The 68,275-nt window shown below is 39.2% G+C and overlaps 1 long non-coding RNA gene across 3 annotated transcripts; it reads left to right on the top strand.

Annotated features, from left to right (window-relative positions):
- The first annotated feature begins 7,932 nt into the window (after positions 1-7,932).
- Positions 7,933-58,653, top strand: LOC112951421. Of its 3 annotated transcripts, XR_003250198.1 has the most exons (5): positions 7,933-8,017; positions 20,841-21,102; positions 57,756-57,924; positions 58,129-58,199; positions 58,590-58,653. It is a non-coding gene; the product is annotated as an uncharacterized LOC112951421 (long non-coding RNA). The 3 variants fall into 3 exon arrangements; XR_003250199.1 differs by lacking the exon at positions 58,129-58,199; XR_003250200.1 differs by lacking the exons at positions 57,756-57,924; positions 58,129-58,199; positions 58,590-58,653 and adding an exon at positions 24,616-24,714.
- The last annotated feature ends 9,622 nt before the right edge of the window (positions 58,654-68,275 follow it).

Genomic DNA, 68,275 nt, shown 5'->3' with positions numbered 1-68,275 from the left:
TTCCTTCTAGGACCCTGACCCAGGGGACTGCTCCAAGGAGCTCCCTGAAGAGGTCGAAGTTGGCTCTCTTGAAGTCCAGGGTAGCTATTCTACTTCTCGCCCCATCTCCTCCACGYCGGATCGTGAATTCCAACATCTCRTGGTCGCTGCAGCCCAGACTGCCYCCAACCCTCACATTTTCCACTAGACCATCTCTGTTTGTTAGTATCAGGTCTAGCAGTGCCCCTCCCCTTGTTGGTTCCTCAACCACCTGCGTCAAGAAGTTATCTGCAATGTTCTGCAGGAACCTCCTGGACTGTCTGTTCCTGGCTVHRTGRTTTTCSCAGCAGATATCAGGGTGGTTGAAGTCCCCCAGGAGGACCAGGGCCTGTGATCAGGAGGCTTCCCGCAGCTGCCCGTAGAAGGCTTCGTCCACTACCTCGTCCTGGTCAGGAGGCCTGTAGTAAACTCCCACCACCGTGTCGCCCCTGCTGGCTTGCCCCTTTATCCTCACCCATAGGCTCTCTACTCATGTTCCATCCTCCCCTATGCTGAGCTCTATGCATTCCAGTTGTTCCCTCACATAAAGAGCAACTCCGCCACCTCGTCTTCCTGCCCTGTCCCTCCTGAAAAGCCTRTAGCCCTCCWTGRCCACATTCCAGTCATGGGAGCTGTCCCACCATGTCTCAGTAATYGCAATGAGATCATGGCCCTGTAGCCRCACGTGCATCTCCAATTCCTCTTGTTTATTCCCCATGCTGCGTGCGTTTATGTAGAGGCATTTGAGCGGGGCTCCCAATGTGCCTCTCCTCCTTGTCGGGACAGCYGCAGCCTGACTGKGYGGGCTCACAGAAGTTCTCCTATTTTGCCCTATGGCCTCTAGAGTCCTAGAGGACCCTTCACAGGCCACAGCTCTAGATTGCTGTGGATGATGTGACGGGCCATCAGGCACCATCTCATTTGCCACCCCACGGATACCCCCTTCCCCCCTCGAATCTAGTTTAAAGCCCTCTTGATGAGCCCAGCCAGCTCCTGACCCAGGGCCCTCTTCCCCCTTTGAGAAAGAGGGACCCCATTGGGTGCCATCATGCCTGGTGCCATGTAAGACTTCCTGTTACCAAAGAAGCCAAAGTTATGGCGATGACACCAGTCACGGAGCCACACGTTAATGGACTGTACCTTATAATTTCTTTCTGTATTGCCAGCYGCACTGGGAAGTATCGAACAGAAGATGACCTGTGCGCCTGTGTCCCTGATTGTCCACCCCAACTCCCTAAAGTCCCTTTTAATTGCTCTCAGGCTACGYGTTGCCGCCTCCTCTGCACCCACATGTAGGACCATTAAGGGATAATAGTCCGTGGGTCGGACCAGCCTGGGAAGTCGTCTGGTGACATCYCTAATCCGGGCCCCAGGAAGACAACAGACCTCTCTTGAGAGAGGGTCGGGYCTAGCAATCGGTCCCTCTGTTCCCYGAACCTGGGAATCACCCACAACAATAACCCTCCTATTCTGCCTCTTGGCCGCGGTGACAACCTGCGCAGCTGGCCTTACCGACTGCAGCACCTCCTCTGGAGGGGAGGGAGCCACCCCCTCACCCTCCACCAACTGCCCTACCTCCTTCAGGGCCTCATACCTGTTTACCAGGGGGACCCTATAGGGTAGGGTGGGAGGAGGTTTCACCTTGCCACCTCGACCCTGGACTTTTGTCCATGCATTCCTCTGCTCTTTACCATCTTTGTGCCTTGTCTTGGGGTTGAAGCCTGTAAGGCCATTTTGCAGTACTGATTTCTGGGAAATTTTAAATACTTTCAGATATATACTTTTTAACCAAAGAATAGATCACACTGTAATCCTATGTTGTCTTCTAGTCTCAAAAGAAGTGGGAAAGTTCAAAGTTGATACTGAAGATTGTCTTTCAGGCCCTTTTCTATCTTGAATAATTATACCAGCTGCTGCTCTTTAGACTTCAGCCATTAATAAAGGCCATATGATACATTCTAAAATAGGAATATTACATATGTATATCTTGGCACTTGTAGATCTTTTTGTATTATGTTTAAATATTTTGAAATAAACAGAAAATACTCTTTTCCACTCCCTAGTCTTACATATATGTATATATGCAATTATTGGCTTTCATGTGTGTCTCTTATAGTTAGAGGCTAGTTTTAAACCCTTTTAATAACTTTTTTTCCAACCTTGTTTCAATCATTTAACTTTAGCCATTCCTAGTATGCAAGTAAATGTTCAAACTACTCCTGGATTTTAGAAGCTCTATACTTTGGTCATCTCTTTAACAATGAATTCCAATCTCAGGTCATCTTTCTCTTATTGTTTCTGATTTTGAAATTGCCTTCCTTTAATTTCTTCAAAATCCACCTACTGCTGCACTGTGAGGAAGAACAGAATAGCTCGCAACTATTTCTAAGTCAAACATTATTTTATATATATTTCTTATGTCAGTCCTTATCTGTGGAAAAGGAAAATGGTCCCTACCTTTTTTACCTGGAATTTTTCTAGTTTCTGATTGAGGTGGCTCTTTCTTCTTGTCACACTAAATCAAGGCACATCATTGTCTTTACGGAGGCATTTCAGAGCTGCCCTGTATCATTCTCTATTCCTTTACTTACACATCTTAAAAACTTCCTTGCCTTTTTGACTGGGATCTCACTGGATATACATTATTATTAGACTATTTTCACCAATGTTCATTTGTCTCACATTGGTGGACGTTTTGTTGGCAAAGTTTGGAAACTTAAGTTTTATCTTGACAAGGGAAGTTAGAAAGGAATGCTTTGGGCTTTCTTATTTCAACCTTAGTTATAGAGTACCAAAGGGACTTCCTAGTCATGGCTGCCCAACTTAGGTACCTGAATGATTCTTGTGTTCCTTGGGGCGGTGTGAAAGAAATCCTGATGTGAAGCAGAGGCAGGGTTTTGTTTACAAACTAAACAGAGGATCAGAAAGGGGAACTCTTGTTGGAACTTTCTTAAAACCTTGAGGCAGAAGGCACGCAAGCAACCTGGTTGAGGCAGGCAGGCCAGAACAGATGCTACTGGAGAATTCATGGGTCCCTAAAAATATTCAGCTTCTTCCAAAGTAGACTTTTTTTTTTTTAGAGAATTTTATTAAATTTTTCCTCTTTAAAAAAATTTTTTTTTCTTTTGGTCCAGCTTTGATTCTGAGATTTCTGAGACCATGATGTTAAAAATGGTTGTTCTGGCTCCAGTCCCATGAGCTCCCTTGCTGATTCACATTTGAGTGGTGGGAATTTTCTTGACTTGATGCATATGTGAGATGGATATGGAAGTGTGAATGTCCTAATTTCCCACTGGAACTGAGCGGATGCAACGACTCAAGTCTGGGCTGAGTGCTTTGAAGTGCACAGCAGTCAGCTCTGCCTTACAGCTCCCCATCCTTGCTGTTTGATAGTTAAATTCAAGTGTCAGAATAAAATGGAAAGCTTTAATAGAATTAATGTTGTGGAAACTTTAAAAAGTGCAGCAAATCCCATAGGCTTTAAATTCTGGAAATTCTTTTTTAGAAAAATAAATGTTTGCTTCTAAGTTTTGTGTGCTGCTTTATAGAAATTTAAAATCCTCTCAAAGACCTCCTGGTGTCCCAAAACTTGTGTCAGCAATTGTTTTCTAGCCTCAGGGTCATGATTGCTAAATTATTGTTACTGATAGCTGGAATCAGCTCAAAATTAGGTTAATTTGTTTTTCCTTTTTTTTTTTTTTTTTTTTTTTTTTGTGTGTGTGTATGTATATTACAACTCAAGTGTTTGTATATAATGAAGAGGTATTTAATAGACTTTATTCATCATATGGACCTATGGAATTTAAAGGGCATGAAAAGAGACTTGTGATGCTAATGAAACAGCAAGTTGTCCTACTTTCAGGATTTTAGAAAAGTCGTAGTATGTGCTTAAAGTGTCGTCTGACCTAATCTTGTTAGAGAAACCCAATAATAGCTTCAAGCCCTCTTATTATTAAGCTGTGGACCCCTGTGTCACCGATATCTAGTAATAATCAAAATCCCTCTGCATTTTCATGCTCATTATGGAGAAGGTCTGCACTCCAGGCTGATTTAAATTTCCGTAAAAGTGTAATGAATCTAGAGTTTATATTAAAGTGCTCACAAGATGACAAGTTATGATCAATGTCTCTTCGTATGAAATAGGCTGTAGAGGTCTCAAATTTATTAGTGCTAGCAGGGGGTACCAGTATCCTACTGCTTCATTAATCATATTTCTTTGGATATATTGCACTTTTTAATTTAACAAGGCAAAAGTCTTTCCTATTGGCCATGCAGCATGGGCCCCACTGATATACAATTCCACATCCAGAACGTTCACGTTCAGCATGGAATTTCCATACGCCTTAAACAAGGCAGCTCGACTACAGGTTGAGGAGCCCCCTTCTCTGGAGATCTTCCAAACCCACTTGGACAAAGCCCTGTGCCACATTCTCTAGGTGACCCTCCATGTGCAGGGTGCTTGGACTGGATGATATCTAGAGGTCCCTTCCAGCCTTAAGAATTCTATGATTCTATGACCACCGAAAGGTTGAGTTCTCCACTAATTCTGGCACCCACTTTGCTTGCAAGCACGTCTGTTTGATGTGTTCCCTTTGTCCCTTCATATGTTACCTTCCTCTAATCTGAAAATGGGACTCAGAGTAATAAAAGTGCTTTTCTGTATAGAATAATTTTGAGACTGCTCAGCAGGCCACATTTTGCAAGCCTGTGCCCAGAAGAGTTGGCCAGAGCAGGTCTGTGAAATGATTTGGGCTTTGTGGAAGTTAGTCTGTCATTACCTAAGACTAAGTTTAGTGTAATAACCTTTTTTTTTTTTGTCTTCAAAGAGAGATTCTAGAAGCTTCTCATTTGGTATTACTCAATAATAAGAACACTGCTGTAATAAGTCTGTGGATTTTTGGAATTTGGTGGTGACGTAAATGTGGTGATGACCACACACAAACAAATTTGGCAATAGATTTGGAGATAGATACTTTATTCTTTTTGAGTCTTAATATTTGCATATTCTAAAGCTGCAGAATATGTGTAAGGAAATTCTAATTTTGGCCTTGAGTGATGGCTTGATTCCATGGCAACACAGAAGTCCTTTTCCCCAAACAATGTTTTGCTTTTGTTACAAAGCAGGGGCAACAGGCCTTTACAAGCGTGACCGGACTTAGGTTGACCATGTCAGAATGAATTGAGTCACTGTGTGGAGGAGTCTGTCCTCCACTCAAAAGAAGAATGAAAACAGTGGGATACTTTGCTAGAAAAGAGTTTGCTTGCATAGTGTGAATTGGACTATTCAGACTGAACCTGGTTTGGCCATTATCTGTGCTGAAGAGCATTCAGTATGAGTTATATAACGTGTCATTTTAGTACTCTGCTGCAAAATCCTTTCTAACTGTACAATACAGCCACATCCTGTAACTGCCTTTTAGGGGGTCATGGTTGCTCTTGGAGCGAGAACCGTTGCTTTGAATTGCTTTGAGAGATTACTTAGCTTCTGCTGGAATTTTATTGCTGTGTTGAGAATGTATTTGATGAATTCTGATAATAAATGTGTAAAATAAATATGCAAACTGAAATAAAACAAACCAAACAAACACACCCAAAACTTATAGCAAGCTGAGCAGGCAGCCAGACTAGGACCACCAAATTTTAATAGCAGATTAATGCTCAGTTGTTGTGCAGTTTTAGCTATAAAATTTAAATATATTTTTGCTTATTTTTCCCATATAAAACAGAAGGATTAATCTTAAATGCTCTGACAGTAGTAGTCCTTCTTGTGGCCTCAAGTATTAGTGAGTGCTGTTTCATATGATTAACAACCGTAAAATTGCACATCATCTTGCAACATTTTGTAAATATGAGCCAAATAAGTGTAACTTTTATTAGTTTGGTCAATTAAAATATAGCTTATTATCTATATATGGTCACTACTGATCACATTAGTGGGAAATTTCACTTAAATTCATTAAACTACTTAATGTTATAAACAATGAGAAATTGGTATGGGCAACCTTTAATGATAAGCCAACTGTAGAAAATAGCTGTTGAGCTTTGAAATTGTGAGCTATTTGTTCAGCTGTTTTAAAATGTTCAGATAAAATGCAGTATTTCAAATGTTATGTGCAGCAACATGGAAGATAATCAAACAGCAAATGTTTCCATTCTGCAGTTCAATCACCAACGTATGTATGTGCAATTATGCCTAATTATACAGAGTGGGAAGAAAATGGAGATGTATGATGATTGCGACATCATTATAACAGACAGTTATTTAACATGTACAGCAGTTTTCAGACTGTGTGAATGTCTTTGCTGTGAAAGAATGAAAGGCACAATTTTTACTTTTTTTTTCCCTTCCATTTGAAGCAAGTGTTACGTGAAGTTGGACTCAAAATTCTTTTCTACATAACAAAATATATTCTCTGGAGCTGCCTAAGGAAAGTTGAGCAAAAGGAAATGACATCAACTGTGTGATTATATGGTATTTCTATTTATGGTAGAGCCGTGTGTTACCATGGGTATAAGCTGAAACACAGGCAGTTCCATCTCTATGTGAGGAGGAGCTTCTTTACTGTGAGGGTGCCAGGACCATGGAGCCCCCAGGGAGGTTGTGGAGTCTCCTTCTCTGGAGGTCTTCAAACCCACCTGGATACGGCCCTGTGCCACATGCTCTTGGTGTCCCTGCTTGAGCAGGAAGGTTGGACTAGATGATCTCTAGATGTCCTTTCCAACATTGAACATTCTGTGATTCTGTGATGATAGTCTGCAGTTCCTACTCTAACACTTGACGAATACATTTATGACTGTTCCTTATCTACTAATGACTTCAGGGTTACCTGGGATGCTAGGCACCTAGAATTATCCTGATGGTCTGAACATTTAAATTACTAGCTGTTGTATTGTTTAATAGCTAAGCACATTCTTAGAGATGGAATCTTAAGAAAATGACATAAATTAATTAACTCCCCAAGGCAAAGATACATACATTCAAGCCATCTCTTTACCAGGAACGTGACCTATTCCTGTGTGCTAGTCCATCCTGTCTTTCCTGAAGAGACAGCAGCATCTTTCCCTTCTAGCACTTCAATTATGAGAACAATCTCATCATGCAGCTGCAAAATCAATGAGGCCATAGCTCTGCAACTCTGACCAACTTCTACATCCTCTTGCTTGTTCACTACACTACCTGCTGTTTGAGATGGGCTCAAGTCATGCTGCTTTTACCAGGGAAAGATAAGATTCTCACCAGTTGTTTCTCCCCGCCCCCCTTCAACATATGTGCTGCACCTTTTGCTGTCTCTTTACTTCTTGTCAGGTTATGATAACCATCCTCCATCATATCTGATCTAAAGCCACCCTCAACCATGGTAGGATCTTCTTTGCAAAGATGTTCTTGCCCCACTTAGCTCAAAGCATTACACCTGTGCTTAGCAACCCCTCACTCTATGAAAAGAGAAATTGTCCCCCTGCCATGCTGCTACACCAGCTGGATGAGTTTGGTTTGGCCTGAACCCTCCTCTCTTCTTGGCAGGATGGAGGGGGCATCACCTGCACCCCATCTCCACCTCTCATGCCCAGAGCTATGCAGTAACTGTTGGTGCACTTTGGGTCACCTCAGCTGCACCACTGCTGCCCAAGCAGCAAAGGGTAAGAATCTAAGTACTGGACAAGCCTGGCAGCACCTCTGCAGCAGCCCTGAATCAGGCCATTTGCAAACAACAAATCTGCCTGATGTCACCTTGGAGATGGGTGCCTGCCACCCTTGCAGGAGGTAGCTTTCAGAGTCTTTCCACCTCCTGCATGCTCAGCTGTTCCTCCTAAGCTTCCTGATGGATCTTGCTTGTCCTCACCTGCAGCTGGGGTACCTGATACTGAAGTGCAGGTGGTTGAGGAGTCTTATTTCCTGTTGCCAGAAGCCCTCGGATCATAGCTTTTCTCCTGTCCAGTTATTAAAGTAAACAAAAAAAGCTAGGCAGCTGTGCTGAGACCTTCAAATTTCCTGGCAAGGGTAAGAATTGGGAGAGTTTGAGAGGAAAAATCAGCAGTGGTGGCTGTAGGACAAAATCAGTAAGTTGAGAGTTTTATCAAAAAGAAAGAGAGCTCCTGGAGAAAAATAAATGTAGAGGAGCTGATTTGCTAATTTGATTTGCATTTTAGTTGGTTGTTGCCTGTAGTTCTTGGGGAATTGGTGAGGTGTGCTGAGGAGAGATTTTAAAGTGACTGCATATGGCAAAATAATAGTCTTCGTAAAACAGTTCTGCTGTTGGAGACAGTGTTACGGGTTTGTGGTGTGACAGCTTGCCAAGAAGAAAGATAACTTAGAACAATATTTTTTATATATTATAGATATTTCTTTTTTTGCTAAGATGACTTGAAGAAGGATTTGGTAAAGAGATCCCTTTAAGAAAAGTGTTGTATGTTATTTGAGATTTGCATATTGACTAAACGTCTATAATACTGCTGTTGGGTGTCCTTGCTAATTACGTTATAGAGAAATGGTGGGAGATTTAAACTTTTCAAATGAAAATCAGAAAATGTAGTACCAGTAAATCTCTGTCTAGCCTATTTTCCGTAAGTGATAGCTGACAGATTGTTTCAAATTTATTGAATGTGAGGAAAATATGGAAGTTTTCAGATTTGTTTTCAGTAAATAAGAATAATATAGAAGATCTGGGCCTGGAAAATACGCCAGTTTGAGTAATTAAAGACTGATTCAGTATGTGGAGGGGAAAGACTGTAATGTTCTTCAGCTTTTACAAATCAAAGGAATAAGAGAAGGAAGTTGCTTTGGCATTTGGTGATGGTGAATGAGAAATTCAGAGGCAAAGTCTGAAGATAGGGTCAAGTTTTGTCTGGGGTAGGGATACTGAAAATAGGAGATAACTTCTAACAGTGGTGCGATGAAAGGTAGAACCTAAAAATTTGCTTCATTTACGGGTGGAAGCAGACCTCAACTATCTTCAAATTGAGTCAACCAGATATCCTTCCCTGGCTTGAATACTGACTTAAGTGCCACAGGTGATTTTATTTATGCGGTGATTTTTATAACACTTCTGTGAAATGAAAGAGTTGTTTCTCTTAAGGAGAAGAGCATACAGTAGGATTTGGAGTACTTCTTGGAATCTTTTTCGTTTGCTTAGGAAAGTGTTTTTTTCCAGGACTTTTGGGATTGTAAGAAAGATTCATTCTTACATTACAATGCTTAGTAGGGCAGAGTGCAGTAAGAACTTGAATCTTTTTTTAGTTTCAGGAGAGCTTAATGCAAACTCTTAAGAAAAAAACTACAGATACAGAAATAACGGGCAGTAAATTAAAAATCCTCATGCAGTTGCCAGAGGTAGAATGTTCAAAAATCACCAAAATGTTTTGTTAAAAGGGTTATTTCTTTAGACAACAGACTGCGGAAAGTCTTATACACTTAAAACGTATTCAGTTTTTTGTTTCTGTAGTGCCACACTGGTGAGTTTAACTTGGAAGATGGATTCATAGATGATGGACAAAGAATTATGTTAAAGGAAAGTATATGGGCATTAAAGGAAACTGTAAGGCTGGAGGGACATTAAAGGTAAAGTTCTCCAAGGATCAGTCTAGGGTCCAATATCATTTGTCATTTTAATGACAGACCTCAGCAGAAGAGTCATAATGATGTGACTTGCTGATAAAATGAAGTTAGTAGGCATTATCAAAGATGATAATGAAAAGTAGGTGACCTTGAAGATTAGCCTTCAGAGATGAGATTTAAAAGAACAGATGCTTGGACCTATCCTTAGGTTGTGATAATAAGAAGCTTCATCATTAGCTGGAAGCTGATTAACTAGAAACCACAGAATCTACTGTGGTCTAGTAGTTTCTAGTAGTTCTAGTAGAAATCTACTAGATTACCCTTGGTGGTACTTCTGTGTTAACGCTGAGTCCTACTCCCAGTGTTTACCCTTCGGCCTATGCTACCTGTTTATCCTCAGGCCTCAGATTGAGCCAATGGCTCACAAAAGCCCTGGCTTATTTGAGACCTTTGACAAGACTCAATGTGCAGTTAATGCATGCCTGACATAAAACACTTTTGAATAATTCATTTAACCGTGGTTGAATGACAATCTATTCACTCCAACCTTGTCTCGTCACAGCAAATTAAGCAAAAGCCAACATCACCACAGCTAACCTGTGAACCCTTTCCTTGCTTTTCATGTTTATGCAAACATTAATCCCAAACATTCAAATGGACGGGGATAACAGGAATAGTGCTTCTCTGTCTCTTCATCTGCATGGTACCTAAGCAGCTGACGACATTGCGTAATCACTGAGGTGAAATGACTTGCCAAGAGATGCCAGCAGTGGGAATAGATACTGGGTGTCGCCAGACTAACCACTCGACTGTGTTTAGGAAATGTGAATCGTGTTACACAGGCTTAGGAGAACGTGCAAGATATCTCAAGAATGAAGTCTGGAGAAGATTGGATTGTTTGGCTAAGCAAAGTGAAGGCCTGATTTCTAGAAAGAAACAAGAGCTATGTAAGCTATGTAAAAAATTTGGTGAATAAGCAAATAAGGAAACCACAGTTTAGAAAACTGAGAAAAGAAACCACACTTCACCAAATTGGGAGAGATTGCCAAGTATCATGAGTAGTAGAAGATATAGTTGTTTCTTTTTAGTATGCGTTACTACGTATTTTGTCTTTATGTCTATTAGCTACCTGGAGTTTTGTTCAAGACTCGTATGCTGAAGAGTTTCACTGTCATTGTTCATGGATTTGTAATTGTTTCTCCCCCCACACACCCAAAGTAGTGATTTACTGACTAGTTACTTTGGTTCTTTCAAATATACTTTTATCTCTGTCTTTAAAGACTGAAGACACTTAATGGATGCTGCTATCTTTCTAAAGTGATCTTTTCTGCTTTTGAGTGTTTTTTTCCCTTTTTTTCTTGACATTTTTCTCTTTCACTTTTTTTCGTCGGTTTTCATGAGATTCCCCACCTTCTTCCCTTTTTTTTTCCACTCATCCAATTAACATACTAATTCCTTAACTTCTTTCTTTCTTTTTTTCCCCCCCACTTCTTCATAATCAACAGTGAAATGGATACAGTCTTTATTTTATTCACAACTTTCACCCTCAAAAGAAGACAGGAATTGTCCATCTTAGAATAGTATTTTTCACGCTATTTGTTGTCATGAGCCTGAGCCAAGTTGACACTTGTTTTACTTCAGGAACATTAGCTTTTCAAACATGAATTTTAGAAACTATACTTCATAAGTGGTAGCTCCATTTTTTTTGGAGGATTTTGCAATATGTGTACCAAATCTGTTTGATCTTGTGGTAATCTTTCTCTCTTTTACTTCAGGAACATTAGCTTTTCAAACATGAATTTTAGAAACTATACTTTATAAGAGGTAGCTCCATTTTTTTTTTTTGGAGGATTTTGCAATGTGTACCAAATCTGTTTGATCTTGTGGTAATCTTTCTCTCCAAATTATTTTTTATATTTTTCCAACTTGCATTCATGAACAGATTCCATATTTTGCCCCTATAGATTATCTATGAAAAGAAGGGGGAGAAGTTTTCAAAACTTCCTGAAGTTTAACAAAATCTATGGGAGAGAGCATCCTAATTGTTCTGCACTTGGCATTCAGAACCTGACATGCCTTTCACTGCTGTTTTTTTATGATTTGAATAATCCTAAAAGAGAGTCCTTTCTTGCAACTTGCCTCTTTTAGGTTAACCATAAATCTTTGCTTGTGGGTTTTCTGTTTTGACATTCCAAGCCAAAGATGAAATGAGGTCCCTTAAATATTCAGCAGCATACTCTTTTGTTTGAGGGAGATAGGATTGTGGTGACTGGCAAGATTTATATTTGGGTGGTGCTGCCTGTCCACCTTGACATGTTGAGCTAGTAAAGGAACATGGAATAAGAGATTAAAGGCAACTAAATGGTACGTGCCAATTCACAGGGTACTAAGCACTTTCACTGGCTGCCAACAAACACTTCTAAAAGAAGATGGCATTTAATTCTCCTTGATGTGGACAAAAATATCTCTTGGGGAAAAGAAAAAAAATGTTGCTTTTTCTCCCTCCACCTCAGCATGGTCATGGAAGCAATAAATATGCTGACAGAGTTGCTGAGGCTTGGTACTGAAAGCAGAGATTTAGGGAAACAATCAGCATTTAGAAAGGGGAAATTAGAAAATAAAATAACTCTTGTTGTCCCATTTTTTTATGATATAATACCAGAGCTCTGAAATACATGGATGTATTTTCATTTAAATTTGGGTTGCTTGAATATTGTTTATGCCTTAGCAATATGTGGAGACTTTTTTTCCTAGAAAAAGTACTTAAATGCTTTTTGTATTTTCCATAAGCACTCCCCACAGAGATTTTTGCAATAAAACACTGACTTAAAGGTTATAAGAGTGACTATAAATCTGTGCTAATGCTGTATCCTAGGTTCTGTAAATCCATGGCCTCAAGGCAGTGAATTTGTTAGTGAGAATTATGCTGAATGACTGCCTCGTGTAGTGTCATTCAGGGTATTATGTTGACACATGCTTGGTAGTAATCGTGCTGAATAATTCAGATTTCTGGCTGCATATGCCATTAATTCTGATGATCTGAACTTCGAGTTCCAAACCTACCAGGCTTTTTGACCTTATATGTCTCTCAAGACACAAAAGAAGTGCTTCCTTCAGACAGAGATTTGTAAGACTTCTCCCATTCTAGGTCAGTTTCTGTTGACTGCCACTATGATCCTCATCTAGAGTCTATGAGAACTCTGCTGGTGGTCTGAGTGGATAAAATCCAGAGCCTGGGGAAAAAAGCCATCCAGAAATGTGTGTCTGCCTGTCTTATCTGTTATGCTAGTGGTCTTTGGCCAGCAAGAGGTCTTTTTCACAAATAGTTACTGAAAACCGGTGTTTTGTGAAAAGCGAGCTAAATTTGGTTTCATCCATGTGTGCAGAAATGTAGTCAGACTTGATACTATCACTAGTTTTGAGTGCTGTCTCCATAAAGGAAAACAGATGAAGTTAATATGGAGAAGGAAAAAATCGGTATTTAATAGATCAGGTAATTGAATAGCATTTTATTGCACCTGATGCTATTATATAATGACATAGCGATAGCCCACTAGTTATATAAGCAAATATATATTTTTCTGGAATGTATCTGTTAAACTTTACCACCAATAGAAATAAGCCAGCATATGTCATGACACTGGAAAAAAAAATTTTTTTTGTCTGAATTTGCTCTTTTAATGAAGATTCTCAAAAATATTTGGAAAAACTTCTATTTTTTTTAGGTTGTAAAAAGGATCACTCTCAAAAGAAAATTTATTACCCTCTCTGATTCTTATTTGCATATGAATTAATATGCCTATGAACTTGCTGTGCTAGGTTCGTAGTTTCTGAATAGAACAAATGATATCTTCATTACTTCCTCTTCCACCCCTCCCGCCTCCCACTAAAAAAGTCTATTGGAAATTTTGTTGGCTTATTGTAGATCTTTGTTTCCTTTCTTGGAAAGGAAGACTGCGTTTCTATAAACTGATGGTTTGAAATGTTGTCTACTGGAACTTCATGAAGCACTTAAAAAATAAGAGCTAGGTAATGCTTGCTCTCTGCTGTGCTTCCAGTGAGCGCCACTTAGTCAAAATTATTTTTGTTGCTATTTCATACTTAGAAAATACACACACAGAGGCACATCCCCAAGTAATTAGTGAACAAAGAAACCAAAGACAACTATTTCAACCTCCCGAGTGTTGTATTGGGCTGCATTTAGGACAAGGAATCCATGTGATAGAATGGGGATCAGCATGCTATCTGATCTGGTGACTAGTGGGGAGGCCTGAGGAAGCTTCTTGCCCTCCTTATTCCATGGTCTTTATGGCAAATTGATAATAAAATTAATTAAGGGGAGGACATAGATGGGGAGAAAAGCACATAATTCTTTGCTTTTTCTTTACATACAGAGAAATAATTGAATAATGACTATTTGTAGTGTGGCTCTGGGCATTGCATTTTATGCTTTTTTTTTTATTATTATTTCTTAACTGATGTCTTCTCTTTCCCTTGAGAATGAAACTATATTTAGAAGTAAATAGAAAATAAATGAGTGTTTGAGAGAAAGTAAGAAGGAGGAATTTTAGGACTATGACTTCCTCTTTTAAGCTTATGTCTTAAGAGATATTCTGTATTACTCCTTTCCCCTGGAGGGTTTTGAAATCTCTTACTGTTCATAGATTTCTTAAGTAAAAGGCTTGTTTCTCCACTCTTTAATCAGGCTTTGCAGCCCATGATTATTTTCTTTTCTTTCTTATTATCTCAAGTAACACCAGAGCAATCATAGAGACTAATAGGAATTTTGGCATATATCTCTAGGAGAAAAGGATAATACTTGTTTCTTTAGAGCTTCTGAAGTTTTGAATGTATCTAGCTAATATATCATATAGATTCTCTAAAAAGGAACTCTGAAAGTTCAATTCTTGATTTGAAGGCAAGCAGTATGATTTCAAGCTGAATTGCTTTTCTGATTATAAAGTGATTACTCAAATTAAAACACATTTTCATAAAAATATCTGCTATGCCTGCATATCACAAAACTTGTAGCTTAGTTTCTCAATGTGTTTTGAAATTTTTTGAATTTTTGAAATTTTTGTTGTGCACAAGAATAAATCTCTAATGGACACCATTATTTGAAATATAACTGGGAAAACAATGTGGTTCTTCCTCACTGTGTCACGTAAGAGAGAGATCTTTTCATCATATCCTTAAGCATTCTGGAAAGTTCATGTAAAGGAAAGTATTGGGTTCTCTATCTAATGCCTACATTTTCATGAAAACTCTTTCTGCTGCAGGAAAAGAAATTATACTAGCTGCTACCTAACTGCATCTTCTCAGCAACACTAACCCATAGACTCGAGTCCTTCCATTTGGGTGAAATCCAACATCAGTCTATGGCAAAAGAAAATCATCAAAATGATGGCTGTATAGAAACTAAAAAATGGGATGCTTTTAAAGTAACCCAACAAACAAAAGCCCTTGTCTTCTGTACTTATGCTCAGACTTTAATTAAAAACTTCCTGAAAAATGAATTGTTAAATGAGAAACACAAGCTTGAATTTGTTTAACCTCAGAATATTTGGTAAGATTACATTAATGGAGATCTTAAACTAACTACTTGGATGGAAATAGAGATTTTAAGTAGATTTTAAGGTTTAGTGAAGAGGAAGGGCTTTTGAAAGCATCTAGGTTATGTCTCTAAACAGCAAAAAACGTATTTCAAGCTAATTGGGTAGAATGACCCTTATAGGGTGTAATTCCTGGATCAGTTATCACCTGCATAGGTGAATTGGCTTAACTTCCAAATATGCTTAATTATTTCAAGAGAGCATATGCTCTACATCATAAGGTTCTGATTTTTGTCCTTGTTTTATTTTTCTCTCTGTAAAAGTTGGATCTGATCAATTGTGGGAAAATTGCAGTCTGCTGGAGTGAAGGTTTTATCTTGATGGTCACTGGTATAAGGGTTACTGATTTATGTTTAAATGACAGATGATAATATAGTCCACAAAGCACATGCATGATTTTTGAGGCCTAGAAATCATCTTAAGTGCAGGAAAAAAAAAAAAAGTACCATCTTCAGCAGTTCTTATACACCTGTGAATGGAGGGAAACTGTGCTTAGCTGTAAAATGCAATTGCAACAAAGGAATATGAGAGCGTTACTTTTGAGAACGTCAATAATATCAGCTCCAAAACAGATACAGAAAGGAAACAGAATTTCCAGAACATCAAGATATTAAAAGCACTATTCTGTCATAATTAAGGTGGATCATGCTTGGGTCAATTTGGATTTCTGCTTGAAACTTGATGCAATGCACAGTTTCCACATTTGCATTCTGTGTTACTGCTATCAATCATGTAGTACTCACATAAAAGATAAAATGTGTCATTCACCCCAAATTCAGGGGTTATCATATTCAGCCCTGCAAACCAGGCAGTCATTTTTCATTTCTCAATAAGCAGAATACATCAGTCTCTGTTTGCATTATTAGGCAGCTGAGACATGGAATGAGCCTGACTGCCTTTTCAACACTTGCTTGCCACATTAATTCCTGAATTAATAGTGTGGAGCATTTGAACCTTGATTGATAATTTATACTGTCAAAGTATTTATGTAATTTTTAGATATTTGGAAGGGAGGGGAGTGTGGTCTATCTGAGTTGGGGAAGACGGGGAGAAGGCAGGAGTGTTGCATCCTTTAAGACAAGCTATCAGGGCAAATATCTTTTTCCTGCTCATTATTGCTTACTTTTTCATGTATAAAAACAAAACAAACCAAAAAACTGCGAAACTAGTTTTTTGATTCTGCATGATTTAATATCTAGTTTACTTAATAATGAGGCTTTGAGGTTTCCTTTCTTGATTAACTGCTAAGATGCCCCTTTTATTGCCCACCTCTGTATTGCTACAAAGTTTCTGCAGTGCTCTAGAATGAGAACTGTGGTTGGTACAGAAACTCCAGAAGAAAAAAATCTGTTTGCTCCTCTTCTATGGTTGTTCAGTAAAAGTGCTATTGTGGTTCTGTAGGCAGCATCTTGATTAGGGAATAGTTCTCATCGTTGCTAAGTTTTTCTGATTTTGATTTCGGCTTCCTTTCTCTTGCAAACTTTGAAAACATGGCCAAAAGTAAGTGGCATCACCTCTTGGAGCCCCTGGGGAAGCTGTTGCAATCCTGCTGAGTGAGGGGACTGGTTCATTTCCCGGCCTTAAAACCTCTCGAGGAAAGCTATGGGTCTGAAGGAGAGGCAAGTGTTGAGGGAAGGAAGCAGCTTTCACTGTTGCTGTTGTAACGAAATAGGCTCTTGCTAGCTACAGGACAAGGTTGAAATGCTTTTTCTGCAAGACCTGTGCTATGACAATTCAGTGCAATATTATATCAGAGTGGAGAGGGAAAAAAAAAACCCTCAAAAAAACAACAACAAAAAACACATGTAGACCCTGGTAGTCTAATATAGCTGTGGTCTTGATAACCCATCTCTTACCTTCCAGCTCTGTATAGTTCTGGTGTAGAACCTGGTTGTCTTACATTTAGAGGACAACTTGGTATATTTTGGTTCTATTCCAACTCCTGCCAGTCTGTTTGTTGAAAGAGCTCAGGCAAATAAACAAGTTTCAGGTGTCCATATTTTACTTTCTCCAAAACAGAGAAAAATTACGCTTCCTATGCTTGGGGTTGTTGTGATGAATTGGTCAATGATTTTAAAGTAACACTTTCACGTGCACTGAATTAAAGGTACATTAGCTCACAGTGAAGAATGTCTGGCCTAAGTATAAGACAACATAGGTTACTATTTGGAAAAAAAAAAGTCTGCAGCACTTTTGATCCTGCATTGTTACAAACTGAAATTAAAGAAACTACTGTTTAGGAAACCAGTACTGTAAAATGTTCTTTCCTATGCTAAATGGTTTTTTTCCCATTCTCTGGAAGTTTTTAAAGCTAGCACACCTCTCTGCCTCTCTGGAGAGGCTGGGTGCATTTACATCGCAGAAAATGTAATTATCGTGCCTATCTGCAAAACACAACTTGGTGCCATAAGAAGCATTCATTTTCTTGAAACCTCCATTATTAATGTCAGTGTTGTCAATCTTCCTTAAGGAAGTATAATATAAAAATTTGATCAACAGGATGGCAAGAAGGAATATCATCTGATTTTTAGTTTTTGTTTTTTAAAACCTAAGATATATGATTTCAGAATTATGCGAATACCATGTTGTGGATTGTAAGATGTATTAAGATGCTTGCATAAGCAAAAAAAAAAAAAGTAATTCTCAGATCAGTTTTTGTTTGCTTGCTTGTGACAAGAAAATGAAAAACAACTGATGTTCTGGCCCTCCTTCCCCTCTCCCCTCCCCCCCCTTAATATTCTTTAAGACCAAAAAAATGCTCCATGTCAGGATGGAAAAGGCATTAAAAGTGAAGCATGTTTTGATGGCCAACTTCATAATATGCTTATTTTCTTCCATGTATCTAGGTTTTAAATCGGGGCCTATTATATTATGGATAAGATTAAACTGTATGTGACGAGGATTTTTAAATCAAATCTTGATTGCTTAAATTCAAAACTTTGTGCAAGAAACAGCTCATTTGACTGTCTTTAAAAGGGAAAGAAATTTAAAAATGGGTCTTAAAATGATGTATTCAATTTTGACAGCTTAAGAATAACCCTTTATTTCTTCTAACTTTGCATTCAAATTGGAATCAAAAGCTTAAAATGAAACCACTCATCTTTCAGGTGATTTTGAATTTAAATTTTTGATTTAAATCCTTTTTGTTTCAGTTCTTATTAAACTTTCAAAACTTAGTCTTCTCAAAAAAAGTTGGCATTTTAATGAGGATTAAAAAATATTCCTGTGTTTAAAACAGTGATGGATCTATTTCTAATCAAATCTAGAATTATCTTTTATTTTCTCCTTATGTAAGAATACATACAATAGTAGATAATTCTCCACATAGGGCCTTTTGAATTTTTATATCTCCTTTTACCCGTTTCTGCTTATCATCACAGAAGGAGTGTGGAATATGAGACCTGAGATCTCCATCATAAAAACTGAGTTCTTTAAAATTATGATCAAAGGCTGTGCACTTGTCTTTCATACCAATATGTTTCTGTCATTTGGGCACTTATTTTTAAATCATCACAGAGTGAGGACAGAATGGGACGTTAGGCTCCTATTAGATAATCTTTCCCTCCAAGGATGAATATGGCACTGTTTTGTGGCTTCGGTAGTAACGCATCGATATAGTTCTGACTACGTAGGTGGACAATAGTCTTTGCAGGAGGCCAGGACCCACCATGCGCAATATGTTGTTAGCGTGCAAAGTATATTGTAATTGTATGTTACAATATAAAATTTGAGCTGAAAGTGTGTAGGTAGTACTTTTTTTCTGTGTTGATTCTCTCGTGACCATGTCATGGTTATAGGTGCTGACAGTAGCTACTGATTTCCAACCTTTTATAAGCTACTCTTCAAACTGTCACCCAAGTTTCTTTGCTTTAATTTGATGCTTTCCCTAGATGTCCTCAATTTAGATGTGCTTCAGCAGCTGCTAACCTGTTCTGAATCATTAGCAAAACTCTAATTTGTTGATTTTTGAGGAGCAGAGCTGATGATATGAATGCAGAGATGGAGCTGAGATTAAATGAGAATTCCCCCAACTCTGTTGTTCTCTGCCACACCATTGAGGATCTCCTTCTCTGCTGTGTCCTTCCCCAGAGGAGCTGCTGTGCCTTAACTCCTAACACAGGCCTCTTGGTGAAGAGGACTCATAGAGGAGCTTGCAAATGATAAATTGGAGTTTCATATCACTCACTATAACTGTTCCGAACAATTAGAGGACAAATGTCTAGCTCTAGCTACAATGCTCCTTTGAGACTTACATGATTTGGATCGTAGAGCTTTATGGGCTGTCATTTATAGCATACTGTTGTGTCAACCGACCGCTTATTACCTAGTTCCTTGTTATATATAACAGGTGGAAGCAGATTAAGGAAGGGTTTGTTTTCAACAACCCAGCGTGTGCCTTCAGCGTGGTTATCGCTGAGACAAGTATGACTTCTCCTGGGCAGAGGCTACTAAAAGCCAGGTCACAACGAGGGCCGGGGCACAAGGGGTGGTAATGTGGCCAGCAGGTCTGGTCTCATCTGGCTGCCGTTAGGAGATGGCAGCTGTCATCAACCCTGAGCCCAGGTTGCCAGGCAGGTTGGTGGTGATGAGGCAGGTCCAAGATGAAGCCAGAAAGTCAACCTGAAGAACTGGGTCAGGCCTGCTGAAGGGAACCGTGGCCAGGCAGAGCCCCATGTGAGGGCCCCAGGGGTGAGGAGGCTGGGCAGGACCAGTAAGGCCTGTTGGTCTCCCCTAGGGCTGTGAAAACTATTTAGGTAGCTACAGACTTTGTGCAGTTCATGTGTGCAGTGATGCGGACTATTGAATGGTGTTACACTGCAATTTTGTAAGTGGGTTTCATTTGGTTTTTCCTCAAACTGTTTACAGGTTCACCTCATCTCCATGCTTGAGATGTTAAGACTTAAAAACAGGCATTTCTTGTTATTGGAATCTTTCAAGTTATTGGAATATAGGGTTGCTTTCCCAGTAATCATGTTAGTCTAGTAAAATACTTGGATATGTAGTCTCTATGGCCTGCATGCTGGAACAGCTGCATTCCTGAAAATTTCAATCCCTATGAAATGATTACAGACTTTTTTTGTTTAAAAGGACCATTCTTGAAACAGAACATTACATTCGAGAATTTTATGACCTTTTCATGGAAATTTGAAAACAACGTGCATACTCTTGAAGTAACTTAAAATTGTTGATTGATGGTGTGTTTCTGTGCTTAGTAGGGTATTTCTGTATGTATTTTAGCTGAAATGTTGCAACATTCAGCAGTGACTTCTGAACCAACCTTCTCATAGAAGATATAGAGTAGATATGCATTGATTGTTTTGAGGCAAAGTTTATATTTAGCACAAAGCAAAAAAGTTTTTTTTTTAATTAAGTTGACGATAGTATTAAGTTATTCTTGGTTTACTTATGCCACTACTATTTCCATTTAACAGCTCTTGCAGGAGAGTCATACATTGAGACTAGTGGAAAAGAAGCGATTAAATATTGTTGTGGTATATAGGGAGATAAAGCAATAATCCTTATCTGTTAGACTTGATTAGTAAAGCTTTGCGATGGTAGAAAGTGTTAGATATGTGTGTGTTGGGATGTGTCTTGTGGAGTTATTTTTGTCTGTTTTTGTAATGTTTCAATTTTGCTTTTTTGATTCCCCTTTTCAGGTAAAGAATTCACTTTTAAAATGGAAGTACCTGGAAAGCCAATGAATGTAGCAGCTTTGAGAATCTGCAAGGTAGAATTTTAACTGAATATGGCAGGTCCTCAGCATGATCATCCAGGCAGTTGTGCTCTGCCTGGGACCATAATACGTTGCTGTCTTCTCCGAAGAGGCCAAAGGACAGCTTGAAGTTCTGTGGATGAAATTATCTTCAAGGCAGGAGTAACTGACTAAACTTCTGTAAAAGTTCTCTTTAAGTCATTGAGGTAAGCAAGGATTGCAGGAATACTTTTATTGACTATGTCTTCTTTGTTTCAATATTCTCTAGAATATGTCCTGCTGTTTTTCCTCATGCTTTATCGTGGATTTTTTTAGGAGAGAATGTCATGGGTTTTAGACCAGCTTTTGGATGCTCTGAGCTGTAAAGACTCAGCTTCTGTGGGTATGCCTCTAACAGGGGGCAGCTCTTGACTGGCACCAGCTCGGTTTTATCCAGATCTAGAAGCTACATTTAGTGGCTTTCAGCAGAGAAACTGAGTTAACTGCTGCTACATCAGCCGCGCTGTTTTCAGGGCTGCATTGCACCGTGTAATCATGTCAAGGGATCAGTTTTGGTGGGGTGTGTGTATGGTGGATTTTTGTTTGTTTTGAAGTGTTCTTTTCGTGCAAACCTGAGGCATGTGCTTTCTGTACTATCACTATATTAAGATAAAAATATTCATGCATTGCATGAAACTTATTTGCCCTCTTGATGGAAAGCCTGTTTTGGAAAGCTCGTCAGCCTCTGATTTATTATCTCCTCCTGCTTCTGCAATTCATTCTTAACTTCTTAACTAGTCATTTGTTTTATTAACAACACATAATCAACAGAGAATCAGTGAATTATACGTTCAGTATCGGAATACAGCAGATAAGCCACAGTACTAAATTATTAAAAATTCTTCTGCTTATTTATTCCATCTTTTCTAGGTGACTCCTTTATTTCAAAACCCTCCCTGTAATTCCTCAGTATAATCCAGATGATAATTGTCTTCCTCTTGGACATGATCTGTTTGTGCCAAATGCAGTCTTAGTTTTTGTGTGTTTGTTCCACATCTATAACTTATACTTGCACACCTATTTTAACAATTTCTCTTATCCAGACCATTTGCCAAAGGTAGGCAATGTAAATGGTCCCAGAAAATCAATTAAGAAGCTTCCTTGTAAACTGGCTTTAAGCGAAGATTTTTGTAGAATTGGGGTGAGAGCTGGAGCAGCAGCAGGCATTTCACTGGGAAAAAAAAATGAATATGTACTTGAGAAGAATCCATAGGTACAAAAATACAAGTGACAGAAGAGTTTGGTCAAAGGGTCCATGGTAATGTTGTCAAAGCTGAATACCACCTGTGCATTTTGCTTTGCCATGGAGTTGCAGTTGATGGATGGTTTCACAGGCGTGATATCTTTGTTAGGGACATTAGGGCAAGCAGAAGCAGAGCAGAAATGTGGCAGCCACATCTCCAACACTTCTGTGCAATGGTTGCTGCAGTTGCTGTTTTGCTATGATGGAAGGACTTGCCCTGACAATCTGACAGAGCAGTTTCTTTCTAAGGAAAGCCTGCTCTTGTCTGCTGTCCTTTGTTGCTCATCATCATCAGCCCTCTGCTCCTTCTTGGAACTCCATGACAGCTGGTTCCAGATGAACTAACACATCAGTAAATCTCTCCTTTCCCCTTCTGATACTGTGAGCAGCAGTGGCCTTCTCTCTGTATACCACCTCTAAGACCTCCCTCCTAATTTGTAAATTAGATGCTCTCTTCCTGGCTGTTCTTCTGAGATCTGCAGGCTAAATTGTCTATCTAGGAGATTATTACTGCTGAGGAAGCTGTTACGGTGCCTGGGGCCAGACCCAACATTCACTTTGATCCTTTTTAAAGGTGCCTCTTTTGGAAAAATGCCTTTCCTTTTTGAGAATGGAAGATTGCTTCTGCTGCTCCTCCTGACTAGTTGCATTTTTGAAGGCTGGGCCTGATGCCAAACCACAGCGGAGCTGTCATCTTTCTTAGGGACTGTTTCCTTTCTAAAATTGCATATTGAATAATGAGCACTTCATGGCTGCAGTTCTTCTAGGTTTGGGGAAAGGGAGCTATTTCTAGCTAAACTAAAATAAGGTGGAAAACGTACATCATGGACTTAATATTTAAGATTTTAAGCACTGCGAAAACAACATGTACTTGCCTTCATTCCCACTAGAATCACATATGTCATGAAAATTATTGGAGAAGTACTTAGAAAGTGGCAAATCAGACTCCAAAACTTTTTCAGGCAGGATGACTCTGCAGATGAGCAAAAGGAAGGAATGGGAAAAAGGGGAATGTGTCTTCCTCTCACAAAACATGCCATTTCTGCTAACATGGTAGTAGGGTAGATGAACTGGTGAAGAAGCACAGTGCAACTATAGGATGGCGTAGTTTTGCCCAAACAACCAGTCAGATTCAAAACTTGAATTTTGGTTCTGTAGAACACCTCTTTTTTAAGTTCAGCACCTGTTTTTTGCATTCAAGTTCTTTGTACAGAAGAATTTGTACTTAAAGCAATGGTGCAAAAATTAATTTAGACACATTTGGAATAACTTTACAGAGAAGTGGAGATTTCACATGTCTGGTAACAAATGTAAAGCAACGTTAAACAAAAAGTGTCTAATGAAACTAAAAAATATTCTATGTGAAAAGCTGTCTAAGCAAATGGTGTATAATGCATGCATATCTGTGATGAGGTAAGCAGCTATATGGAAAAAGGTTAAAAATGCTGAGACAGCTATGCAAAAAATGTTATGAACTAAGTAATATTTATTTGCTTTTGGGTACTTTCCACCTGTAATTAATTTGAAAGTTGAGTTAGTGATGTTGCAGCAAGAGTGGGGAAACGCATGATTCAAGCCTAAAATAATACACTACTGGCTTCGCTTGGTGGGTTTATTTTGTTTGGGCCTTTTTTGCTCTGGGTATTCTTACCTCTCTAAATTCAGAAGAAAATAAGAGTATGAATTTATACAAAGAGAACCAAAGGAAAACCTTTGCACAATCCAGTTTAAATGGGAACTGACATTGGACAGTTTTGGTGTGGCAAAGCTCTGAGGATGCCTTTCAACTTTGCTCCCCATTCTGCTTGTGTTGTTGTGTCCCATTGACTTAAGCAGAATTATGTTCTCTTTTTTTTTTTTTTTTTTTGGTTTAGCTACCGATCTTTGGTTTAATTGGTTTAGTAATCATATAATTCACTTTATATGATATGCTGTGTCCTGTATATGGAGCAAGGATTTCATGACAGTGCTTGAGGTGCTGGGTTTCAGCGATGGGTGATGTAGTCTCTGTGTGTTCTGATTTACAGAAAGCTTTAGGTTTGTTTTGGGGAACTCTGTTGCTGATGGCCCTTCTGTCTGAAGTTCTTCTAGCAGCATTGCCTTTGTATTGGCAAGTAGAGCTGCTCTTCTGAGTCTGTCACATCTTTCACATCAACTGAACCCTAGTTAGTGCAGCCACGTGACAGTATGTCTCTGCTGGCCATGCTTCATTAAAGATGACCTTGGATTAGATAGTGTCTGCCTTTTGACATGGCTATTCCTCCGGTGTTTGTTCTGATTAACATTTTTGCATCTATAAAAGCTCTCCTTTGCTATTGATATCTTAATAATGAACCTTATATGAAGAATTTTACAGTTGTACTGTATTTGTTTTATGCTTTCGAGTTTGAGGTGAAGAAATACTACTACTTATTTCTCTGTTTCTTTCTATCACAAGGAATGTGTTATTTTGACGAAGTGTGATTCTTCCCCACACTCTGTGTGAGAGAAAAATCAAGAGATGGAGAAAAGGAAACTGCAGCTGTTTTGCACTACATGTGGAAGTTACAATGCAAGTAACTAGCAGAATCTTACATTTAACAAAATAGTTACATCTCTAGCATTTTTAAGAGTAGTAGGTGTTTTTCATAAATATAGATGTCATGGCTTTGTCTTTGAAATGCTCTTTAAAGATAGGTGAAAAATCAATAGGTTTGTGAGAAATATATATGTGGGACAATAAAGGAGGAAGCAAAATTGGTACCAGGAGGGAGAGTGGCTGAGGCAGTTTGGGACTAGGTGGGACTGGTGTTCTAGGATAAGATTACCTCCTTACCAGGCCCTTTGGCACGTGTATGGATATCACAATTTTGCGTAAGTGTTGGAAGCACTGGATTACAAATATTTTACTTTTTATATCTAGTATTTTTTCTGCTTAGTACTTGTTTTAATATCTCAGCTTTGTTCTTTAAGCAAAAATGCTTATTTTTAAAAACTTTTTTTGATAAATGTACACATTGTTCAATAAATGTAAATTTTAGAATATCTTGATCTGCTTGCAGAAAGGGATTTAGGTTTGTCAAGCTGGTCTTTGGAAAAAGACTAATTTCACTTTCCTTAATATGTTTTCTGGGTAGAAGTATTACAGCATTTACAGATATAACAGATGATAATATTTAGATTCTAGTGGTGACATTTTAAAAAGACTTTAACACACATGAATTACAACGATAAATGCTTCAGTTCAGAGTTCCTAGCACCTTTCAGTGTAATTTCTTGCTTGAAATTGCTTTGACTTTTGGAAAAGTAACTTCCTTTATGACAGAGGTGCCAATCTGGAAGTCCCAGTCTAGAAGAAAATATTTTGAGTTGTTTTGTGTTATGAAAGCAAGAAAATTATTTTTCTCCTGTGTTGTCTTCACCCAGGCAATTTTCACATAACATAATGCAAGACTGAGAAATAGAGAAATGAGACTCGGAGTTGTATCATTTTGGTAAGAAAGTATTTGGAAAATTAACTTCATTTGTTCTTTCCTGAATCCTGTTTCTATTAGCATTTTATCGCTGTTTCTTTTATGTTTCTTCTCTACAACGTGCAGTTCTAGGTTCCTAGTAGTTGTGCACAGTGCCTTGTCAGAGTCTGAACTGATGCAAGAAGTTCTTAGTATTCTTAAAATTGGACAACCAGTAGGGTATTGAATAGCACTCCCAGCAGAACATCCTAAATCATGTCATCATGTGAGAAAGCTTCCCTTTGCAATAAGCCATTGCTATAATAAAGAGATTAAGCAGTGCTTATCATATATTTCCAGGTGGAAAGGAGGAAATATTTTATGTAATAAAGCTAAGGAATAAAGACCTGAGAATGCTAATGTGGGGTCATTTGTTCAAATGGGCTGTGTTCTCAATATGTTGCCAATTAACTCCTTTTGAGCTTAAAAAGACCGACAAACTTGCAGAGCTACAATTCACATGTTTTGTGAGGGTTAGAGTCCCATAGAGCACATCTAGTATTAGCTGAATATCTTACAGTATTCAGTAGAACTTACTTCTGGCTTTGGTGCCACAACTGAGTATATTTCTGAAGAGATTTTGGGATGTAAAAATCTCTGATAGTGGTCTGATAGTGGTGCCATCAGAGTTATATAGGAACCTCCTATCTGGGACTGAGTCTCACTGGGGAGTCTCCGCTGTGTATTTCCATGAACGATGGATGCACACTGGTACCCCCAGAGAAATCTTGAGGGGCCTTTTGAGGACAAGATGTGTAATCAGGACAGCAGCAGTGCTAAATAAAGCCTGAAAATTTGGGGTTGCATCTCAGCCTACCTTTTTTTTTTTTTTTTTTTTTTTTTTTTACATCCCTATTCTGAGCTACTGATTTGGCTCCCACAGGCCGAAATTCATGTAGTCAAATTTCTGGTCTGTATTCCAATAGGTTTTAGCATCATTTGTGAATTGTTATATAACAGTTGTTGAACTGCTCAGCAATTATACTGAGCGATTCTGCTGTGGCCAAAGGCAGAGTTGCAGTTGAGTAGAAGTTAACTGGTAAATGACTAATAGTTAATTACTAGAGCTAGGATCTTGGTGTTGGAATCAGTCACTTCAAAATGGGAATGATGTACCAAATCCCTGTGTGAATCCATCTCTAATTTATTACTCAAGTGGCTGAAAAGCAGTATAACCTAGATTACTGTATAATATATAACAACTTATTGCATGAAACGTGGCAAGAAGTACCTAGCAAGACGCACACGCACACACTCAGCCAATTTTGAAAGATATAAGTTCCCAAATACAGTGCAAGGTTTTCCCTGGAATGGCAGTAGGCAACAGGCAATCCACAGAGACATGTCTTATACTTCTAAAGAGCTCATTCATTTAATTATATGGTTGAATTTGGGACTAGGTCTTCATGGGTTGTTGTTGCATCTTTTTAAAAAATAAAAAAAAAAAAAGGCAAACAAAGCCCTCTTAAACAGCGAAACTGAGAAATAAAACTGAGTAAAATGGTGGAGCGATCCACTTCAAACAGGTTGGGCTGTGATAGAAGTCAAGAGTACTACTGGAGGACTTGTGGCTCGGAGGAGGCATGCAAAACCCTTGGGATTGATTCCTGCATCATTCTTCTCCAGAAGCACAAGTTGCAATGCCCCAATAAAACAGTAATCTTCATTTGCTTTTTCACACTGTATTTCACAATTTGGACTGTTTAGCACACCTCTACTACCAAACCTCCCCTCCTCCTGTTCTTGCTCCCCAAGGTGAGGCTGAACAAAGAGGAGACCTGGCGTACTCTTCACAAAGTGCTCCGTGCCGTCTAGCTGCAGGAGGTGTAAATCAGCTTCCAATCACACGCATTTGTTAACCCTAATCAGATAATATTGAAGCTTGGATGCATGTCACTGCTGTCGAAGCCCTTTTAGCTAATCAAGATGGAAATGGGAGAAAAGAAAGCAATATGTTTATATTTAGTGCATTTATATCAGGTGCATATGGAAAAGGTAAGAAGGTTTTATTGGCATGGTTTTAAAAAGCTCTATTATGCCCAAGTAGCAAAGACAGGAATGGGTAATATAGTTATTTCAAATATATACTGCTCAAATAAAGCTGTTCACAAAGCATCATATATTAAACTCTTAGCATACAGATCTCATACAGGCAGACCTGCCACTTTCTCTGCTTCCAGAATTGCCCTAGCTAGCTTGTATTTCCTACCATAGACCACAGAATTTGTTTGCATATTGTTGCAAAGTCTAATTGTTTTGTTTTACAAGAGTTTTCATGAATTATGCTGGAAACCACAGGTTAGTTTTCTAAAAAGAAAAGTTATGGATGCATTGCAGGAAGTTGCTTGAGGCAATAAATTGAGGCATTGAAGATATATGAATGTGGTGTAATTTCTATTTAGATACTCAGATTATTTGCTGACCTCCTCCATAATCTGTAGGGAAGAAAGCCCAGAAGCCCCAAGGTATGACTAGAGGAGGATTTATGTAGAGCTTTACTTTGCTAAAGACTGGTAACCAATAAATAAGGCTCAGAAGAGCCCTGGACAGACTTCATGCATGCTATTCAAGCCATATTGGGCTGGGAAAACAGACCGCTGGGACTAGGAAAATCTTGTTACAGTTATAAGTTTCTTCATTTACAGATGCCTAACTAGAACTTGAATGCTCTTGTAATGCAACTGGGAATCTCATCCAGTCAAGCGGAGTTGTTTGACTGGAACAAACTCTAAGCTAAATAGATGTTGCTTACAACTAAATTGAAATCTTCAGTATGCTACACCAGTGTCACTACTCTTTGAGAGCTGATCAGATTCAGCACTGTTCCTGAGCAGGTGGTATGCAGTGTGTAGTACTTAACTGAGCATGGATTTAGGTTTGAATGTACCCAAGTGCTTGGGGGTCAAAGCTACTTCAGGAAAGGAAAGAGGCTGTCTTCTGCAGTAGTGTTTAGGAACAGGGTACAGGGTTCTAAAGAGGTTGATCCCATTATCCCATTACTGCTAGTGATATTTTTTTTTTTTTTAAAGCAGAATGTTCTTTCCCTTATTCCCATTCTTCCCCTACGTCCCCTTCTGCCACACTTCAGGCTATGAGCTATGGGTCTCTCTGTCATACCTCTGATAGCTGAACTTATTTCTGATTCCATGAGAGTGGAGTTTCCTTCATCCTACGCTCCTCCAACCTGTTGTCTTACCCTGAATTTGTGTTGTCCCAGAGAAGCATTGAAATTCTGCTTTCAAGCTTCTACCTCCCTGCCTTTTTTTTTTTTTTTTTTTTTTTTTTTTTTAATTTTTCAAGAAAGGCAGAAGAGCAAGTAGAAGTCTGGGCAGGCAGCCAAGCTCCCTTATCCTTGAAGAGAAAAGACCATCAGGTTCAAAGAAGGGGAAAATGAGTTTATAAAAAAGGAAAAAAAGTAGACAGGTAAGCAAGTTGTCCTGTGCATAGGACTATTGAGTGGTACTAGATTTAAAAACCAAACAAACTTGGGAATAATTAAATGTGTAGAGTTTAAGAGAATGTTAGTGAACACTTAGCCACTATACTGAGGGTCTGATGCTGTCAATGTGTTTCCTTATGTTGCTGTAGTCTACAGACTACCTTGAAAAGCTGGTCTTGCTAGATGTGCTCTTAGCATCCCCATGCAAGAGCAGTACCTGACTCCAAGAGCTGCCAGCAAATGTTGCAAAAGATAGAAAGCTGGAGTGATTTAGTTTTGCTGACTCCAAGGCTGGAGTCCAAAAGTCTAAAAGTTCTGATCAGCTTATGTCTGAAGCCAGCTGTGAAAGGATGGTGGGGAAAAACTAAGGAAGTAGTGCATGGGTGACTGAGCCCAAAGAACAAAGTAAGGGAACAGCAATATAGATGTGATAGCGCTGCCTTTTGTGACAGTTTTTGCAGGGCAGTATAAGTAAAATCATATTAAGAAATTATCAGACCTGTATAGCAGCCAGTACCTCCTACAAGAAAGGATGTGTCTGGTACTCACCTGAAATTTGTGACGGACTCCTATGTGTGTTCACCTGCTATTCCAGAAAACCACAAGTTTCTCTGTGAGAAATCGCTGGCTTCAACAGTGTGTGTATGATGAGTGAAGGTCAACAATGCAGCAATGAAATGAGAAAAATAGTCACCTTGCTACCTCCTCTTGAGCTGATGGCCTTCTCCTTTGTGAAAGTGAGGAAAGATTTCAGTTACAAAATTTGCAATGGGAGCTTTTAGAAACACACTTAGTGTACATAGCGTACGGTGCCAGCTGCAGTCTTTGGTCATCACTGCCAGTGATGACCAGCCCTTCTTCCTCTGTCAGCCACAGACCAACTTCAGATACGACCCTTAGGAAAGCTAATTTCACTGCTCCATAGCAATTGTGGCTGCCTATTTTGCATCTGTTTTAGGAGCGTTAAATGATAATGACTGATTAGGTGCAATGATAAGACAGATCTGTTGTTGCCAAGTTGATGTACTTGAAACTACATTACATTAGTGTTTGCTGAAATTGGGCCACTGTGAAAGAGACGGTAGTTTGGGTTGCTTCTGGTAGTCTTGTAACCAGAGTTAATTCAGGACCAAGGCACCTGGAGAAGAGGGTGTGTGCGTCTCATTGGAATAGTGCACTTAGGCTCATTATTGAATAGATCCTGGAGATTTTGGTCAGAATCCTGGGTTGGTCTGTTGCTTCATCTTTGAATGCATCATCATTTTTTTTTTTCTAAGTAACTATTATCTAAGAAACCTGTGTTGTAGCTGGAGGCTGTTTGGCAGGTGTAGGAGGATGTGAGCACTCCTCCATCCTTCTCAGCATCACCGGCAGGGCGTCTTTCCTCTCCTTCCTTTTCCAGATTTTCCAATTTGCTCTTGCATTTTATTCTCTTGGGTTTATAGAACTCTGCTCAAACTGATTGTAATTGGAAATATTTTATGAAAGAAAAATACAATGACTTTGTACCCTGAGTTTTTTTTTAATATAAATGAATGTATTTTAAAATATTTTTTGTTGAAGGAATTCTGGAAAATTTTCACTGTAGTGTGAAATAGCCTCCAATGTGAATTGTTTCAGGTCTTCACAAAATAGAATTATTTATCCTAAGTACCTTTTTTAGAATTTTTAATAAATTGCTATACAGCAAGACACAGTTTTCATATATCTGAAATCATAGAGATGTTAATTTATGTCTGAAGTCAAACAGAAATGTCACTGCAAATTCACAATTCAGAAATAAAAGGTTAATGAAAGAGACAAGAGGAGCTTCAGTTTTACTGTAGGGTATATTTCCTTGACAGTAATATACAACAGCTATTTTTTATTAAAGAAATATCCAGAAACTGAAAGGATCATTTTACAAATGATACCTGTCCTCACAAAAGAAAGAAAGAAAAAAAAAACCGCTGTGTTATTAGAAAGACACTTCAAAATATGTTTATCTAGTTTTTCTGCAAACATTTATCCTTAGTACAATGATCATATTTTGTCCAGGTTGACAAGTTTACAGCAATGCTTGGGCAAGTGCTTGAGCAAATTTCCTACGAGACCCCACACCTCTTTTTAGAGAATGTTTTTTGAATTTTTTGGCCAGGATTATATCTGTTTAAAATTACCTGGCTTTATTTCTTTCTTATTGTATAATATTGTACATTAGTAGTAACTTGGGTATGTATTTTGTTTTAATGACAGTAATATTAGCCTAGTTAAGTGAAATGTAAGATTTCTTCTGTTACCATGAAAACAAAGGGCTTCTATAGATACCATCATTAGTATGGCAGTGTCTCCTTTCTGCTTTCTGACCTCTTTCTTTTTTGCAGTCAATCATTTTAAAGCAGAACAGCTAAAATAATTACCTTTTTAAAGATCATCAGTATATATTTTTCTCCTTTATTAAGGTTTTAATATTAAGTTCTAATTCCAGAATTGGTGACTTTCTTGTAGATATATTACCAGTTTATAAGTGTCTTTGTGTGTGATTTTTGTCTTTAGACATTCAAACCAGAAGAGGGCAATGTTAAACCTAGCAAAAGACAAGTTTTAACTTCGTGGGGTTTTTTTTTTTTTTTTTTTTGGTCTTTTCCCTTTTCATATAGATACATGAATTTTGTACTTTTGTGTCCATGTTTTGCCTGTGTGTAAGCCCATGACAAAGCTACTGAAGTTGGTGGATTTATAATAAGTTACTTTCCTCAGGCAGAAGTGGTGGTGGGAAGGATTTTAATTGTGCAACACATATTTGGACTGTAACCAATTCTTACAACAAGATTAGTATTAAAGGTACAAATTTTCATTTTCAAAACTTCTTAAAGCTTTAAATCGGAAATGAGACACTTAGTGTTATGACTCTTGATAGCTAATTGGTTCTACATGTGTTTAAAGGACAAAAGGACACAAAATTTGCGTACAGCCTCTATGCAGGCATGCATTTTATACGTGCAATTGTAATCATAGCATTCTGAGTGATTTGAAAAAAAAAAATACATGTCGTATGTAACATAAAAATTCCAGCTTGTTATATACGTGAATTCTTTGCTGCCTTATCAGTTAAATAGTTCAATAATGCAATGCAATCACGCTGAAGATTATTCCTATGGAAATTATGTCCTTGTGGTAGTCATGAAGGGTCTTCAAAGCAGTGTGAGAGATTAAATCTCTTCCCCACCCAGTCGCCCTAACGACTAGCCTGTACGATTTTATCTCTGCCTCTTTCCTCTTTCTGACACAAATGATGTAGGTTTTTCTCTGAAGAATGGAACAAATTGCATGAGGCCCTGGGTCGCGTCACGCTTCCAGGCTGTCAGTGTGGATAGCGGGGAGGCCAGGTTTGACTGCTCGTTGGCATCCGCGTGCCTGTGCTTTCCAAGGAACCCCTGCCTCTGACAGGGGGCTGCTGCGATAGCTGCCTGTGTGTCAGGCTTTTGCTTGAGCCTAGCTACAAAGTGAGGATGAACTGTGGCTGCTCTGAGAGGTTTCTGCTCCTCTGTGCAGAGGCAGAAGTGTAGGGATGCTACTGGGTTAGAAAAGGAAGATGCCTCTGGGTGATAAACCCCCTCACTCGTCACTGGCAGTGCCAAACTGCGATATTCAAGCTCAGAGTTTGGGGTTTAAGTACTTCACTGCAGTCAGTTGACTCAGACTGCAACTCTGAGCTCGGCTGCAAGAACCTGACTGCAGGGTATCCCTGCCTTTTAAATCCCTCTGGGTTTACCCCTGGTGCCCGGCCCTCTGCTGCCACAGAGCCCAGGGCTGTGCACGTGCAGCGGCTACGTGTTTGCCCCTCATCCAGAGACAGTAGTTGGAACCCTAGTCCTTGCCCTCATGGAGAAAAATTGCATGTTGGGGGCTGCCTGACTGAGCTGACATGTCTGAGGCTGAATCAAGTAGATTTGTCATTTTTGACACAGTCTAGACTGTGCTAAAAAAAAAGGAGTGCTGTTCACCCTTCAGAACTGCAGATGGATTACTGAAGATGCAACTGGTTCAGCCGTCTGTTTATAACAGTTGTTTCATCTTGCTTATTTTAATTTTAATCTTCCTTTACTGTAAACACTCTACTTGTGCTAGTATTCTTTTTTCCACACAAGCAATGAGTGTATTTTTATCCCAGCTTACTTTCAGAATGTCAGACTTCATCCATTTGTATAGTACATTCTGTGTTGTTATAAGGTGATTTCAGATATCACACACAACAAACCTTTTCCAAAATTATAGATCAATCAATTTTAAAGAAACATAACAAACCTATTTCTGTAGCAGAAATAGGAGCCAATGTTTCACTGGAGAAAAAAAAAAAGAATACAATGCAATCAAGAACTCCTCTTGCGTCTTGTCATTTGTCTCAGTCTTTTTTTCCCCTATTAGGTTTAAGACCCCATTAAATTATAAAACAAAAACAAATCAAAAAATACAATGAGAAACCTGCCCGATAGTTAATTTCCTATTTCATGCCCTCAAATTTGGTCATTCCCACTCCTGTACCTCCTATTTCATGCTACTTTGCCTCCCAGCTTTTATTTCAGCAACTCTGCTGAAGAAAGATTGCCACCAAGAACTTTAATTCTTAAAAACATATGATGTTAGAGACCCAGACCCATCATACAAGAAGTTATAATCTATTAAAACCTTAGAATTAAAATTGGGATTCAGCTAAGCAAGTGTGGAAAACTAATAGTGTGGGTGAAGCAAGCAGAAGTTATTTCCAGGTGCATACAACAGAGCAGGAACTAGCTTAGATAAAGATGTTGAATGCATATATAATTAACTGTTAGTAAAGCAGCTTATCGTGTATGATTCCTACAAGTCATTTCCTGCAAGATGTGTTTGAATAATTATATGGGCATGGAAGAAGGTATTGTATCAAGTCATGCCTTTGCCTGCGTGAGATTGTATGCTACCTGGTGACTTAAAGAACCAGTGGAAGTACACCCCATTTGCTTAGACTGATTTCATTTTTCATTTATTTTTCACTGATTAATAGTTTCACAATCAACTTGCAATTTAATGGGCATGAAATTGGAAATTGGATAGTTGGATTGTTTGTTTATTTATACCTGTAGGCAGCTTTAATATGGATATTGGCAGGTTATTCATCCTATTCTGAATGTCATGAAATAGGATTTTGAATCATAGGGAGAATTTCTCCTTGTGTAAAGGAGCTCTTCGAGCTAGTGGAGTAGTTGGTTCTTGTTTACGCCCACGTGGGGCCCAGTGCTTACCCAAGTCAGTATTGGGAAATGGGATACAGCTGGAGCATGCAGTGTGCAGGGATCTGAAGCGCAAAACTTGATGCATATTGGTTTAATTTCTTTTAATACCAGGTTGCTGAGTCAATTCGCTATATTTGCTATTTGGATGCAGTGAAGATTTGGGGTTACATATTCCCAATTACACTATTTCCTGGTATCATTTAGTATCTTTCAGGTACGTGCCTAAGAATTCTTGCTGCTTTGGTCATTTAATATATGAACTACTTAACGTTGTGAGCTAGCTTAGCAGTATTTGCCAATGACCTCATGGACAAAGCCACATAAGACTGTTGTAAAGTCATGTAGAAATGAAAGGTGAAGCATGCAATGCTCAGACACAGATTCCCCTTCCCTATACTTATTTACCTTGTCTTTTATAAAAGATAATCTTTTTATCCAAATAGTTCTGATTCATAAATTAGAGCTGCATTTTCCCCTTGGGTATTTTCAAGATGAATACTTGAATGTTTGTTATAGTTCCCAATATTATTTTAGAAAAATATGAGATGATTCCATGTTTTAGGATGTTGGTTGATCCTTGTAGGTGGCTATGCCATACTAGAACCAAAGTGTGCTCTTGACTTGTTAGCATTGGGTAATATTTATTGATGTTCCTTGCTCATGCTTCTGTAAAGCATACTCTAATTGTATTTTCTGTGTTTGGTGCTCTTCCAAGCAATGAGACTCTCTGGTTTACTTAGCTTAAAAATGAAAATGAAGCCTTGAAACTTAAGCCAGCTCAACAACAATGCACCTTTATTCTTTTCCTTCTTTTATTCCTTTATTATGGATTATGGTCAATATAGCTAGCACACTATTTCTGTGAAAACTTTTCTAGGCATATGTAGATGTACATACTCTCATGCCCAGGAAAGGCATGGTAAGCACATAGATATGTCAAGGAAATAAAATGCTTCATAGTGTGTGCCATTGTGAATCTGTGGGACCTGTGATTAGGATTTTTATTTATTTATTTATTTATTTTAAGGTGGCCATCATCTTCTGTTGTCTTTTCTTTGCCCTACTTTTTCGTTCTGAGTGGTGGAAGAGCTGTCTACCTTTACCACATGGTTATCTTATCTTAAAGCTCTCAAATAATCAAGTGATCTACTTGACTGTCTTTTTTTTAAATGTACACTTTTTTTTTTCCTGTTTGGTAAATTGTTTAAATATTGTAAAGTTTTTTACTATTAGCAAGGAGCTTCAACTTCTCTGACAACTTCCATTGATATTAATCTTTCCAAATAGTCACCTTCATGTGGCAAAAGTGCAGCTGCACAAAAGTACTAAAAACAGCCTGTCAAATTCTTCAGTTGTCATATGATAAAGAGTTATTCACACAGTTCCTGGTGTACTTTTGTTTTAGAGTTTTTATATGTTTGGGCAATTCTCAGATGAAATATTTTTAGAGAGCAGTAGCTATGATTTTAGAATTCTTTTTATTCTACTTGTGGCACAAGAGACCAGGGAGGTCCAGTGATGCAGCAGGCTTTACTACATGCTTGGTCTAAAACCTAGCATAAAGGAAAGAAGCACCTTTCATAGCCTTGGCTTAGGAGCACCGGAGTGTCTCATCTGACACCATTAAAGAGTTACTGGAACATTATCTTCACACTTTACATCTACATAGAACTTCTCCACAGAGCTCCCTTCAACCTGATGCAGTCTTCCTCCTTACCATATTATTGGTAAGCTACAGGCATTTTCATATGCCACTTTACTTACTCATCTTCAAGAAGTCTTTTCCATCCCATCCCCTTTCCCTTTGGTATCTCAAGTGCTTTAAAGTCATTTGTTTCTCATTATGTATAATACTGAATAGCCTAGCATCCTTTTCTTGAAAGGTAAGGGAGAGATGCACTCTTAAATACAGCAGGAGGGAGATGCCAACTTTAAATAATAGGAAAAATGTGATGATACTGTGATTTTCTAAAATCTTGGAGATATATGAGCTATAGAGTTGCATTATTTTAGGAGATCTCATCCTGGCACCAACAGGTCTCCTTCTGCCAAGATCTGCTAACTTGTTAGGGTGAAAAAACAGGATAAAAGTTGGGTGGGTGTAGCCACAGGAGAAAAAAAGAGGCAGCTGAAGAGGGAAACAATTAAACATTTTTAAAAGCATTTGACTAGTTACTGTGATAATTTAAAAAAATGATAGTTGATAATTGTTTTCTGGATAAAGAAATCAAACATATCAAAATTTCCTGCAAAAAATGGAGGAATGTGTGGAATTCACAACACTTTTCTATGACGAATAGGTATTACAGGTGTTTTATATACACACACGTGTGCGTATATATGTATATAAAAGTATTTTATATGGATAGACACACTTCAGTTTGCTGCATCTATCTGTAACTTCATGTAACATTAGTATCCAAATTTGTGCTTTTCTGAATTTGCCCCTGTGCTGGAAAGGCGCACGCAGAGCCTAGTGATTGTGGTTCTTCATAGCCCCTTCAAACGAACTACGTGCTCTCAGGCAAATGAGATCTTCACAAAGACCACGTAACTAATATTAATGTGCAATGACCATTAGAGTGTCTTTTATAGTACTTTGAAAAGCCAAGAAATCCTGCCTCTGTACTGCAATTGAATCAGCTGTAGTATCAAATGATGATTTTTCCTTGTCAGAATGGAAAAATCATTTATTGTCCTGTAGAGGGAATTAAATGTTTAAAAAGATGTTTGAAAGAGAGAATTTCAAAAGATTTCTGCAGTCATTTAAGAGAAGAGCCCAGATAGTCTAATTTGAGGACGAGAGTTGACTTCTGTAGGCAGTGGCAATGGAGTAAGTACACGTGGCAGGTTTGCTGATCCAGTCCCTTACTCTGTAAAATGCCCATCCCTTGGAATGACCTGCTTCTCAGGTATGTACGCTTCTGAGAAACTTTCAGTAGAAATACTTAGGATGAAATGCTGGGTCAAACTGAAAAAGCAGGGGATGGTACAAAAGAGGCAATAGTTCAGTGGCCCAAACACTCAGCATGAGCAGGAGAGACCTGTGTTTAAGTCTTTTTCCCACTGATTTGATGTAGGGTCCAGAACCTACTTAAACTGTTACTGAAAGTGAGAACTTTGGCTGCAGGGACCGTCTGTTACTCCACCTGTGATGAATCTCCCTTTCTGTGTTTGCAAAGTTTAGTGCTCCCTTTCACCCTTGCAGGGAGCACAAATCTATTTCACATCATAAACTAAGTGATTTGATCAGGCGTTTGGTCTCTCTCTGCTCTGAAGTTCTTGTCCAGGTGAAAGCCAGTTATAGAATGATGTTGCTGATATGAGCCTGAGTTGTTGCATTTGGAGCACTGGAATAGGCTGCTGGAGAGATTGTGGAGTCTCCTTTGGAGATCTTCCAAACCCACATGGATGTGACCCTGTGCTCTGTGCTCTAGGTATTCCTGCTGGAGCAGGAGAGTTGGACTAGATGATTTCTAGGGGTCCCTTTCAACCTCAGCCATTTGGTAATTCCGTAATAAACAAGATAGTAAAAGAAGGAAAGATTTGCCTTTACACTTTATTGGAGAGGAAGTTGTGTGGGCCTTAACAGGAAAAGATCAAAGAGAGCTGACTGTTAAAAACACAAGAGTATCCCTCTTCCTGAGGCCACTGAATTCAGCACAGCGGGTGCATTAGGCTTGGGGCACTTTGAGGTCTTTCAATTTAATTTAGGAGGTCCCAGCAAGAGCCCTTCTCTTTCCTGTCTGCACCTTGGTCAACTACTTGATTTAGCCATGTACGTGATTTAGCGTGTTGGGATTCCCCTTCTCTTTTCCTCCCCTTCCTCAATTGGAATGGTTCCTGGCCCCTAAAGCTTATTCTGTATGTCCTATGACATGTGCATTAAGAGTAACAAGCAGCAAATATGCCTGCCACTGAATGAGGTGCCAGACAACAAACCTAAGAAAATGTGATTTATACATTAATTAAATTAGGTACATTATATTTAGTTATGTTATAATTATATATATAGATGGTACTTAATTGTAATGTATAATTTATAATTAAATTAAATTATAGTCTAAATCACATAATAAAGGTGTGGTCTGTTTCCTGTAGAGCCCAGCTCTAGGTTTTGGAAGTTCCCAAGTGTATATACCTGTAGTTACTTGAACTTCTGAGAGAGTCTCTTTCTGCAGAGGAAGCAATGCATAGCTCTCTTCAAAAACATTCAAAACCAAGTTTGGGCATAGTTTGAAGTTTGGTAAGAGATTTTTCTAGGTAATGGCCTAGATGTACAGTTTGCTTTGGGATTTTTAGTATCCAAGTAAATATATCATCTGAATTCAAAGACAGTAAGATGCAACCATATGTCTGAAGAAATATTGTGGTTATCATTTAGCAGCTAACATGCCAGCAAGGAGATCTTAATTATTAGCATCATGGATATAGTCTTTGCATCAGTGTCAGCTCTTAAATGTTCCCTTTGGCATGATATTTCAATCAAATAGCTCATACAAAAAAATATTCATGGAGTTTTGAGTGATATGGTGATAATGTCCTGGGGCCTGTTAGCTAAGACTGCCTAATTCCCTAGTTATTAGACACTTTGTAAGGAATTGTCATGGCTTAATATGAAAACATTCAGCCTGATACCAGCAATCTGATACCTGCCTGATGACTACCCAAAAATTGAGCAATTCGTGCTTTGCTGTCTATGGGGAAGCTGCAGTGTCGAATACGACACTTAAGGAAGATGCGACTCCAGAGTCAAAGTGTGGAATGGCCTCCAGGTTGGAGCAGGAGTGAAGCAGTGGGAAGCGAGCCTCACTCTGCATATTTGCCTTTTGCAAATAAGGATCTCTGCTGCAGCCTCTACATTTGGCACTTCCAATACACACCAGACAATTCCCACTTGTAAGTATGGTGATAGTGGGGGCGTAGTTGCAAATTCCTTCCAGAAATCCCTCAGTCCAGTTTTTAACACCCTAGGCTAGTGCCCCAGACATATTTGCAATCCTCTTTTCTGGACCTTTGAGTAGTAACCCGTACTGCTGCAGGTGCAAATGAGAAGTGAAAAAGATTATAGCTTGGCCACATCAGAAAATACGGTGTTGCTGAGGAGTAGATAGCTCAGCTTTCCATTTATTTTCATAAAATACCTTGGAAAGACCAGCTAAATTTCTGGGCTTGGAGCCATCCTTTATTCTGGGGAGAGAAGCATGTGAATATCTCTTTTTTTTCAGATGAGGAGCAAAGGTGTGTAAGCCAGGCCAAAGCAATGGTGTCCTTGTTCTGTAACCTTGCCTTACATTTTAAACCTTAGTGTTTCTGCTAAACGAGGCCTTGAAATTACTTTCAGAGTTATGCAAATGATGAAATGACTCATTGCCATATGGTGCCATTCTTATAGTGAAATCAGGAAGTGTCCTCTTTCCTATATATTGTTTATAAATTCAAGGATAAATCTTGTTCTTATTTTTCTCCCTCTGTTTTATGCTTTAGCCAAGATAAGAGCAATTGCATGCCTTTTCTTCTATTTCTTCTCTTGTTTTTAAATCAAATACATCTTTTTAGATACATTTTAGGTGTAGAATACATTTAATTAAGGTTAATTTCCTGCATGTGTAGGGCTGACGCAAATGGAAAAATTCATTTGTGATAAATCTCTGTTTCTTCACTGTTTGTGTAATCTTCTCACCCTGTCTGGACCTTTCAGGTAATGGGACAGTGAAATGAATAATAATACTAATAATGAAAATGCTGTGTAAACAGTGTTCAATCTTGGACCACTTTAGGAAAGACGAAACTTAGTTTACATGCTTTTAATGAAATAATTCGTTCCAGCACAGATATTTTGTGGCTTTCCCAGATCTTATTGCCCACTATAGGACATTTTGGGCTTAAATGCAGTAAGGGCTGTGGGATATTTTTCCTGAATTTTAACTGTATATTCTATGTCGCTTTTAAAATTAAAGATTTGCAGAGAACTGTGCTCTGTTTTACAATGATTTTTTAAGTAAAAATACATTTCCAGAAGGGACTGTGTAATAAGAAGGAAAAGATAAAGTTTGATTTTAACTGTGTGGGGCAATGTTAGCTTGAATTAACTATTTCCCAGTTCTCATGACGGATAATAATACCTAACATGGGATGGATGAAAGATTACTCAGAAATCCTGATTTGTTTGCCTGTTGATTGAAAGAAAATTGGCCATAACTACCCAGTTGTCCACTGGGTATGTACCTAACAATGTGGAATCTGCAGGAAAAATCATAGGGTAGAGACAATAATTGTTCTAAATATTCATACCATACAGTCTCCAAGCATGTTAGGCCATTTGGGATCATTAAATCCCATGTGGGCTGTCTGTCCTGCTGTGCATAAGTGCTTATTTTTGAAAAATAGGCACTTGCATTGCACAACTGGACAAGAAGTAGGAAAAAAAAAAAAAGATTTTCCAGTCCTAAACAACCTAAAAAATCTTCCCTTTTTTGATTTTATGAACATTTATGACAATCATAGTCTTGAGTGATGGATTTTGTGTGATTTTTGATGTAGCTCGATTGCCTGAAAATATGCATCATGAATGTCCTTTATGGTAACTCAAAATTATTTTCTCCCATTACCGGGGTTAAAAAATATTTTATAAAAGGGAAGCTGTTATAGCTGATTTGGGTGCATTAGGGAACATATGGAGGATAGAAAGGATATATTTGCTTTTAATTTCTAGATATTTCCCAGGTTATATTTGTGAAGGCTAAATAATGACTAGCTCCTGAATGATAAAGTGACTACTTTATAGGAATCCTGTCATTGTGTCATAGGATTTGATGGGTTTTTGACATCTAGATTGTGCTTAGAGACTAATGTTGGATATTAGCACACTAGCTTTTTGTTAACAATGCTATTCTGCTATCTGCTATTCTGAGATGGGGACATTGGATTCAACATCTTCTAGCAGCTGAGTCATGCAGCACCTCTTTGCTTCTTGTCTCTCATGTCTCTGCCCAGGGGACGGCTGCTCAGGCAGTCCTGTGAAGGCAGAGCACTTGGCAGAGCAATGGTAAGCATAGGAACAGTGTTACACGGGAGGACCTTGCCAAATATAGAGAAATCACTCCTAGTTGCTCCCTGCGTAACCCCTCCATAAAGCCAGGGATGTGTTCTGCTCTCTGCAACAAAAATACAGAATAATGTGCGGTTTTCACCTACTTTGAATATTTGCAATGCCAGAAAGGGAGGCACTAGAGCATTTCGGTGAGTAGACCAGGTTTGTCTTGTTACTTCTTTGGTGGACCCTTTTCATCCATAATGAAGAAATCTCAAGGTATTGCATGCTGGCTGTAATTTTGCTACAGTTCGGATTGAGTTTGATTCTTCAGGCCAGTCCCTCTGAATGTTGGTGTCTCACTCAGACCCTCCCCTGTTTTAGGTGTATGTGGTGGTATTCCATACCCATTTTTTTCTTGACAAAATCCATTCTGCTATATGATGATAGTCTGACTGGTTCTGTTCAGCCTGCCCATCCTGGTGGATTGAAAACTCAGCAGGTGACAGTGCAGGCATCTGTTAATTTTTGTCACATTGCTTGTAGGCTGTGATTTCATGCCCTGCTGTTAGGCAGTCTTTCCCTTCCCGTGCTCAACAGCGGCTTTGCGCTTTCTCCAGATGTATGTGGTGCTTTGTGGCCCGTATTTGTGGGTTCGTACTATTTGCCTTTCACCCTTGCCTTAATGCTGGTTCTCAGGAGCAGGTTTTTCTGCATAGTCCAATGCAAAAATGACCTCTTTGGAGAATTCTTGGTCATGCTGTTGTCTTATCAAATACTGAGAAGGCTTATGAAGAGGATTACTGACTCCAGAGCTAATAATTAACAAATTAATACAGTCATATAAGCATGAGTTTTGGGTCAGGGAACAAGGGATGAGAAATTAGACACAGGCTTTTCATCATACAGACAACGGGGAAGTTTCAATGCTGAAGAAGCACAAAGACTATTTGGGGCTCCCGGGAAAAACTGGCACCTCTATAAAAGCAGGTATGTGTGTTGGAAATTCATTTCAAGAATCTTGAAATGCTGAAATTTCCTAGAAATGTTGGGAGGAAGTAGGTAGAGAGCAGAGATAGTTTTAACTGGGGAATCTAGAGAATAACACCTAAGTAAGTTCAGGGTGACTGCCGAGTGCTGGATCAGAAGCAGGGAAATCTTTCCGGTTAAGTTAGGAAAGCTTCAAGTTTCATCAAACTATAGAGATTAGAAATGAAAAAGGACTCTTAACTCATCTACTTGCCTCCTGCCAATGCGAACTTCTCCCTAATGTATTCCTGATCTTGACTGCTTTCTCACGTCTAATTGGAAAGGATTCAAGTGACAGAAGTCTCATTGCTTCCCTGGGGGAGGTGGTTTAATTGATCTCTCGGTGAGAAAATTACTTCTCAGGGTGTAGGAAGTGGCTCTTCAGTGTGAGGCATGGCAACTGGCGGAGATTTGCATAAAACCTTCTCCAGGAGGCCAGCGGCCTCACGCACTTCTTGCAAACTCAACAGCAGTGTTACTTCTTTGCTCCACACACAAGCTGGCAGGTGAGGCAGCGGGGCAGCTTGCCCGGCTCTGCTGTCCTGTGGGCTCCCTAATATGTGTCTTCCTCCTCTGCAATCACAGCACCGGCTCTTGCAGCAGGGTGAAGGCCACGTGTTGTTTCAGTGCCTTGGCCTGTATCCTTCAGTCTGGATTCCCTGCAGGGACTAGGCGGCTGCCTGCTGCTACATTCGGAGCTTAACTGGCGTCTTACGGAAATAAAAGACTGCATCTCATTGCAAATGAGCTTCACTCCGTTGCAGAAGACTTCTGCAGGATTTAATGGGCGTGAAGCTGTTGCAGGCAAATTGTTCTCAATCTGAGGATTTTTTTTACTGAATTTATGCTATTGCTAATTTACGTAAACTAGGTGCTGGTTCAGATATTAAGAAAAAGAAAATGAGAAACTATTGAACAAACATACGTGCTTTTGTTCCACATTCCCTGGGCTCAGCATCAGTCAGTATCTCAGTCTCAGTCTCCTTCCTGCTTCCAAGTCTCAGCTTCTCTCTCTTCTTTCACAACGCCTTGGGTGAGGCACAGGATTGTACAGAAGGTGGCTGGGATTGCTCACCTGATGGTCTCTGTCTGACTCTCCTGCTTCTCACTCAGCCCCCTGCTCCAGTCTGGTTTACCTGTAGACTGCAGTCCCTTTTTGTGGGGTCTCTGTGTCCACGAGGGGCTCTGCTGCCTTTCCTCCCAGTAGGGAGGAATGTGCTGGGATTCCCATGGCCATTGCTTCCATCTGCAGCAGCACTGGCTCTAGGATACTCATTGCTATATGATGCATGAGGCTGAGGATGTTGAGAAGTAAATTCCATTTCTAAGGGCAGTGCTCATGACTTTAGTAAGCATCATTGAAGGAAGTGTTGCAGTGAAAGTACAGTGAATACATGAATCAAATACTTTGTTGAACAGGCATCTTTATGCACCTCATCAAAGCTTCTGCAAGAACTGAATGTAGAAGTACCAGTTCTAGTAAGGATATACCACTGCTTTTGGATATTCCTACTGTTAAACACCAAAGAATTGCAGTTGATTTTTGTAGTTGTACTCGTCTCAGTGACCAAAGCCATTATCTGGTGTCGACAAGTTCATTTACTCCAATCAGGCACACACTTCTGTGTCACCTTTGGAACCTGATCACTAGTTTGCAGACATTTTCTCCCTATTCCTCTTTTTTTTTTTTTTTTTTTTTTTTTAAATGGTGGGCTTACTATATACTTCAAAATCTATATCCTTGGAGAGGGATTTATTTTCCCTGAAAACTGGTTCCAAAGGTAATAGAGCTGTTAGGCTTGCACTTTGCCTTAGTTTCTCAGAGGTCTCAGGACTACTATGCAGTTACTGGGACTCTGTCTGTTAGCCAAAGAAGGATCATTATGATTTGATTTCTTTTTAATGACATTAAGATTGCCTTAAAGCAAAAATTAGGTTTTATTTTCTGATGAAACTCTTATGTCTGTGATTTTACGGTTGAATTGCGAAAAGATTGAGTAGCACAGATCTCCAGAGCCTTGCTGGTCCTCCTACTAAGCAGCACGTCAGACGTCTGCAAACGTGTGGAAAGGCTGAGCAGGAATCGGTTTATATGCATGTTAGACTTGCTGCTGACACCCTCAGCAGCACAGATACTGTGAATAAATGTGGCGATTCTGATACAGTGATAAGAAAAGCTGTGTTATCCTTTCAGGCAATCGATAACCAGCTAATTTGTATTGTTGTGCTCCTCGTATGAGTTGGTACATACTGTGTAATCTGTTCTCCTTTGGGAAATATGTTTCATACAGTGTAGTCCCAAATATAAATGAGTGAATGTGCCTGACCAAAAATAACGTTGAAGACCAAGAGCTGCTGCCGCCTCACAGTGGGATATCAAGGGAAGCCAGTGGATTGCTAAGGATTTCAGTAGAGGGTTGGTCCTTCTGCTCTGAGACTTTCCAAAGCTGATGAAAGGGAATCACCCTGTTAAATTTGTGCTATGCATGCGTGTGCACTATGGATATTGCCAAATAAAAGTTATGTGCTTCTGCAATAGCATGCTCAGTTTTGACTGCAGCTGTGTTCTGGGATAGTGTGTGCCCATCAGGGGCTCTGCCCAGGCTTCTCGGTAATTCTTCGTTATGAGAAGGCTCTGTGCAAAAGTGGGTTTGCGATCAGCGGGATGTTGAGCTGGTATTTCAAACAACATGCTGCCCTCTTTCACTCATACCTGCTGCAAATACATGTGGGCCTTACTGGAGACTGTGCTTTGTTTCAAGACACAACTTGGAGCTATTATTTTTTTTCGTGGGAGGGGGAACACCACCTTCCAGAATACAAACAAGCTTTGATGTTTCTTTTCTAAGCCATTTGTTATTCCTGCTGCTAGTTTCTGTACAGTAAAGCCTGACAGATGCTGTGATCCAAATTTGGTTAGCCCTTTGAGAAGTGTGTTCAGAAGATAAGCTGGTCTCTGGATTTCTGTCATGCTGCCAGCTGTTGGGGCCCAACAGCACATCTCAGCAATCAAGTGCCACAGCAAGCATGAGAGCACAGGAGAGAGAATGCGAGCCATAGATCTGATCACACGGAGGAGGCCGATTCTGAGGAAGCCTGTGGGGTAGCTTATAGGTTGAAATCTCTCTTTAAAAACTACTCTTTCACTGCTTTGGGTCACACTCAAGGCATTTCAAAGCTGTAGCATGTAGAACAGCTCAAGAATAACAGAAAAAAGATGGGGTTTTTTTGGTTCCCTGAAAACCCCATTCCAAAGCACAGCTCAATGACTAAAATACAGTACTGAAGTGCTTATTAATGTATAGATAAAGATTTTTGCCACTCATCAGGGCATCCTCAGATATGTAATAAAGGATTCGTTTATAAAAACAGAGCACATGTAGCTGTGTGCTGGCCTTTGCTTTGCTGAACTGGATTTCCCTGATATGGTTAAGTTCTGCCTGTTCTGCTGAGTCACTGTCCTTCTGACTGTTTTTGTTTCATTCAGTGCTGCTCTTAGTATCGTTCCGATTCACTCACTGTTTTGCCTCTGTAGCTGTTACTACCACCAGTGGCTTCCCAGCAAGGAAGGTCTTTCCTGGAAGGAGTTCTGAGTGAATTATCACTTTGAGTACACCCTGAGCAAGAGCTTGTGCTTTGAAGGGGTCTTGCCACCTGTTTTCGTTTCATCATGGCACTGTTAGAGCTGTGTAGTCCCATGTTAATTTGGACTTGAGTCTTCTCCAGAATTTCTCTATGCTTGATCCTGTTTTGCTTTTGTAAAATAACCCCCCTAAAATGTAGTCACGTATAACTTCTTTTGCTTTTGTTCAAACACTGGGGAGAAAAAAAAAGATTAGAGAAGGATCAGAAATTTCATTATTTTCCGAAGTGCTTGTGCTTTGAGACATCACAAGAAGGTACTCTTCATTAGTTTTGGTCTTTAGTACATCTTATTTTGCTCTTCTAGGTTAATGTGAAAACGAGGGCAGTCTTCATCAGTTTTTCATTTTGCACACTTCTCCAGCCTTCTCTTTCCCTTTGCTTCCTATCTTAGAGGAGTGCAATGGGAGAGAAAATCTGGGACATGATAGCTTTGAGAAGGAATTGTAGAACCAGGTCTTTCCAGAATGGCAGGAAGATGAAAGTGTCAGGTGGAAAAATCCAGGGCCAAAATTTGATTAGACAAACTAGACTGCTTGATTTCATTTCTTTTTGATACATTTAGTCACAGTAGTCAGTTGGGAGGCATTGGTTGTGCTGGCATCGGGCTGGACCAGACTACAGTTTGCCTGCCAAGATGTACAATGCCAATAGCATTTATTTACCAGAGAGCAGAATATGAGGTGCAGACAAAAGCGACTGCAGTCTCCCAAGGAATTAATTTGTACTTCTGTCTACCTGCTTGCTGTCTCTGGGTAATCTGCGGTTAGAAAATTCCTCCCGTGCATACCTTTTCTTGCATTAGGTTAAGCGAAACCCTTATCTTCTGCTTGTAAATTTACAGCCCACATTATTTAGCTGGACACTTGTTTTTTTGGTTTGTTACATACCTCTCTGACTCTTTTCTTGATCTATTGGACTTGGCTGACACTCATCACTCAAAAGCTTTGACAACCGAAGCAAGGTAGCAAGCTCAAACTTCATTTCATTCTCATGATGAAGCATGATGAAACAAAATCTATATCATGTCCTTAATATATATCTATGTGAAGAGTTTTGAAATTTTTTATAAAGCATTTTTTTTTAAAGAATATCCCCTCTGGCTGAGGAAACAACTTATAACTCATTAACTGGAAAAGAACAGCTCACTGTGTTCTCTCTTGGGAGCACCATGTGGTCTCAATATTCGTTTTAAAAAAATAAAGCACAGGCTTTTTTTTTAGAAGTAATTTCCATTGTTCTCAACAGAGTGCCTGGGAAGTAGCTAGAATCAGGTTAGGAGCTGGCTAGCAGGAGGATCTTTCATTCCTATGAAGATCATGCTCAGTGGGTAGAAGTTAGAACAACTATTAAGGGAGCGTTGAGAGAATCTACATTGTACAGGATGAAAGAAGGAGGAAAACCTCTTTCCCAGAAGATTTCATGTTGGAAATACTCACCAAAACAGTTTACTCTCAGGCTTCTTGCTCTTTCTCCTAAAAACAGTTTTATAGGCTAGAAAAGAGACAACAGCAAATGCTTAAAAATTGCTTAAAAATTAAAAAAAGTGTTTCGAAAATGATTGCCTATGATCTGCTTGTCTTTTTTTGTTTTGAATTTTACTGATGCATAACACTTACTTTTTCTTCCTTATGATTGTTTTAAATGAGGAAAAAAAATCACCAGTGGCAGTGGCTATCGGTAAGAAGGTGCAGTTGTGGTCGAAGGTCTTTTACTTAACCTGCAGTTAACAGGGAGTTTCTCTCCTCTATGATTACCTTAGTGATTGTGCAAATATGACTGTTTCTGAGGTTTCACTGACAAGATTTGGGATAAAAATAATCTTTTTTTTTGTATTTCTTTTCTCTTTTTATCTTTTTTAACCTAGATAATTTCAAAGATGCAGTTTAGAGGATAGTCCCCTATATCATTTCACAGCCCAATTAATCCTTACTAATGAACTGCAGCACTGGTGAATGGCAAGGGAATGTCATGAAGTGACTTTGTTGTTGAAACATGAAAATACGGTCTTTTGGGCTCTTAATTTGTGTTTTGTATCACCTCTTTGCTGCATATAGTGGAAATGTTTTCACTTCTCTGTTTTGAGTAGGATCAACAAGGAAGTTATTGAGCTCAGACTCCTTGTAAAATGGGATGCTTGCATTTATTTAAAGCAGTCTTTGTGGAGGACATGCACTTTGGCTTGATACAGCACTGTGTTGGATAAGGACAAATGAAGACACAATCCTGAATCCTGATCTTCTCCTTAAAATCATATTTCTAGGATCTTGAACTTTTTGTGGCTTAGGATACATACAGGGATAGTTTTCATTGCTGACAGGTCATGTATTTTCTGTGACAGAGAGTAACCAAGAATACACCAGACACTGCTTGAACTGTGTTTGGGTCATGATGGGGCTAATGAGATTTTTCTTAAATATGTTGTAGCGAAGAGCACCAGCTTTTGAAAAGGTACATCTGTATTTTGGCAAGGCTGGGAAGTGTGTGCTGTCAGACTGGATAGATGTGTGTGATTTTTACCTCCAAATTATATGTGGGTAGATAGGTAGATTCCTGTATGTATACTGTACAAATGGGTGGCATTTGAAGAATGACTGAGCTTCAAGTACAAAATTACCCTGAAGATCTTGTATCTCTTCACATCTCTCATTGGCAATTCAAAGAACAACTGTAAGATCATTTTACATCAGAGCCCTAGATAAATTGATTAAAACAAAGCTAATGAAAACCAAATGAATCTAAATTGGCATAAATGAATTTTGAAAGGAGGAAAAAATGAAAAGAAGTTAGAAGGTGCCATTAAAACCATCATAAAATTGGAGTTTGGGTCTGGAAAAAGATAATGTGCTATGGTGACCTGTGACTGCAGTTATGTGGCGTGTTGGGGTCACAGGAAGTTCTGGCTGCTTGCAATTTCTCCCAGTATGCTAGCGTTGGTTTCTACATCTTGAATTTTGCTCTCATCAAGCTGAATTTGATTCAGTTGTCTTTTCCAAAATGCACTGAAATAGTTTTTCAGATCTGCTGTGAAAGTGAATATTATACATTTATGTTTAATGGTAAAAGTATGTACCCCTCTTAACATTTTAGCTGATTATCAAACATTTAAGGACAGATACTTGCAAATTGCAAAAATTTGTGAATCTAGGTGAGCTGTTCTTGACTATGATGGAGAGAGACTTACAGCACTGTCTTCTTTCCTGGCCCCTGTAAGCTGTCCTATCCCAACCATGTCTCATGTCTAGAGCTTTTTGCATCTCGGTGATAAATTCTGTGTAGACATTCAATAGGAAAAGATCTTAGAGAAATAACTTTATGCCACAAAAACATTAGGCAGCTTTGAAAGGGAGAAGTGTAAGGATCTCTCCTTTCTTATGTGACTTTCACTGGGAAGGAGGAGGGGAAGTCTTGCCCTGCTGAACTCATTCTGGATCTGAAAATCACATTTGTTTTACTTGAAAATTCAAATTATTAAATAAATATAAGTGAAATGTGCTCTGCTAGTTGGTTGTGGATGTGTCCACTCATGAACAATAGGAATATAGTTTCTCTATAAAATACTCATGTAATGTGCTTGACCATATGCTGTGATCAAAGAAACTTGTAGGTCTGAGTTTTCAGGTTTCATTGAGTTTTGCGGCTTATTGAGAAAGCTAATTTGCCTGTTTGAGATCCAGCTCTGCATGTCTACTGTAGATGTTTGACAGAGCTCTGAACTGTCAAAAAGAAAAGAAATAGTAGGGGGCACAGAGGTAAAGAGCTCCTTTTTGCCTGCTTCTGGCATGTCTTAAGCAAGATTCAGAGCTTAACTGGTAAATATTCCATTGACTTCAGTAAAAATTGGAATGCAGTCTGTGGGCTGTAATATTGCAGATGTCATATGAAATTGTGGAAAGTCCGTGTAGGCCCTTTCACTGAAGACTGTTTCACGGTCCATTAAAAACAAATTGAAACTGGAATGTTAATTCCCCAGGGAATAGATTAAGCTTCATGTCGTTGTTGGTTATGCTAATGTGCAGGAAGATTGACTAGTTAAGTAAGTTTGTTAATTACTCTGTAATTAGTAAATTTGTAGAACGGAGATAATGTGCAAAGTAATACAAGAGAAACTTTTCTGCAAATGGCCCTCATGAAGTAGTGAGCTTTAAATAAAACTTTTAAATGACACTTGATAACATACTAAGGCAAAAAGAAAGCACTAGTTGGTATTCCAGCAACAATTTTATGCTTTCAAAAATACAATGAAAATGTTTGCATGCTGTGAGATACAACACAGGAATGACATTTGCGAGTGAAATGACAAAACTGATGACCAAAATAAATACTGTAGTGTTCAGCTGTATGGAAATTGAAGTTAATGAGGAGGTATATTTAAAGTCAGTTAAAGTATCACCTCTGTGCATAGAAATTGGATGTTGGGGTGGACCAATCCTGACTTCTCAGAGAAAAAAGGTAGAGAGGAGGAATTACACTCTTTGTTTCTATGGCCCGAAATTTTTAGACAGCTGAGATACTTTTGAGAATAAGGGAAAGAAAGTTTCTCTTTAAATGATGATTCCCATCTTCTTAATGATACGTAGCTCCTTTCTGGATCACGAGGAATCTCTTTGCTACTTTAATTGTATAGATATCTTCTCCATATGGATGTGCTTTCAAAGGTCTTAATCATAAACAGCTTTTATTTTATTTTATTTTGGTAATTGTAAGAGTTACGAGGATCCAACATCCCCTCCAATAGCTATTCTCCAGCTCTCTGTTGCCATTTCTGTCCTTCTCACAGTTCTTCCTGCTTCTTCCTCTTTATCTTGTCCTCAGGATAAACACAAATTCACAGATATTCTGAACAACCTCTGTGCTTGTATTATTTTGGTTGAACCCAGTTTGTGATCAACTGATAACCATTGTTATTACTACTTAAGTTTGAATATGACCTTGCAAGGATAATGACAGCAATAAAAAGATGTTTTAATTTTTTCTTCTTTCCTTTTATTCATTCCACATCTTCAGTCTTTAGGAGATTGTGATTTGGGAAAAGCTGGTATTTACATCTTTATCCCTGTCTCCCAGAAGATTCATGCAAAAGCAGGAGGTATTAAGAAAAAATAGCAGTAAATCATTAAACAAGACCCTAAGCTAACATCCAGCTTCACTGCAGTAACTTCTGCTTTTGAGATCCCACTGTTGCATTGCCAGTGCTGGAAGCTATCTGCCTACAATCGATGTTTTTCATCTATGGTTAAATATAAGATCTTAAACTTGGGAATGTGCATTTGTGTAGCTCCCTGATGGTCTTTTAGTTCATAAACCAAATCAAGTTGCTGACGAATGGGGTTTCAGCTTGTTCCAAAGGTATTTCATTTAAAATTAGAATACTTTGCTGAAAAATAAGTATCTGAAGCTTCTGAGGATAAGTGCTTCTCAGTATGAAGCTACTAAAATATGGAGATTAGGTTGCTATTATCATCTGTAGTTCAGTACTCTGTGACGAGCAAGAGGGATCTGCTTTTGCTTTTCTCTTTTTTTGTAGGCTCTAATACATGTGCTGAAAAACTTGAGGGGCATCCTCTGTGACAGGTGAACCAAAAAGTGGCAATTAAGGCAGAGAGGCTCCATTCTTTTTATTATTTTTTCGTATTTTTTTAATTTGTATGTGCTTGCTTGTTGGTACAGAAATGTGAAATGCACTCTCATCCCAGCATTCCTGCTGTCATCTCTCTGTTTAAGTGAAAGGTCAGTTCTTTGCTTTTGCTGTTGCTAGCATAGATATCTGCAACATACCTGTTAAACATGCAACGTGCCCAGAAAAAAAGAAAAAATAAATTAAACCAATGGATCCTCTCTTCTCCTTAAACAAAAGTAAAATGCAGGCATTTATGTCCCTGGAAAGCACTTGCAAGAAAAGATACACTGTTAGAGGGTGTTCAGGATGCAAAAAAGAACATTTATATATATATATATATATATATAAAAATGTGTGTGTATATATATATGTATATATAAAAACGTATAGAAGAGAGGAGGCAGGCTGTCTACCTATTGCATATGTGAAACAGGGCAAGAGAGAAAGTTCTTTGGTCCAGCTCCCGGGGTGTCTGCTGTATGAAAAGGCATTTTTACTCTGGAGAAGTAATTGCAACCAAACTTGCACTGGCTGAAGCAGTCTATTTTTATTAATGGTTTTGTGCTGAAAGTAAAGAACTCTGAAGAGAGGAGAAATTGTTTAGTGGAAAAACAGAAGGAAAGGACCAGTCTGTGTGTAATATCTGTTTGGCTGTAGGTATTTAGTTTGCCTCTAGATGTTTAATTTTGCCAACCAATTACAGACTAAGTTTCTCTGAGTGCTCTCTCTCTTCTACTCTGTTTGTTCCCTGGAGAGGCTGTTCTCTGCAGAGCCAAACTCTCCCAAAACCTAAGGCCTGACATGTGGGTGCAGCAGGATATCCTGCAGGGGAGCTTCTGTTCATGGCCACTTGTAAATGAAGTAAATTGCCACTAGATTTCTTGCCTTCTTAATAACATCTCTAGCCTAGCAAGGCTGGATAGCTACAGCAATGGGTCGTCTGCTGAAGAGGAGGATGAAGCAAGCAGAGCCTCGCGTTTGTAGGGGCTGAGTATGAGATGCTTTCCTAAGAGGAGATTCTGATGCAGCTAGGAAATAATCTTTTGCCTAAATAGTAAAACAACATAATCTAGTAAGGAGGAAAAGTTAGCCTTGCTAATCGATTATGGCAAGAAAGTGCAGAGTGAAGCCGAATGAAGGAAGATTTTAAAGATTCAGGTTGAGTGTGCTTTAAGACAGTTTAGGGACAGAGCATCATTCTTTGGTTGGTATTTACATTGTCAGGAAAAGCATTCTAAATGCCATTGGAGAATATATTAACATCTACCAAGCAGCAAAAATACTAGAAGACAGCCCAAATAAAGGCAACACTGATACTGTTCCACAGAGGAAACCTACTAATAGCAACAAAAAGGCTCCAAAATGGCTTAAAAAGTGCTGTAAGTTGGAAAAACAATATACAGTTAAAATAAAGCTGTAATAGCCTCATCAGAATCCATGATTCTATGGAAGGGAAATTCTGCTCTGCTGAATTTCTTCCATGACTGAGTATTTCTTGAATATTTGAATATTCACTGCTCTTACCATGTCTCAGGGCCCCTGTTCCACTTCTAGATGTCTTTAGACACGTTTGTGTTCAGAATTGCCCTGTCCATTAACCTGGTGAGCTTGTACTGAAGGGAAGGGGAAGCCTAAATTTAACCATGTGCTCTGAGTACTCTGTGCTTGCTAAGCTCATGCTGACTTTGAAAAACCAAGGGTCTGATAGCTATCATAAAGTGAAATAAGAAAGATTTAGGTATTACACTAACAGTATATATTGTTTTGTACTGGTAGCCTATGTATTACAGTTTTAATTATAAGACTTCAGAATGAGTACAATGTTCTAAGTAATGCCCTTGGGCCATAAAGGGGAAAATAGCTGCTAAGTCCCTCCTTACTTAAGACTGGGAGGAGCACTCATGCATGTTGTTGTTAGTGAACCTCCTCAATCTGCATATTCAATGAAACTTGAGTGTTTTATTTGTTGTTTCCACATTTGTTTAAACAAATTTAGCAAATAGAGCTCAGAGGATGGTAATCAGTGGCACTGAGTCCAGTTGGAGGACTGTAGTTAACGATGTCCCCCAGGGGTCAGTCCTCAGTCCACTCTTGTAGAATTTATTCATCAACGACCTGGATGAAGGGCTGGAGTGCTCCCTCAGCAAGTTTGCTACTGATACTAAACTGGGAGGAGGAGCTGATAGCCCTGAGGGCTGCACTGCCATCCAGAGGGACCTGGACAGACTGGACAACTCAGCAGTGAGAAACCTCATGAAGTTCAACAAGACCAAATGCAGGGTCCTGCACTTGGGGAGGAATAACCCCAGACACCAGTACAGGCTAGGGACTGACCTTCTAGGAAGCAGCTCCTCAAAGAGGGACTTGGGTTTCATGGTGGACAAGTTGACCGTGAGGTAGTGGTGTGCCCTTGTGGTCAAAAAGGCCAACAGAATCTTGGGGCGCATTAAGAAGAGCGTCTCCAGCAGGTCGAGAGAGGTGGTTGACTCCCTTCTACACAGCCCTGGTGAGGCCCCATCTGGAGACTGTGTCCAGTTCTGGCCTTCCCAGCCCAGCACAAGGCTACGAGGATGATCAGGGGCCTGGAACAGCCCTATGAGGAAAGGCTGAGAGAGCTGGGCCTGTTCCGCCTGGAAAAGAGAAGGCTGAGGGGGGACCTGGTCAGCGTCAAGGAATGAGGAGGATGGGACTGGCCTCTTTTCAGTGATGGCCACTGATAGAACTAGAGGAAACGGCCACAAAATGAAGCACCAGAAGTTCCACAGGATCTTCAGGAAAAAAATGAGGGTGACAGAGCACTGGAACAGGTTACCAAGAGAGGTTGTGGAGTCTCCTCTGGAGATCTTACAAACCTACTTGGACGTCATCCTGTGCCACATGCTCTAGGTGACCCTGCGTGTGCAAGGAGGTTGGACTAGATGATTGGTCCCTTCCTATGTTAAGGATTTTATGATTCTATGAAGTAGTAGTGTCTGCTTTAAATAGTTATAATTCCAACACAGAACAAAAAACTAGCAATATATTGGCACTTAAAACAGAATACAGATAAAGATACCTTTGAAAATACAGACAGAAAAAGATTGCTTGTGCATTGTCCAATTTGAATATAATTTTTTCACTCCACTCTGCCTAAATCTCCCAAGTTTGATCAGCAAATAAGTATCTGCATCGTGAAAGTCAAAGAGTAACATTTAATGGAGAGGGAGAAACGCACTGAAACTTTCATCTTAAGCAATCTCTCTTCTTTGCAAAGGGCAGCATCTGGCTGTGTGTGTTCATGTCAGCATTGCAAATTGTACTTCAGGGAGTTCCTTATTGGAATTAATCATTCCAGGCACAGGGGTAAACATCCACACAGAGCTTTGGGAGTTTCATGCTCCAACCTCATTAACATTAAAAACAGTGTCTGAAACTCCTCGTAGTTTGCCTTGAAAATGCATCTATAATGTCACCTTGCTCTGTGGACTTCATACAATATCAGTTGCTTCAAATGGTAACCATAAATGTACAAGTAGGAGGAGGCAGTCTTTTGGTATATTTGTGAAGTCTGCCAAATGCTCAGAATGTTTTCAGGATATTTGGCTACATTAAACCTAGAGAAAGATAAGTTCAGAGAGCCCAAAATCATTCTGAATTGTCCAGAGGCCTGACCTAGAGCACAGGAGGATTGGATACACATCATTTGTAAGCTCTGTGGAGAGATGTATTCACATGTCTGAGCAGCAATTGCAGCCTCCTAACAGGTTCATTCATGGCAGCGTTTGCCTTGTCAGATGATGCCAGGGCCTGCAGTCACCAAATCCGCATGTGCAAAAGAAGGGCCCCCTGCTCTGTGCAGCACAAGGTGATATTTATATGTATTCTGTTTCTTGGTCTTGATATTTAATGTATCCCAGAAGAAGACATTTCCCTGAAGTCAAAGACAAACCTCTGAACAAAGTGTATGGAGACTTCAGTGTGTCTTATGCGAGAACAGGCTCCCTAGTTACTTTCAGTGGGTGAACTCAAGATTTTATAACTAAATAATACCTTTTAAAATAGAGACCAACACGTTTTCTTGCAATTGTGTAGGAACTCATTCTTTCTGAAGGTGCCAGCTGTCACTCATGGTGCTCTGCTATGCACTTGCTCTGGCTTATCCAGGCTTCTCACTCTCCGTTTAGTAACAGTAAGGAGAAGAGCGAACTAGTTGATTAAGCTGAAGTGAGTGCAAGGTGTTCCCTTGGTGATGCCAGGTGGGTCTTGGGCACTTGCTGCTCAGTAATGACTCTAGAGAGAACTGATAGAGTCTTGCAAATGTGTGGCAGTGTTTTCCTGGTTGTGGTGCAGAAGGGTAGAGCTAGGATGGGACAACCCATCCGAGGTGTGGATGTGAAGCAGACTGAGGATCTCTCAAAAGAACATACTAATCCAAATGTTGTATAACTTTTTGTTGTTAGAGGTAGTGGAAGTTTGCTTTCTACCAGCACAGAGGTGAGATACAGCTAGAAATTACTGCTTCAAAACTGTGCCAAATGCTCACGTAGAGTGGGGCAGAAGGCAAATGGTTCCATAAAGCTGTTAACTGGAACGCTGAGAAGTTACAGGGAAAAAAATCCTTTTCTGTTGGTAGAGTTTGGGCTAAAGTCTCGAAACTAACAATTGTTTATTGCTCAATGTGCACCATTCACGTGCCCAAAGTGATCGGGAGAAGAGACCTTTCATGCTCGTCATAGAATACTTTCAATATAAAGCCAAATCAGTTTTAAGGTTTGTCATGTCCAGTACTATATTTCCAGTGTTTTTAGTAAACAAGGGTATCATTTTTTCAAATTTGGAATAATACATTTTTAAATAGTTCGTGTTTACCAAAACATGCAGAGGAATGTTAATATATGGATAAGTGAGATCTAAAATCTGTTACTGAATGAGTGCAGCAACAGTATGTTCATCACTAAATGCAATGATGGACTAATGTGTACACCTCTGATAGTAACATTCTTGCACAAAATATACCCAAGGTGAAAAAAAAAAAAGTTTACTCCGTAATACCTGCAGCTTCATTATACTCCTTCCTAATTAGATGATTAATGAGACTGATTTTCTTTTAATTTTAGTATCCCTGCTGGCAGCACTTACATTAACTAAAGCATAAGAATATTCCCACCTACAGAATCATGCAGTTTCCACCTTGTGTCTGCTCTGCTGTCCTTCACTCACATTTCTATTCCAAACAAGACATAAAAGGGTTAATAAATGTCTTTGAAAATCAAGGAAAATAACTGGATGCATTTTGGAAAGGACAGGAGGAGACAGATGGCCGTGTCTCCTTAGGAAGCTAGACTTTCCAAAGAAGAGTTTGGGTTTTAGGAGCATTTGATGCTAAGAAGGAATTTTCTCTGCATGATTCTGGGGCTTGTGGTGCAGAGTCATGTGGTGAGCAAGACCCTGGGCTGTGCTTGGGAGGGCGAGATGTCACCTTGAGGGCCAGAGACGGTTTTGTGGACGATCGTTTTGTGACATGCTAACTAATAGCAGCGGTTAGGACTCCAGCAACAGAAAACTTTTAGGAACTGAATCATCTTGAGTTGCTTAAGCCTTGCTGTTTGGGCTGGGACTGTTGAAGCAAAACTAGTGAAACAGCCCTATCAGACTAAATGATGGCTTTATGCCCCACTGAGTGTGATGACTCCATACTAAGAAAAATGAGAGTGGAGAGAGCAGCTTAAGGAAAACTGACCTTGATCTAAGGACATGTCTATACAAGTTGAACAATAAGTTCTCAACATGAGTGGAAAAAAATGAATTTTTTAAAATCCAAACTTCTTCTGGTCTATGGAATGGATCACATTGGAAATAGCAACAGAAATAGTAATGGAAAGGAAGGGTAGAAGCCTCTAGACCCCTCCCAAAGACATCTGTATTGAAATGTTTACAAAGCTTCCCATTAAATCTTACAGGGCTAATCATTTTAACAGATTTTACCTGATGACATATGCTGCTAATAGAGGGAATAGTAAAGCATAGTGCCTAATTTATATGACACCATCAGATATTCTCTGCTGCTGTTTGATGCTCCTTGTCTTGCACAGTCTAAGGAACCCCAAGAATTTTGTTCAGCTGCCCTGCAGTTTGGACTGGAGAAGAAATGACAACCCCATCTTATTTGACTTCTTCCGTGTCCCAACCTACATGGTTTTGTCAGCAAATTGAAGGATTTAGAGGCAGCCCGGAACTATACAGGGATTAGCTGCAATTTCAGTAAGTCTTTCCTCGAGTCTTCCTGCACAAGAGTAAATCTGGGTCTTTGTAGCTCAGCCTGTGTGACAGCATGGTCTGGTGGGTGCTATAGCCACTGGTTGAAGGCTCTCAGGGCTTCAGTGGGGGCATTTTCATCATGAAACAGTGAGATGATGGTGGACAATTACCTAATTACAAACCAAAACAAAAAGATCTACCGTCTAGGTGGGCACCTGCTGTAACTGGGCCACAGCTGAGAATGTCTGTACATTGGTTTCATCAGATGCTGCTAAAAGGTAGAGGAAACCAAATCTGCTTGTTCTTCCCTCTATCAATTACACGCACACTTGCCAGAGAAGGAAAGGTTCAAGCAGAATTGTCACGACAAGTGTTCCCCTGAAGTAAAATTTTCTTTCCTTTTGAGGTTAATTGCTAATTATTTTTTGTTTATCTCACTTGTGGGCTGGTGTTGGGTATTCTGTAAAATTGTTTCTTTCTCCAGATGAGGTGCTGCCTTGAGAAGGGCTTACAGCTACTTCAGTGACACCCCTTCAGGTGCTGTTCTGTGGGTTTCTTATCCCTCCATGGGACACTGTGAAAACTATGTTTGTTATAATTTTTATGGATAGTCCTTAAGTATGTTTTAAAGTTTCCATTTTTTGTGTGTGTGTTTTGTCTTTAAGCAGATTTCAGGACTATTGAAGTTTTGGGAAAACTCCCATGTGTTTGGGTGGCAAAGATATAAGATGAGGAGCACTTTGTAGGGGTAGGAGAAAGAGATGCAAGGAGTGCTAGCAAAGTTGAGGAGCGCTTATGCTGGAGCTGTGCAAAACGAAGGTGATTAGCAATGAAAGGACTCCTTCGGTGAAGAGCACGAGAGAGCATTCCTTCTCCTCCAAACAACATATGCTCTGGGACCCCTCATTTGAAACTTTCTTGGTCCTGTATTTTTTTTAACCTCCCCATTGTGCTTCAGCATCTGTGAGCCTTTTTATTTGAGATATTCCTTTCTTTTAATTGTCAAATAAAATCTTAGAAAATCACATTCATGCTGCTCTTAGTTTTTAGATATTGCCTGTTTGTGTTCTCTCTGAACTTCCCGATGCCTTTCACTTCTCAGCTAATATATTTTAAAATGAGAATCAGAAAAATCCCTTTGGAAAGATAGGTATTAATCCATGGAGATACTGTTTTGCATCCCATAGGAAAATGGCAAAGGCAAATTTAATTTATAAAGTGGAATGTCTGAGAAGAGATAACAAATAAGTCTGAGAAAGTGAGAGGACAGAATTACATGACTTTATTTGAGTCTTTAATATTGAGAGTAAATTATTTTAAGGTATGATGTTCTAAATATTCTACTCCAAATTTTTTTTTATTTTAGGAATACATACTCATCTAAGAAATATATACTACAGATATCCTTATGCTAGTAAGTTAAATCTAGTGGGACTATTTAAGTTGTCCTTTTTTTCTCCTGAGTTCAACTGGATGCAAGTGTACTGATCTGTGGATCAGTAGTGCAGATGATAATTAATATTAATCCTATTAATAAAATTTATTTCCAATGTCTTTTAATTTCTTCACTTTTGCCTCTTCTTCCTAAGATGTAATGCTACCAGTCAGATTTCTTTTTTGCAAACTATCTCATCTGCTTGTAGACTTGTAGAAGCTTTCAATGCAGGACACAAATGAAAGTCCTTTTACTGTTCACCACATAGATCCAGCTGCTCTGTATAATGGTTTAATTACTTATAGTGCTTCCTCTTCCATTTTTTTCTTTCACACTTATCGTAAAGTTGGAGATTTTAATGTAAGATAAGTTGCTTGTTGGTTGAATACAATAGAAAGTCCAGGTCCTACTATAAGAAGAATGGCGCATTAAGTGCTCCTGGCACCTCTTATTATGAAAGTTTATTTCATTTTTATTATTAAGCCCCGTCAGACTTTCATGGCTGGATTTAAATGTTCATTTAGGTTTCCGGACTGCTTTACACTGATTATCTCTTCATTTTCTTCTCCTGTCTTTGTCCTTCCACTGTCTCTGCAAACATTGTTTGCCTTTTGGAGCGTGTGTGAGTGTGTGTGAATTTCCAACCATTCTTTTTTTTCTAACATATGAAAAGAACTATTCTTCCCCTTACCACTTTCAGATCAGGAATTGAGGCAGAAAGATTGAAATTAGCAGGGTCTGCTTAATTTGGATGTTTTGGTTCTGCGCAGGTAGGACCAGGCAGCATTGCCAAGTCCATCCTGCATTTGAATCACAGCTTCTATTGTCGTCTTAATTTCAGAAGTTCAGAAAATCAGGTTACAGAATCTCAGGTCAGGCCTTCAGAAAATGTAACCCACAGCGAGTGAAAATCTGAGCAGAGCTTCAGATTTGCTCAAACTGACCATTTTTGTTAGAGAACTTTGGTCTTGTTCACTGCACGTCTTTCAATTTCTCAAATAAATTAAGTCTTCTTTTCTATGCACAACGGATCACTCCCAGAGCAGGCTTATCTTGTGAACTGAATGAATTTAGGTCCTGTTGATTGATGCCTTATATATTATAACATAGCCTATAAATACTGTTGGAGTCTGAGTGCACCTCTTGGTCAGGACTTATGGGGGCAAGGTAGGCTAATTGCAATTTGCTAATTGCTTGTATGTTTGGCCCAGTGATGTGTTTGTGACTCCACTTAAGGCAAATTCTGAATGTGGGTTTTGTATTATTTTCCTTGAGTTGAAGAAGCAGATGAAGACGCAGACTCAAGCTGGCTTGAGTATCCCGTAGTCATATTTGGGGCTGCACTGTAGAGATAATGAAGGAAGATGGCCAATACAAATCTTCATGCACAGTATAGAAATGCTTAATATTATCTTAATTTGCCCCTTAGCAGCAAAAGTGGCTTTAGCAGGGATAAAGCCAAATGAGTAGCTCCTCCTGGATATGGTAGTTTCTTGCCCCTACGCTGCTGCTTGCTTCCCTAGAAAGGGTCTAAGTCTGGGCCTGGCTGAGGTGATGGTTTCAGCTCAGAAAAGGGCTTTCATGGGGCAATTACTGTGGCCCGAACTTCTCTGCTTCCTGAGCTGGCTCCTTAAACTTGCTCAGTGACATCTTTGCCTACATGCTTTTATGCAGCAAAAGCTATTGATTGGTATGAAAATTTAGCACACATGCATATTTTTTACATGTGTGCGTTACATATATAAATCTAGGTAATTACAGTTAAAGCACTCAAGATTTGCTTGTTTTGGGGCAATCTTATTAATATATAGCAATCGCATCTTCTGTCCAATCTGTAGATAAGTTATGTTCATCTAAGAATATCAAAAGAACTTGCTAGTCAAAAAAAAACCCTCTGACTTCCTGCCAGAGTCCTGGTTTGACCCTCATCACTCTCAGAATAGTGAAGGCTTTTTCTGTAAGAATCCACTTGAATAAACAGCTAATGATAATGGCATTGCAAAATCAGGTATGCCTTATGTAAGGTGCTCTCTGTTACTGCTGGTCCATTTATAGCACATGCCACATACTGATTCACTTACGATGAATTGCAAGGGATGCTGCAAGACTAACCATTAAAGAAAGGAACACTGTAGTGCATCTAAGTTATGCTCTTTTTCCCCCCTACCCATCTCCTAATGCCCTCCACTTTTTTTTTTCTTTCCTTTTTCCTACTTCCCTTTCATTGGCAATGTATATGGGCTTGACTGAATGCTGTTAACTGAATATGTTCCCCAGCTGCAGAAGAGATAAAACTACTTTGTAAGATGAACATGAATGTGAGTTGTTAGCTGATGGATCAGATATAAGTGACTCCTCTTTATGTAATTGTTAGTAACTGTGGGAGATCAGAAATATAGATTCCAGGTCAAACCTAGAAACCCTAGTATTTTACTGGGATCATTGGCAGGAGGAGAAGGAGCTTCTATTAGGAAAAAAAGAATCTCTGAAATAGCTGAGACAGATGGTGCTTAAAATCTGAAAGGCATATTTGGTAAATAGCCAGTTACGAATATTTTGTAATATTAATGTAATCTTTATTAAATTACATTGTTATGTAAGGTAATTCAGTGATTCTGTGGTGCAAAAAATATTGTGTATAAATATATTTTACAGTGAACATGTTTTCCAAGTTTAGATAAAATCTCTGAGAATTTGCTGTTTATATGTTTTTCTAAGCTAAAGCATATTACGTCAGTGCTTGTCATTGTATTTCTGAAAACCAAAGACTTAAAAATTGACCTATGTTCAAAGTTTCACATGCCCTTTTAACACGGGAAACTGGGCTATCTCTTTCTAGTGTCCTGGCAAGTGTTACAAGGAACCATTAGGTGCGCCTCAGCAAACTAATGGTCTTCCCAGTGATTTAAGTTGTGAGTTTGCTGATGCTAAAAGGAAGTTGACATCCATGAAACTATTAATAAGATTGGTCTTTACAGAAAGATGGGTGTTAAAACATTCAGATCACAGCTAGCACTACTTACCTATTCATCCTTTTGATAATGAACTTGGAACAAGAAAACAGGTCCTGCAAAAAACACTGGACTAAACTAAGCAAATAGCCCCAGGGCCTTCTATGATACTTGGGTAAAAAGTGAAAAAGATTAAAGTTACTGTGGGACACAGACCAACGAAGGTAACCCTGTATGATTTCCCTCATATTCTTAAGAAAAGGTGAGAGTTGATCACAAAAGGAATGTCCTTTTCTGAAAGAAAAAGCTGAGCTTTCAGAGTTGAACAATGAATGTTCCTGAGAAATAAAAGCCTCTTTCTGTTTAAATATGGGGAAAAAATTTTTTTTGAAGCTCTTTTTCCCTGTCATGTTGAGTTGACTCATAATGGCTCTACTTTCACAAGCAACACCTGATCACTCAATGTCAGCTACGAGTCAATACTTTTGGGTAACAAAAGTCATACTATTTTTAATATATTTGGGACTAAGTCCTGACACTGAAGAATTAAAATGCAACAGCATTGATCTGTTAGTCTGTCATTAGCAAAAAACATAGTACTGTCAGGGAGCTTAGCACAGTAGTGACAAATGCACAGTGTCTCTTTGAGACTAATTTCTCTTTGAGACTAATTGTCTGTCTTCAGCTGTTGTCCACCCAATATCCTGCCCAATATTATTCTTTTATAAGAGATTAAATGGAAAATAATTCTGTGACACAATCACTATGTTAAAGTATACTTCTCTGAAGCTAACATGCTCTGCTCATGCCTGGGGATCATCTGAACTTCAAAGGAGCTTTGTATTCAGACACATACATTTGATTCATTTACCCTGATTGCCACTGAGGGGATCAATATCCCCAGTTTTCACCACAGTTATTTTCTCTTCGCTGATCAGGTTCAGCTAAAGTGAGTCATTGTAGTGCTGCTTGTTTTGGACATTCAATAATTTTGCAGCTTTATTCTTATAAAGTATTATGGGTAAAAGTTATTGTGCAGTGTTAAGTTGAGAGTAGTGGTCTAGACTTTTAACATTTTTGATCATAGAATCATAGAATGCCGAAGGTTGGAAGGGACCTCAGAGGTCATCGAGTCCAACCCCCCTGCACACGCAGGGTCCCCTAGAGCACATGGCACAGGGCTGCATCCAAGCGGGTTTTAAAGATCTCCAAAGAAGGAGACTCCACAACCTCTCTGGGCAGCCTGTTCCAGTGCTTTGTCACCCTCACAGTGAAGAAATGCTTCCTTGAGTTCCTGTGGAACTTCCGATGCTTCAGTTTGAAGCCATTTCCTCTAGTCCTATCCCTGCCCACCACTGAAAAGAGGCTGCCCCCCTCCTCCTCACTGCCTCCCTTGAGGTATTTATACACGCTGATCAGGTCCCCCCTCAGCCTCCTCTTCTCCAGGCTGAACAGACCCAGCTCTCTCAGCCTTTGCTCATAGGGCAGATGTTCCAGGCCCCTGATCATCCTGGTAGGCCTGCGCTGGACTCTCTCCAGCAGCTCCACATCCCTCTTGTACTGGGGAGCCCAGAACTGGACGCAGTACTCCAGATGTGGCCTCACCAGGGCTGAGTAGAGGGGGATGATCACTTCCCTCGACCTGCTGGAGACGCTTTTCTTAATGCMCCCCAGGATCCCGTTGGCCTTCTTGGCCACCAGGGCACACTGCTGCCTCATGGTCAACTTGTCGTCCACCATGACACCCAGGTCCCTCTCTGCGGGACTGCTCTCCAGCAGGTCCACTCCTAATCTGTACTGGTGTCCAGGGTTATTCCTCCCCAAGTGCAGGACCTTGCACTTGCCCTTGTTGAACCTCATGAGGTTTCTCGCCGCCCAGTCCTCCAGTCTGTCCAGGTCCCTCTGGATGGCAGCACAGCCCTCAGGGCTATCAGCTACTCCACCCAGTTTGGTATCGTCGGCAAACTTGCTGAGGGAGCACTCCAGCCCTTCATCCAGGTTGTTAATGAATAAGTTGAACAGGACCGGACCGAGAACTGACCCCTGGGGGACACCACTAAGTACAGGCCACCAGCTGGACTCCGCACCATTGACAACCACTCTCTGCACCCTGCCATCGACCCAATTCCTAATCCACCTCCCCGTCCACTCATCTATCCCACACCTTCGGAGCTTGCCCAGGAGGATGCTGTGAGGGACAGTGTCAAAAGCCTTGCTCAAATCCAGATAGATGACATCCACCGCTCTGCCCTCATCTATCCAGCTAGATATTCCTTCGTAGAAGGTGATCAGGTTAGTCAAGCAGGATTTCCCCTTGGTGAATCCATGCTGGCTACTCCTGAGCACCTTCTTCTCCTCCATTGATAACAAGTTTGATTTTCCTCACTTGCATCAGAAAATGCCTTAATTTATTCCTCCCATTTTCTTTCCATCCTGAGAAGCATCCGCCGTGCTTACATAAATTCTGAGATGGAGAGCAGAGCCCTGCAGTTCTGGTAATGAAAATTACCTCTGTGATTTGATTGAAATGCTGGAGAATACTGAAAACTAGAATATTAGTGGGAGGAAAGCATTAGTGATGAAGCCATGAAGATTATGGATTACCTGGGAGAGAGGGTTTGGAAGTAAGAGATCAGGGAGGAGAAGGTAGGAAATCGAGCAAGTTTGAGACAATCAAGAAAGCTTCTGATTCCAGGAACTGTCTCCCACCATGTTATTGCAGAGGTAGACCTCAGAGGTTTACATATATCTATGAGGATATATATATATTGTCAAACTTGTAGACATACAAGACAGCATTTAGATTGCTAACCTCAGTGAGACAGATTTGATTTCTTGTTGATAAAGATTTCCTTTTATGACCTTTGGCAAGTCACGTATGGATAGATTTGCAATGGGACTTATTTCTGAAATCAGTTTTCTCTAAACTTTGGATTTGCTACTGCTTGCCTCTGGAAGGAGTCAAGTTTTATAGATATTTCAGTTTTCACACACACACACAAAAAGCCTATGTAACTTTTTTTTTAAAATAAATATGAATTTAAATATTTTATCTGTTTAATATTGTGACGGGAGGGAGCTGAGAAGGACATTTGAGTTTGTCTATGAAAACATCCCTAACCATTTGACAACTACAGAAGTCTCACTTTTTTTACTGAAAATCTCTTGCTTTGATGATAATTTTTTCGATTGGAGAGTTGAACCTGATTTTTCCATGTTTGAACCCCACAGTATTGTTTATAATATGAAACAATAATATCTATCGAATAGATAAAATCCAATAATTTCATTAGCATCTGCTGGGAATTTGCATTTCTCGGTTCAGATACTTAGCTTGCTTAGCTTATGAACTCACTTGCTTTACCCCATTGAGAGTGAAGAAAATGTAGAGTATTGAGAAAATAAAGGCAAAGTACAGAAAATCACATTATGTGTTATAATGGAGGTAGACACTGTATCCTTAAATCTTAGTTTTAGTGCAGAGCATTGTGCATGAAAAGAGTCCATGCTTATGGGAAAAATACCCTGCGAATTAACATCAATCTGCACCATACAGTGATCTGAAGTCTAGGGATAATGATGGGCTATGTAAACAGCGGCATTGCTGGAATTGTTGTGCCACCACCAGCAGCATTTCCCCTTCCCAAGGATACAAATATCCCCCCAGAAATCAAACAGGAAGCATGACAAGAAAACTGATCAGCTCTTACAAGGAGTTGTAAGTGATGAAAACGCAATAGTATTTTCCTTGTACAACAACTATGGCAATTTTAATAGCCTCAGGAACACAGAATTGGGCTTCTAAGAAGTAATGCAATAAAGATGGAATCTTTAAATTATTAAAATGAGCCATGAGTGTAGCTAAAATGAGCTATCAACTGGATTGAAAGAACCGCGGTAGCTCTTTACTATTTGGATTATTTTTTTCTTCTAGCTTGGTTTTCTTGCTTTGTGAAAATCATATTATTATTGCATGAGCAAAACCCAGAGATATTAATGAAAATAATCCGTCAATATAAATGATAAAATCCAGCATATTCTACGATTATCTAACTACTGTGTGGATTTAATCTTGCGTTGTACTACAACTTGAGTTGTACTCTAAGGGCCAAACTGGGAACTAAACCCTGAGAGTTCAAATTCTACGTATTTGCATGTAGATATTCATTTGATATAGATGCATTATGGCATGAACATGCAAATCTTTAATGATAAAATTGTAGACACTTTATTAATTCTCTATTTCTGGGGAAAAAATGAAGGTGAAGCAACATGTACTGCTTAAATCTAATGCTAACAGCACTTCAGAAGAGCTGTATAAGCTAGTCAGACTGCTGCTTATGTTGGATCTCTTAGTCTCTAATAAAGTAGGGAATAGTATTTTGTAAAACCAAGTGAATCAGCTGGATGCAATAAGAAAGGCATAAAGAGTTTTAATAATTCTGAATTTAAGTATGATCTTGTTTTTCCTTCCCTTTGTTTCCCTCAGTTTGGTGCTTTTGATCGTACCTTGGCAATACTTACCACAATATGTGAGCGTTGACATTTGGTCTTAGAAAGTGCTTTCACAGTACTTGCTTTCACAGTAGAAGGAAGCCTTTATTGGTCATATATGCCACTGGAACACCTGAAAAGTTATAAAGCAACCCTAGTAATTGTATGTGAGAACAAAGCTTTAAAAATGCTCTCTTCATTTTTGGAGGGTACTGCTATAAGCAGGATTTCCTCTTAAGCAGGCTTAATTCAAAAACCTTTGCATTTAAAAACAAAAACAGAAAGTCAAGGAAAAGGATATTTTTGTGTATTGGATATGATTCTCAGTGGTATTTTCTGCTTGTTTTGGTGACATGAGGCACAATGCCCAATGTGATAAGTTCTACAGAGTTCAGACAGCTGATCTTGAAATAATGTCTGGAACAGGACATTCAGCTTTTCTTTCAAATGGCTGGCACAAACACAAACTTTCACCTCACAACATGAAAAAAGTAGCTTAAAGGCATTCTAAGCTTTGTAAAAAAATGTTTAGTTTTCTTTATTCTTTTTGTAATATTGTTCATAGTCCTTGTAGTGCATATAGCGATGCTAAGATACTTAACCATGAAACATGGGGTAGAACTTTGCACAAATTTCTCACTAATTTAAACAGAAAAAAAAAATTAAAAAAACAATGTTAAGATGTGTTTTCACAGTAGAAAGAGAATAATCAGTGACTTTGGCATTATTTTCAAAATCCTGGCAAATATAATGCATCTTATTATATTGTATTTTAAATAAAGGGAAAGGTGGATTAAGCTGCGTAGAGCCAATAAATGCTGAGAAGTTCCTTCCAAGTTGCAAAATATTCTACTGACTCTCAAAAGTCAGTGGAATATTTTGTTGAGCAAGGATTTCAGGGCTGTCCTTACACTGTGAATCAAAGCAGCACAACAGAATCAAAGCAGCACAATATATTAATGTGTAAAGAATGCCTATGAGATTAATGAGTAGATATCTCTGGGAATGTTTTCTGAAGTGAACGCTGGCCAGCATAGTATTGGGTCCACACTTCGTCTTTATAAAACATTTGGGATAGCCCTTCTAACCATGTGCAAGTCGTGGCACAAGATACGTCCAGGCAAGTGTGTGTCTGCTGTGGATGGTACCAGCGCGGATGAAGTTGGAGTCTTTCCAGCTGGACATAAGCACGAGTGTATCCTAAAGGCTTTGTGAGCTTGGAATAGCTCTCAGTAGCAAGGCCAGTGTAAACCAGACAGTCTATTTGGTACACGTGCTCACTGCCTTTCTCCAGAAAATTACGGCATATTGCTTATAACATGAGAAATGGAAGTCAATCCATCAAGAGTGACACTGTAATTACAGCAAATATCTTATTAGGAGGCCTCAATTAATTCCTATCCATAGGGTCCATTCTTGCCACAGTCTCATTTGTCAAGCTGGCAACTGTGAAGTGCCTTCATGGATTTTGGGA

This window comes from Nothoprocta perdicaria, unplaced genomic scaffold, assembly GCF_003342845.1.
Source record: "Nothoprocta perdicaria isolate Ctin4 unplaced genomic scaffold, notPer1 scaffold_35, whole genome shotgun sequence".
Lineage (NCBI taxonomy): Eukaryota > Metazoa > Chordata > Aves > Tinamiformes > Tinamidae > Nothoprocta > Nothoprocta perdicaria.
The sequence above is the reverse complement of the archived record's forward strand: the minus strand, read 5'-3'. Positions and strand labels throughout refer to the sequence as shown.